This window comes from Trichomycterus rosablanca, chromosome 4 (assembly GCF_030014385.1).
Source record: "Trichomycterus rosablanca isolate fTriRos1 chromosome 4, fTriRos1.hap1, whole genome shotgun sequence".
NCBI classification, from domain to species: domain Eukaryota; kingdom Metazoa; phylum Chordata; class Actinopteri; order Siluriformes; family Trichomycteridae; genus Trichomycterus; species Trichomycterus rosablanca.
In genome coordinates, this window is record NC_085991.1 from 10,299,540 (window position 1) to 10,371,628 (window position 72,089).

The window sequence follows — 72,089 nt, forward strand, 5'->3', positions numbered from 1 at the left end:
TTCATTCTCTCCTTGGTCAAAAGACAGAAATGAGTCCTTCGGTACTTCAGATCCAACAATGCAGGTCTTGTCAAAGTGGAAAGAAGTGACTGATGTTGGCATCAGCCGATGGTAAGCTCTTCAGCTTCCCATATGGGCTAGCGGTCACCCAGGTGGCCCTGGTTCAAATCCCTGTATGGGACTTGAGCAAAACTTTGCCAATTAGTTTCTGTTCGTCATGTTGCTGTAGCTTAAGAGGCTTGTTCTGTTGGAAATATGACAGCAGTCTATCAGGGATCAAGCTGACTGATGCTGGCTTCTCAGTATTATAAATCACAATTTACCAAAGAGTAATTATCACACAGTATAGGTCACTTCTTTAACCAAAAGGTAAAACATATAAACAGGTATTTACTTAGACAGGCACCACACTCTACCACAGCTTCTACTATGCAGACCTCAGAAGCGCTTTATGCTAATGCTAAACTGCATGCTTCACTAACCAGCGGTAATAATGTTTTTAGTACGTTTATCACACAGAAAAACCCACATAACCACACCAGTAAGTTCTTAAACTGTCCCCATACTATCTATTAAGGCAAAAACAATCTATTGCACATCAAAAAAATTTATTATACCCTTAAGGAATCACTTTTCTAACCATAAAGAAGGGATATTATTTAATTACTTTTCCCATAAAAAGGTAATGGTGAGGTGATGGACCTCGTCTTGCTTTACCTGCTTGTTTCTGGTCTGATTGGTCTGATTGATCAATGTAGCTTTTGTAGATTTGTTAAAGACTGAAGAGCAGAAAGCTCATTTTATTTTAGTTCTCTTTAGTTCTCCTTAAAACTGACTGTTAACAAATAATGCACTAATGCAGTGTGTGTGCACATTCTGGTAAACACCCAGATATTTCTTAAAAGGCAATGTAGCTGTTCAAGCCGTCTGGGTTGATCAATCAGACCAATCGGCCCAGAAACACATTTTCCTAGGCAGGTCGAGACGAGGTGGCTGAGTGGTTAAGGCGATGGACTGCTAATCCGTTGTGCTCTGTATGTTTGATTTTGAAAACCAGACCTTTAAACATTGATTAAAACCCCTGAAATTCTTGCTTTCAGCTCTGATAATTAAGCTCTCACCTTTACAACATATTGGTACTACTCACATAAAATACAACTGTAACACCAGAGAGAAACAGCACATCTTATACAGGCATTTTTTTTAATGCAGTTGTGTTTTTGGCTTACTTCATGAAGGTAGAGCATGTTCTGACGTGGTGGTTAAGGCGATGGACTGCTAATCCATTGTGCTCTGCACGAATGGGTTTGAATCCAATCCTCATTGAAAACCAAGCCTTTAAACATTGAACAATACCCCTGAAACTCTTGCTTTCAGCTCTGTGCAAAATATTGGCACTACTCACAAAAAACTCACAACTGTAACACTAAATAGAAACAGTTCATCTTATACAGCCGTTCTTTTAATACAAAGTTAATGACATACAGATTAGTAACCACACGTTGTTTAACTGTCTCCACTTTGTGGATTTGTGGAGCTGGATTATTGAGCATGCATTAAGAGTTCAAAAGGTAGTGCTTTCTACAAGGATGGGATTCGAACCCACGCGAGCAGAGCACAATGGATTAGCAGTCCATCGCCTTAACCACTCGGCCACCTCGTCTGGTCAAGCTATGAGAAATGCTCTTCTGGTCTGATTGCAGGTGTGTCATTTGTAATCAAGTGTGGCAGGAGGAGCTTCAGAGGGCTGGATTGGCCTGAAAACAGGTGGAAAGACGCAACACAGACGATCTAAACTACTACTCACATATGGTCAATAGGCTGCAATGTTTTCAAAGCACTCTGAGGTCATTTGAGAGAGCTTTTAAAAGTGCTTTCACCTCAACGAGGATGGGATTCGCCTGCACTTTTAAAAGCTCTCTTGAATTACTTTGGTCTGCTTTGAAAACATTGCCGCCTATTAAGCATATAAGGAAGAACAAACAGACGTAGGAGTAGCAATTCAGTACATCAGTGTTACTTATTTCCAATGTTTTCAAAGCAGACTGAGGTTATTTAAGAGGGCTTTTAAAAGTGTGTTTACTTCAACGAAGATGGGATTCAAACCCACGTGTGCAGAGCACAATGAATTATCCATCCTTTGCCTTGTTCATCCAGTTGTAGACTTTCCAATTCTTTGTAGTTCATAGCCAAATTTATCAGCCATGCACTGATCTCTGTTACTTAAATTGTAACCATCAACCAGTAGGGGTCAAAACTTTTATGTTTTGAGGTAGTTTGGAGACTTTTAGCAGATGCAAATTTCAAACACACGATTTTGACATGTCAGTTGCTACGTCTTAGCATGTTTTACTGCTGCACCACCGAAGCACCATAATCACACATGTAGTAACACCTACCCTATGGAGCTTTTGTATTGTTTTTGTACAGTTATAGTATAATTAACACTCTTTAAGTGTATTGATCACTAGTGTCACTTAAGTGCACTGTAGCATATTGAAGATAAGTATACTTAAGTCTACTTTATAGCTTTATGAAAAATACACTTAAGTAAACCTTTGTATATGGTAAACTGAGCGATCGGGGAAGACGGGCCTTGGCCAGGGAGGTGAGCAGGCACCCAAGGTCACTCTGACAGAGCTCCAGCGTATCCTTGTGGAAATGGGAGAACCAGCCATCCAGGCAGAACTCCACAGATCACACCAGACGGAAGCCACCGCCACTTAACAATAGCTGATATAAGCACATGGGTGAGGGATTACTTTGGCAAACCTTTGTCAAGCACTACAATACAGAGTTACATGCACAAATGCCACTTAAAACTTTACTGTGAAAAAAAGAAGCCTTATGTTAACCATGTCCAGAAGCAGTATCAACTTCTCTGGGCTCAGGGGTATTTAAGACCACTGAGCTAAAACACTGATTGTTTATTAGATAAACAGACCTGGGATACAAGAAGCAGCAAGTGATAAAATGTAAAAAACATGCTAATAGCTCCGTCCTCTGATAACAGGTTTTTGTACAGTATAGCTGTATTTCCTGTCACTGTGGGCTCCAGAGCGCAGTAGTACAGTGCAGAATCAGATACTGCAGCAGAGATGATCTCCAGTTCCATTGTTTTTTTCGTTTTTGTTTTGTAGCGTTTCATTGAGATTCTTCTGTCAGACGCTTGAGCTGTTTCATCATCTTCACCATCTCCACTAATCAGCACTAAAAACTCTGGTTTTGATCCAAGTTTTTGTTGATACCAGTGAAGACTATAAACTGATTCATCATACGTACAGGACAGTGTGATGCTGCTTCCTTCAGTTGAAGATGAGCTGTTTTGATCTGGTTTAATGCTCTCAGCAGCTTCTGATATAAAACATTATAACAATTTATAACATTTAGTTAATACTATATTAAACACATTTTATTTCTAAATATAGAATTTATGCTTCTAATAGTAGAAAATACATACAAAAATATTTAAATATGATGCCTCTTATATATCACTTACCATTATCATCAACAATAATGAAAATGAAGAAGAGGAGTAACATCATTGTGCTGAGTGTCTGATTCAGATCTGGCATCCAGAGTTGAAAGTGTCTCTGCTGTATGTAACCACATCTGGCTCCCCACCCCAAAATCCAGTTACATCCATGTCAACTCATGTCAACCTTTATCTGATATTGTGAAGATAGACTAACAAACCATTGTGTATAAATAAAAACAAAACCTTTATGTAGAAAATTAAGTATAGCTGCAGTTTATGATGTGTTTGTTGCTACACTTCAACAGCATACAGATGATACTAATATTTCTATTGGCACATTACTGAAACACTATATACTGTGTATTAATTGCACTTTACACATATCACTATCAATCCATCCATCCATCTGTTAGTTTTATATTATTGATTTTGAATCTTTGGATGACTGTTTAAGGTGTATGTTTACAGGTGAGTTTAATGGTATATTGTGTTACAGATTTATTCATAACAATGCTGATGATTAATTAAATCATCATTTATTTACCTACCCCAGTTTATAGACCATAACTAACTCAGGTAAAATGTCAATAGATATTAATAGGGGCAGTAGTACTTTAATTGTTAAGATGCTGGACTAGTAATTTGAGGTAATTGAAGGAGTTTAAACATCTGACTTGTCTTGCAATTTCAAACAATCAACTATTTTATCTTTGCTCGAAATAAAACGCTGCTTGTCAAAATACACACAAATCCAGCCAATACATAAACACTACACAACAGTCATTACACTACATAAAACAATACAAAACGCTGTGCCTTTATTATAGCAAAACCAAACATCTTTATTCAGGAATTTTTTTTTGTATACATGAAAACATATTTACACTGATGTGTTTAGATATTTATATACTAGAGAACCAACAAAGAAATACAGTTTATGAACTGTAGTATATTTATTTATTGTATATACAGTTTGCAAAATCATTTGTGCTTGTGCTTTTTTACAGTTCTATATAAACTCCTCCTATATTTAGTTGATTTGAGTGGGGAATGAAAGCAGAGCTTTACATTGATCACTCACAGCCATACTAAATATTTTAACTGAATACACTGTATTTTTTCACATTCACATGTATTTAAACATTCTATCTTATTACATTATATACATTTTTGTTTGCAACATAATTCCACAATGTAGATTAGTTAATTAACTTTTGACTGGTAGTGTATACATACACACATCTGTTTAGCATTTGCATTTTTTATCAGAGAAGATCAGAAGTGTAAGTGGAAGAATCTGTTCCAAAATCATATGTGGAAAAATACTGAAATGATATATGATTGTACAATTACTTTACCATTATCTTACTGTAACCCAAGTTCAGTGCAGGGTGTCATGCTGCCCCCTATCGGTGGTATCTTTCCTCTGTGTTGTGTTATTTTTTCATGTAGAAACAGAAATAAGTATTTTTGTTCAGTTCTGTTCTAATTACAAATTGTGAATTGCTTCTAAACTCTCTCTGCTGTGTTTTGATCCATGACTATGTAACTCATTTCTACGGTTAGTAAACGCACATGTACCCATCATCCTGGGATCACAAAGCCCTTCCATGGGGGCACCAAGGAATCTGTTTGTGAGGCTCAGCAGCAGGATCCTGATGTTGGTAGTGTCCCTTTGAAACTATATTCATGGCCACTACAGTGTATTGGGTTCATGTGTCCCCTGTTGTGAGACACCAAGCCAGTTAATGATGGATAAACTTTTGCTGTTAAAAATGTAAAAAGCGCTCAGGTGGCGCTCAGTGGTGTTAATGACTGTGCCAAACTCTTCCCTGCAAATCAGATAAACAGGATGTTTTATGTAAGATAAATAAAAAGAAGTTATGCTCACACTCTTACGCAAAATGAACACATGCACATTGTGTTCTGTGATTGCATGAAGTATAATGAGATGAACTTACATTGTATAGCTGAGAGGAGTAGAAGAGAATACAGGAGCATGATTACAAAAATCACAATCACTTTTTACAAGGGTAATATGGGTGTTAAATATCATGTTTTGTTAAATAATACAAGATACTAACAATCAATCAGAGAGAGTAGGTGCTATTTATATTGTACTGTGTGTGTGTGTGTGTGTGTGTGTGTGTGTGGTTAACTGATAACAAGCTGTGGGAATAAATAACTTTGATCTTCTGAACTTCATATATGTGAGTTTTTGTACAGCATCTCAATAGCTTTGTATCACTGGGTGTCTCTAAGAGCACAGTGATAGAGAGCAGAATCTGTCAGCTTTAGATTGCTGATGGTGAGTTCAGTAGATGTACTGGTTGTTTCAGATGTGAATCGAGGATCATCAGGAGTGCTCTGATCTGTATGGCCTTTTGCACCTTTGTACAGTAAAAACTGTGGTGCGCTGTTAGGATTTTGTTTGTACCAGTAAAGCCAAACACTGCTGCTGCTTGACTGATATGAACATTTTAGAGTAACAGTCTCTGTTTCTTTTCTGATAATGTTGGTATCTGTTGGCTCAATTTCATCTGCAAAACCACCTGTTGTGAAGAAAAAAGAAAATAATGTGTCATTTATTACAGAAATTGTCAGTGAAACAAACTGTTTTAACTCCTAATAATATGAGCATAAATTAGCATGTTTTTTGCCAAATATAAATAAATATTGTATTATTACTAGGGCTGTCAAATGATTAAAAATTTTAATCACGATTAATCGCATAAAAAAAAAATCTGTGTAAATGTTATAGAAAACAAGGATTTTTAAGTGAAATGTTACAATTACAATGGTGAACACATTTTATGCTAAATGTACTTATGTTAAAACTGCTGGGACAAGAGAAAACTGTAAGGGAGTTTTATTCACTCACATACTAGGCAGTAAATGTCAGATTGTAGGTTAGAATTTCTCCATCAGCAAACATTGTAGATCAGCGGTGCTTTAGGTGGGATAAGGCGTAGATATTGTAACAGACTTTTCTGTGGTTGTATCGTGACAATGGTTTGATGGACGTTTCTACACGAAGTGAGTGTGTTTTGACCCTTTGGGGCTTCCATAGTTCATGGACTAACGTGCTTGACTCAGCTTTCTGGTATTTGGTACCGTAACAGAATAAGTTAATAAAAGTGTTTTGCTCCCGACAACTTGTGAATATAGCGTGTATTTATTTCTTTATTATGCAAGTGCATCACTACGACGCTCGGTTACATTATGTTAACAAACCGCAAATGAAAAACGGTGGCAAGTCCGACATTAAAACGTTTGTTCTACCAGTCAAGTCTCAACATGAACTAGAATTTGTGTTAACGGCACTATTTTTTTAAATCGCGTTAAATTGAGATTGCATTAATGCGTTATTATCGCGTTAACTTCGACAGCCCTAATTATTACCTGATGTTACAGTGAGAATCAGTGTTATGTATCTCCCAATATGGAGTAAGTTGCATAGTTGAGCCATTTCTGATCACAGTCTACAGAGGACTGTATAATAGTTCAGTATAAAACTCATGACGTCTCTAAGAAACCACATACAGGATGTGCAGATGTTACAACATCACTACACACATCAATTTACAGTAACAAAAGTGTCTCTATTGTGCTGTATGAACTGGAGCATGATACAGCAAGTTTGGTAAATGTTACCTAAATGTTTGGCAGGTGGCACCAGCAGTAGTAGAGTAAGAGGGGGGTACAGACTTAAGTGCTTCCTGAGACATTAGGAACAAATGTGAGTGATGGCGTGTGAGAGGCCAGATGAGAGCAAGTTTTAAGTTTTATTTTTCAATTTGGAGTGGGTTTAATTTACCTTAAAACAATATGCACAAGGTGAGAGTATAATTATCACTGTTTGAAACACTGAAACTCCATCACAGTTCAAAATCATTTAGATGTCATTATCTCCCATTTGCCACTTTGTTTCAGGTTTTTATAAACTGCTCCACATTGTATGTCAAAAATAATGCTTGTTGGTCACTCTGTTTTATTTACATTTATCTGGCTTAACAGACTAAGTACAAGAAAATAAGAACCAAATCTAAGATTATAGTCAGCGTCAAATGTAGATTTACAAAAAGAACAGACTGTTGGAGCTGTCTCCCTGGGTCCTATGTAACTTTCACATTTAATACAATAAAATGTGGCACATAGTGGCCAAACTGCCCGTAGGCTTTATCAAAAAGATACAGGGTAACTGGAAAGCCTGAAAAATGTTCAGTAAAAATGTCAATAAGATGCAGAAGAGCTACACCAGTCAGGTTGTGTCTCAATACATACGACATGAGCAACAGCAGACTCTATCCTTTTGTGAGAGATGCACCAGGGTACACTGGGTCATCACCATGTTGTATCTGTGATAGCAGACAAATTGCTTACTTTCATACATCAAGAAAACTAAAATGATTTAAAGATCCATAAGCCTCAGATCCATAAACCTATTTGTAGTCATGGCAGGAAGAAGAGAAGTAGACTGAGCACACAGCCCTGGGGCACATCAGTATTCAGGATGAGGGTGGTAGAGGTAAGATTGATGAGCTTAACAGACTGTGGTTTGTTAGTAAGAAAGTCCAAAGTCCAGTTACAGAGTGAGAAACTGATGCCCAGATCTAAGAGCTTTTCAACAAGTTTGGAAAGTCTAACTGCTTCCAGTCTGTGTGCTGCAGCTGATGTTGTAGGGAGGAATCAGCCCTCTCGAGTCATACTTTAATACTCCTTACAATGGGTTTCAAACGACAGATGATGAGGGAGAAGAAACACAAAAAAGTGGTCTAATTGTCAAATGTGGGTAAGGGGAGCAGTGCTGGTGTACACATGATCACGGTTGGATCTGAGGATGTTTGGAATGTACTCCGTAAGCCACACCTTGGGTTAGAATAATAATGTTGTAAAGGATAATAATTAAGGTTATTAAGGTTAGTTAAGGTTGTGTAGGTTTTCTGATAAAATCCGTGTGGATCCCTTCTTTAATCCCCTACTCTTTCACTAAAGAATGTTGACATCAAAATGTCTCTTCAAAATGTATCACAGTGTGCAATTAGAAATCAAAAGGTGGCATTAAATTGGTAAACATGTAAAGCCTGTCTAATTACATGGGGTTACAAAGGTACTTTATGAAAACAGCACAAAGCTTTCAAATGCTTCCTAGTCCTGACAGTTGACTAATTAAAAGAAGTTTTTACTATTTGGAGCCTTTAAATATTTTCAACTCTTTAAGAAGACGTTATAACCAGTCTATGTACGCACAACCTGATATTGCAGAGTGAGATGTGGCCCTGGGTCAACAGGGGAGGTGCTTCAGTCGAAATCGTTCGACCAATCACAAACTAGCTGCTGCTATGACATCACCACATTTGCCGGGGCTAGCTAATCCTAGCTAGGTAATGAGTATGCAAGCTAAAAGATCCGGCAACTTTGTTACTTTCAGTATTTGATAGAATGTTGGAAATCATTGTTCCAAGCAAAATATTAACAGTGTGCAAAGCATGAAATAAATTTCTCAGATTTACCATTAGGTTAGTGTTAGGATTTTTGGAACATAACATCATTATTAAACATAAAATTCAATATGGGAAGTTTTACAGAATTATTGACAGGGTGTTGTGTAACGATTTACTAATGAGTCATTAAAAACGTGAAGGTTGTGTAGGTTTCCTGATCAAATCCAGGTGGATCCCTTCTTTAATCCCCTGCTCTTTCACTTAAGAATGTTGACTTATCAAAATGTCTCTTAAAAATGTATCACAGTGTGCAATTAGAAATCAAAGGTGGCATTAAATTAAATTACTAATTATTAATTACATGGGGTTACAAAGGCACTTTATGAAAACAGCACAAAGCTTTCAAATGCTTCCTAGTCCTGACAGTTGACTAATTAAAATAAGTTTTTACTATTTGGAGCCTTTAAATATTTTTCATGTTGTAACTCTTTAAAAAGAGGTTATAACCAGTCTATGTACTGATACTGGAGGTTTTGATAGTTTTGTAATGCAAGCACCGACCACACTTACCAGCTCAACCAGACAACATAGTTTTGAAGGTCAGTCACACAGATCAAAGTAACACAATGACTCTTGTTCCTGCTGGCTCGTTGGTCTAGGGGTATGATTCTCACTTCGGGTGCGAGAGGTCCCGGGTTCAAATCCCGGACGAGCCCTCATTTAGTCGAATGCTTTGTTGAACTATACAAAAAACGTATCAAGTGTCCCGTTAAAATCTAATGATCAAACAAAAATGACACATGCTGATACACTGGTAGAACTTGGTGAGCTTATGTGGATGTAAATACCTTTCATAACAATTCTTTTAGTCAGCTTCAAGTTTTTTTTCTTCTACAGATTTTAGAATCTTTGGGCAAATTCAAAGCATTGAAAATGTTACGAAATCCAAACAGCAAGGAACATGAAGTCAACACGACAAGATAAAATATCATGGTAATGTAAATGTTACAAAATCTCTTGTATAACTAACCGATTAAAGACAGCGTCACAACGTTTGTATTGTACAGTTTGGGTGGATAAACATGATACATAACGTAAACAGTGTGAAGCATAAAGTCAGTGGGACTGCACACAGCTCCTGACAAATGCTTCCAAGTCTTTTAATCTGACAAAGCGAGTCTTTAACCCCTTAATGCCTGAATTTATTTATAATTACATAAAAAAATTAATTATTTGTGTTTTGGCTTTAAAGCCGATGCTACATTAAGTGGAGATTGTAAATTTGTCCATAGCACATAAAATAGATATAAATTTAGGTTTGTTGCAAATTAGCGACACCAGGCATAAATAGTAAAAAATGGTAAACAGGCATAAATGGTAAAAAAAAAAAAGAAGTAATGAAATGTCTTCCGTCTCAGATATGTAAACTTTACATTCAGGTATGTAGACTAACATACATACATACATATACATTCACATATGTCATAATAATATAATAATACACTATACATATAATAATATAGTTCATTTGTTTATTAGGATTTTAACGTCATGTTTTACACTGTGGTTACATTCATGACAGGAACGGTAGTTACTCATTACACAAGATTCAGCAGTTCACAAGGTTATATCAAACACAGTCATGGACAATTTAGTGTCGCCAATTCACCTCACTTGCATGTCTTTGGACTGTGGTAGGAAACCGGAGCTCCCGGAGGAAACCCACGCGAACACAGGGAGAACATGCAAACTCCACACAGTAATAATATAATATATATATATATATATATATATATATATATATATATATATATATATATACACATGCATACATATACAGTAGATACATAAATACATGCTATTTTATAATGATTATACAAATGAACTAGAATGGCATTTTCTAAAGAAAGTGCATGTGAGTGCTGAAATCAATCTAAATACAGCATTATACATGCAGGCTTTATGGCCGATTGTAGCCGTTATGGTCGGATGTAGCGAATTCGCGACAAACAGAAAACTTCAAATAACAGAAAAAATATTCGTCACATGAAATCTATTCCAATATGTCAGCTGTAGAAGCAATCAATAAGGTGGTACGTATTTTTATCTTAGCACAACCTGCATCAAATTGAACAATTTCTCCAAATTTGCCACCGCAAAATGCACAAGTCACTATCCGACAGGTTAGCTTCCGTGAATCGAATGTAGTTCCCACTCTGACCGGTCCTACGAGAAACTAGTGCTTGCAAAAGGTTCCTAGGAACGTATTCAATAAGCACAAACCGGCATTGGAGGAATACATACGCTTTCTCGGCTGCAATCTGAATTAAAGTGCTGTGTTGCGAATTCGCGACAAGCGGCGTTAAGGGGTTAATGACACCTCATGCTTACTGTTAGAAATGCTTTAATGAAGCTCTGCACTGAATTTTCTTTTGTCATGAATACACCTCCCAGTGCAACCAGTCAACATGGTTTTGACGCTAAGCCACGGAGGTCAAAGAAATGCCCTGGCATTCATCCAGGCTGGCTGGTTGGTCTAGGGGTATGATTCTCGCTTAGGGTGCGAGGACGAGCCCTTGCTTACCCATGTTTCATTCATCAACTGCCTCTTCAGGTTTTAATCCCGGTGTGCAAATGAAAATGAAACGGGGCGATTAAATGGTAAAACTTGAACAGCTTTCTACCTGGATGCCAGGCCACATTATTACAATTCTAACCTTTAGCTTAAACTTTGTCCTCGTACAATTAAAACAAAATAAATAAATAAAAAATGAAATCATGCTGCCAGAGTTATTCTAAAAGCCATCGATAGGTTTTGTGAATCCATGTTTAAATTTAAAGCACTGTCATTGTTGATAGTTTTTTATTAACAATTGATAAAACATATTTATCTCTATTTTGTTGATAAAAGAAAATTGGAGAAATTCCTCACCTAGATCAGGAGACTCATCAAGGTGCGGGGTCTCGACCGGACTTAAAATTGTACTAATTGTATTGTAAAAAACATGCAAGATAATTAATAGAGAAACTACTGTTCCATCATTATGAACGACACAATATAAGCACTACATGAGCTAACAAAGAGGAAATGTGATTTAAATTGACATGAATTTACTACCTGAGCCTCAGTACAAAGAGAACCAGAAAGATTGTGTCTATTCATTTGGAACTTAAATGAATAAAACAGATAAAACTTGTTTTACTTTGTGAGCTATTCCAGATAAAATACATCTGTTTAAAAAGCAAACAGCTCCACCTAGTGAGAACAAAACACATATCACATGAAAGACTTTTTGCGCAGCATCACTGGAGTTCCTGTTACTGTGGGCTGCATGGCGCAGTAACACAGAGCATAATCTGATACAGCAGCAGAGGAGATCTTCAGCTCCACTTTCATATCTTCTGTATTAAGATTTATAGACAGACGTGGGTCAGCTGGTTTAGCATATGTGGTCTGTTTTGTGGATCTCATAATCAGCCCCAGAAACTCTGGTTTTGATCCAGGTGTTTGATGATACCAGTGGAGATTATATGGTGATCCTGTATATGTGCAGGACAGTGTGATGCTGCTTCCTTCTGTTGAAGATAAACTGGGTTGGTCTGGTTCAATGCTGTCAGCAGCCTCTGCTATAAAAACATCATTTACACAACCCAAATCAATAAAATGTATTTAAATAAAGAAATAAATAATAATAACAACAATAAAATACTACTACTACTACAGTACTACTAATAATAATATATGTAATTAACAAAGAGTAAATATATATATATTTACCAGTGTGAGCAACAACCATAAATGCTAAAATAAGGAGTAACATGGTTGTTCTGCATGTCAGTTCAAATGACCAGCTTTAAAGAAAATGCACGTTTTTACACTTTGTTCTCACATCTAGCTCCCCCTACAGTGAATCATAAGGAGGGTCTAAATCTAGAAGCAGCTTCCTTAATGCTTTTCTGCCTGTGCTGACTTACACGTCATTGTCTTAGTATACAGTGTTAGGCCACCTACAAAGACCGTGGTTAAATCAGCTGCTTTTTACTTTCCAGAGAAGATGGTATGAAACAACATTTTCCAAAACACAGAAGTTGCCCACAAGTCGTGCAATTTAATTGCATTTTTTATAGATTAAAATTTTCTACATTACAAAACATAATTGAATACAACTGGTAGTATTAAGATCACTTATTTTTATGCCAGATTTCTCAGTTGAGTTGTTAAGTAATTAATATTCAAATGCCCTAGCTTCTTTATCATATATAAAAAGCACAATTAAAACACCATAAAATGCTCAAATCAAATTGCCAGTACAAAACCAATACAAATTAATTCTTAGTATATCACTGTACGACCACAGCAAAATTTGAAAAAAATGGACTGCAGATAATTTAAGTTGTTACTCATCACATTTGTATTTATTCAGCACTGAGAAATTGCAAGAATCAGCTTTTCCAAGAGAGTCTAATACGCTTTGTTAAAAAAGCTTAATGTGACAATGTTTTAAAAGAACCAAATCACAGATTCTTGTTTTGTTACATTTTACAAAATGTCCCAACTTTTATAGAAATAGGGCTTGTATTATAACGTATTTACAATTTTAATTCATCCTATCTTAATTTTAATATACCATATGGTTATTTTCATACAACCCCAAATCAGAAAAAGTTGGGACAGCATGAAAAATGCAAATACATTTACTTTGACTTTTATTTGATTGCAGACAGGATGAACCTGAGATATTTCATGTTTTATCTGCTCAACTTCATTTCATTTATTAATAAATATCCTTGTCACAGAGAGCAGGTGCTGTTTGTATTGTATAGTGTGTGTGTGTGTGTGTGGTTAACTGATAACAAGTAAAAAGACAAAATAAACTTTGATCTTCTGAACTTTGGGGAAACTTCATATATGTGAGTTTTTGTACAGCATCTCAATGGCTTTGTATCACTGGGCTAATGCTTGAAGAGCACAGTGATAGAGAGCAGAATCTGTCAGCTGTAGATTGTTAAAAATAAGTTCAGTAGATGTATCGCCTGTGTTGGAGCGAGAGTCAGTAGGATTGTGCTCCACACCACTATATGATTTGGCACCTTTATACAGTAAAAACTGTGGTGCGCTGTTAGGATTTTGTTTGTACCAGTAAAGATAAGTATAGCTGCTGCTGGACTGATATGAACATTTTAGAGTAACAGTCTCTGTTTCTTTTGCAACAATGTTTTCCTCTACTGGTCTAATTTCATCTGCAAAACCACCTGTTGTAAAGAGAGAAAAATAAAAAGAAATAATGTGATATTTATTTCAATAATTTAAATTGCAAACACAATGTAATTAATCCTAATAATAATAATAACTTTTTTATTAATAAATAGATTTTAAATATTACCTGATGCTACAGTGAGAATCAGTGTTATGTATCTCCCAACATGAAATAATTTGCCTGGTCAAGACATTTCTGAACACAGCTCTGTGAACACTCTAATAGTCTAGTAGTGCTGAATAAAACTAATCACGTAAGTCTCTAGGAAGCAACACACAGGAAGTGCAGAAGCTACATCACAACTACACACATCCACAATTTCAGTATCAGTTGTTTACTAAGACACTGCTGGAGACTTTTGGAGTTAGTTGGCTGTGTGAGTCAGTATTTGACAAAAATATATAAAATATATCAAAACTCTTTCTTTATGTTTGGCTTTTAAATTAGTTTTATAACAGTGGAAATTGAAATACGTTCTTAACATTTTTAATGGTGTCACAAAGAACCCAATTACATAATGATTTGTGATAATTAATTAACAATTATGAAAAGTGATTAGTAACAACCAAAATTTCTTTTTCAGCTCTTCGAACGTATTCTTACACTGTAGAAAGTGTAAGATCCGGGCTTTGACTTGGCCATTCCAGAACTCTCAATTTCTTTCTATTGAGTCATGGGATTATGAAAAATGGAGTCCGTATTGTTAGCAGCAGGGAGAGAATTAGTACTCGTGACAGTATGGCTAATACATACTATAAATTTAGGTACAATTTTAACCTGACAGAATCAAAACATTTTCCCTCATAAAGCAGCAGAACACATTTAATATACTGTAGATGATTGGTTTTTGTACAGTATAGAATGATTTCCTGTTACTGTGGACTGCAGAGCACAGTAGTAGAGAGCAGAATCTGATAGTCAAGTCAACATTATTTATATAGCGCTTTTTACAATAGACATTGTCTCAAAGCAACTTTACAAAATCCATGACCAACAGATACAAAAACCCCTGTTGAGCAAGCCGAGGGCGACTGTGGCAAGGAAAAACTCCCTGAAAATTACAGGAAGAAACCTTGAGAGGAACCAGACTCAGCAGGGCCCATCCTTCTTGGGTGGTCTGGAGGAAACTTTAAATAAATACATGATTTACACAAAGCATATAAACACAGAATTAAATGAACTAAAAGTTATAACTGGTAATAAATAGATAAATAAATAAATAAATAATAGTTGTTATTCGCTCTAGTGTTCAATAAAGTCTGTAGTGATTTCTTGTCATTCTTGGTGGAAATTACTCCAGACCCGTCACATCCAGCAGGAGCAGTGTCGTCGCCACGGCAATCCTTAACCTTGGCAGGTAAACAGGTTCCCATCAGAATGCCCTTGGACAGGTCTAGCCCAGGTCTCAGTCTCGATTTTAATCCTTAACCTCAGCGGGTAAACAGGTTTCCATCAGAATGCCCTTGGAGTAAAACAACAAAGAATGTAGTTAATACTGTACAATGCTCGTTGAGTAAAACAGTTTTACAAAGAGTTTTAGACTCCGGCAGCCCTAATTATTACAGCATAACTAAAAGGGAGAGCGAGCAGGTAACAAGGTCATGAAGGCTTTCATAGGACATCAGCGCCCACCTCTCCTACCCAAACCGGAGTGATCGGACAAGAGAGGCAGGACGACAGCTACCCAACATCCCTGATCACCACAAGTTTCTATGACCAAGAACCCCCAAGCTCTGCACCTTTGTCTATACTAATCAAAAGCCTGAGAAAATAAATATGTTTTCAGTCTAGACTTAAACATTGAGACTGTGTCCGAATCCCGAACAGAGGCAGGAAGATTATTCCAAAGTTGTGGAGCTTTGTAAGAAAATGCTCTTCCACCAGCTTTGGTCTTTTTAATTTTAGGAACTACAAGTAACCCTGCATCTTGTGAACGAAGTGGACGCGCTGGGTTGTAGTGATTAATAAGTTCACTCAGATACTGTGGAGCCAGACCATGTAGCGCTTTATAGGTTAGTAAAAGTATTTTGTAATCAATGCGGAATTTAACTGGCAGCCAGTGTAGAGGCGATAGAACAGGAGTAATATGATCAAATTTTTTAGTTCTAGTTAGCACTCGAGCTGCTGCATTTTGAACTAACTGGAGTTTTTTTATGGATCTAACTGGATGCTCTGGTAGATCCATAAAAAAACTCCAGTTAGTTCAAAATGCAGCAGCTCGAGTGCTAACTAGAACTAAAAAATTTGATTTCCCGCAACAGGACCCACCTGCTGTGCCCTTTCTGCAAGTTGGGTCCTGTTGCGGGACTGACTGTAAGGAATACAAGACAAAAAAGGAAATTAGCTACAATTTTATATTCACACTATACAGTGTCTCCCAGCGGCTGTCCAAATTTCATGAAATGTATCGTAATGTGAATAATAATAATAATTCAGACGATAATATGTAAAGGTTTGTAAAAGTGGTCTTAAAAACACCAGCTCTGACGGATTCCTTTTTAAATCTTTATTCAAACCACAATATCAAGGAAATTAGATATTATATACAGTGGCATATCATATATGTATATTTCCAATACAAACCCTAACCCTAATAAGAGTTTATGGTTAGGTTAGGGTGGGGTTATGTTAGGGTAGGGTTAGGTTCAAATAAATATACCAAAAACAAAGTTGTACTTACACAGGAGAAGCCATCTGAACTCGTAGATTTGAAGAACTTGAAAACTTCAGAGAAGAGAAAGAAGAGAACTGACCTTGACAATACAAGGGGCAGTAGTGATGGAGACCCTTTTGGCTGGTCAATTATATGCTACTGTAAAAGAATGCCACACCCCCAATTGACCAAGACCCGCCTAGTGTTAATGGTTGTAAAAACCAGTCAGCCAGACCTTAGGCCTAAGGTAATGAGTAAAATGATACACAATGAAAAACACTTACATAATATAAGTTAATTATATGCCTTGCAAAAAGCAAGATAAATTCATTTTCATTAGGGTTAGATTAAAAGTTATATGTACTTAAACTAATTATGTAAAGTCCATTTAGTTTTTCTTCATAGAAAAACTTACTTCAAAATATTAAGCAAATCTGTTATGAAACAACTATTTTGTTGTGCACATGCAGTACAAGAAGTCCTTAGCAATGGCTTTAAAATGCTTCAGCATACTTTTCACATAGAACACTTATTTAAAATCAAAAATATTTTTTTTAAAGTTATAAAGTTTTATAAAACAAATAGAAAATAGAAATAGAAAACAAATTAAATGTTGTTCAATCAACATTAAAGACTACTGAATGTTTACATGACCTGTTAGGTATTTAAAAGTGCATTTAGTAAAACTTTCAAAACAACTGCAAAATAAAAAAAAAAAAAACATCAACATTTTTTTTAAACAAAAGAAATGTTAACATGCACTGGCTTGTCCTGAAAGTTAGGAAACCCTGTAAATAAACAGAAATTGTTGGTATTAAAACAATGATCTAATGTTAGTACAGAACATTATTAAGTCTCGGTTATCGTGCATGCATGGATTTAAACGTGGTGTGTTTTTTGATGAATATTTACTTATTATTTCTAGGTTTATGGTCAATGACAAAAAAAAACATTTCAACACTACTAGAATGTTTAGAATAAGATTTATTCACCCCACACAGTTCATTTACTACTGGAATATATTGTGTATATATTTATTTTCTTACTTAAAAATGTTTAGTTTGCACTGATATTTAAAACTATAGTGTAAACTTTATGAGAGTTAATTAATTATATATTACTATACCAAAAAGTCAGTTTTTTTCAGTGTGGATGGGTGACTGAGTGTCAGACATGTGTAAAGTACTGTTGGATGGGTGCTCGTTGCTGGCCTTTTCAAACCTGCAGTAGAACCTGTTAAGGTCATTAGCCAGCTGACGATCTCTTTTTAGTCCATTTAGTTTTTCTTCATAAAAAGGCTTAATTACTTCAAAATATTAAGTAAATCTGCTATGAAACAACTACTTAAATAATAAATGATACCATAAGTTATATCAAATATCTATAAGATATTTTCATTTACTTCGTTGTATAAATGTATATTACTCACTATATTTACATAAATGTTGCTTTGTTTTTATACACTACCAAATGTTATATATACACAATATACTTTTACCAAAAAAATCACCATGAAAATACAATATATTTCAATCATTGTTAAATATTAAATATTGTTAAGTATTTAACAGTGCAGATTGGAGCTATATTGTTCAGTTGGGCCTATATTTGATAGCAGGCCATATTCACTCAGGCCAAATAATATACAAATAATATACTCACCAAAAATAAATAGAATTTTAGAATAGCTAAGTGGGTAGCACTGTCGTCTCACAGCAAGAAGGTCCTGGGTCCGATCCCCAGGTGGGGCGGTCTGGGTCCTTTCTGTGTGGAGTTTGCATGTTCTCCCCGTGTCTGCGTGGGTTTCCCCCGGGTGCTCCAGTTTCCTCCCACAGTCCAAAGACATGCAAGTGAGGTGAACTGGAGATACAAAATTGTCCATGACTGTTTGATATGACCTTGAGAAGTGATGAACCTTGTGTAACGAGTAACTACCGTTCCTGTCATGAATGTAACCAAAGTGTAAAACATGACGTTAAAATCCTAATAAACAAACAAACAAACAGCTGCATCGAATAAAGTATTCACAGAGTTGTAAGAAACATTTATGAACATTTATTTGGGCTTCTACATATAAATGAGTGGCACTATATCTAAAGGGCACTTAATTAGGGTCTTTATAACATGTTACAAGGGCATCACTAACTTAAGGATTCTTTTTTTTGTTTAGAACGCAGCTTTCAAATTCACGCTCATCAGTAAGAAAGATTTAATTGGGTAAAATAGCGGTACAGCAGGTAATGTGGGTGCTGCACAGCAAATAGGGGCCTGGAGACCCGGGTTCAATTACTGTCTCCAGATATGACTCCTCTTGTCCTGCCACCTCCCCAAAATATGGATCCCCCTAGGAGTGAGTACATATGTGGAGTCCTGTGATTGAATAACACTATTTCTAAACAAAAACAGAAAGTGGATTCAGAAAGTGTTCAAACCCCTCGACTTTTTATGGATTTGATCTTAAATGGGTACAGTTAACATTTTATAAAAAACAATGTCTAAGGCATCACATGTTTTCAGGACCACAGTGGTAATAATCATTTTAACATTAAAGACACTTGGCAGCACCTTAAACCTTCTGAGTTGGATGCTTTGCTAAATTTGGCATCTGGGCAAGAAGGGCCTTAATTAGGGAGGTAAGAAAGAACCCAGCGAGACTTTTCTCTCTCTTCCCTCGTATTTCTAGTCTGGTAAAATTGTTGACGATTGATTGTTCAAGTTTGGAGAGGCTCTCATATATTTCTGGGTGAGGTGAAGCTTTGTTGCGAGCTCTGTATGTTTTCAGGAGTAATTTTGAAGCTTCTCCCTCTCTCTTTCTGTTAAAGAGGATTATCTGTGTGAGAAGACTGGCATAGTTTCTTCCAAGCTGAACCATTTGGTACATCTGCCAGATCATTTAACGCATCTTTCTCTATGGTTTTAAGATGTTTCTGCAACTTCATTATATCTTCAGTTAAGGGAATTATTTCATTTTTGTTCCACTTGGCTGTTTTCAAAGTGTTTAGTGTTCATGGAGTTCCATCAACTCCATGAACTTCTTTGCAGCCCTCTCAACGTCTCCCTGCCCATTTATTAAGCTTTCACCAACAAGGATTTGAGCAGCCCTCTTGAGCGAGTATCCAATCTTACATGCCAGAGAGGGGGTCTTGTACTCATTCTTTTTAGCCATAAACCCACTGGCGATTCTTGTTGCTTTCACCACAATGTGGAATTTTGCTGGTACAAGAAGATCATGCAGGTTGATTACAGTCTTATCAATCTCTCTGGCAGAAATCAGAAACCTCCCAAGTTCTCACATCTTCTGACTGATATACATATGATGAAATTTGTTCTGCCCGTGTTTTTCAAATGAAATGTCTCCAAATTTACAAATGAGAGGATCATTTCTAACACAAATGCTAATCGTGTCCTGATTCATTTTGTGCAAAACCTCCTGGCAGCCTTGAGCAGATGAGGTTGATACAGGAATTAGGCTGGATCCACATGACTGAATTATTTTAGTCTTCTTAGTGTTCTTTACTTTTCTTACCCTGCATGAAGCTTGATGTCTCCATAGATCAATTTTAACAAAAAATCCCCAACAGTGAGGACAGGGTTGGTAATTCGAAGGATTTGATTTGGAAATCTAAAAACGAAAGGCTTTTTGTTCCACATGTTCAGTGCTGAAAACACCTGGGAGCCGGAGGATAACTGCCCAGAGCTGATAGAAGAATTTCTCAGGAACATGGGCGCTGTAGGTGAGGCTGAGATCGACGGTGGTTTTCCTTTGGTCCCTGTTATCCAGCCGAAAGAGGAACAAACTGAGCTAGAGGCTTATGCTTTTCAGAAGGAGAAAAAGGAGAGTGAGACGGGAGAATCTGGTGACCACAACATGACCGACAGTGACCCGGCCTGAGAACCGACCCCCAATGTCAAAGGTCGACTGTCCCTCACCTTTCTCTCTCAGGCTCACGCATTCAACCCTCTCACCACTGGTTGTGACCTTTCTGACCTCGTAATTTTCTTCTATTTAACCATGTGGTTAATATCTACATCATACATCAATTAGTTTATAAATACATGTTCACACAAATATATGTATGTCTAAACATTTATTTATACACATACACGATAATAATAATAATAATAACAATAATATATGTACATAGTAATAATATATTACAACTGATATATACATATACAAATATAGGTATGAGTACAGAATTGGAATTCCAAGATGAATGTGTGGGCTTGTAAGGTCAATACCGAGTGTATCTGGGTTCGTTGATTTGACGTTGTGTGGTGTTAAAAAGTCTGATTTCTTGGGGTACAAAATTATTTTTCAGCCTGTCTGTAGAGCAGGACAGAGACAGCAGTCTATCACTGAATACACTCCTCTGTCTGGCGATGGTGCTGTTCAGAGAGTGATGTGTATTGTCATTCAGTTGTAGTCCCATGTATTTGAGAGGCTGCTGCTGAAAGTTAGGAAACCCTGTAAAAAAACAGAAATTGTTGGTATTAAAACAATGATACACTTAGCTACAATTTTAGCTACAATTTTATATTTACATTATACAGTATTTTCAGCCTATCGTTGAATATTCTCCTCTGTCTGGCGATGGTGCTGTTCAGAGAGTGATGTGTATTGTCATTCAACTGTAGCTGCTGAAAGTTAGGAAACCCTGTAAAAAAACAGAAATTGTTGGTATTAAAACAATGATCTAAAACAACTACAATTTTATATTTACATTATACAGTATACATATAGAGGAAAAATATAGTGCATACACAAGGTCCTTACCTGAATGAGATGAAAGTTCACGGGGAATGATCAATAGCCTGTCAGGGGTTTATAGCCAGTCCAGGTCCAAACCCTCCCCAGCAAAATACTTTTTATTCACCCCATAGTCAAACATTTACATTTACATTTTCAGCATTTAGCAGACGCTTTTATCCAAAGCGACTTACACAATGAGCAGAACACGATGAGCAACTGAGGGTTAAGGGCCTTGCTCAGGGACCCAACAGTGGCAACTTGGTGGTGGCGGGGATTGAACCGGCAACCTTCTGTTTACTAATCCAGTACCTTAACCACTGAGCTATCACTGGCCCAGTGATAAAATTTCATTATTGACTGTAATTTCATGTGTAGCTAAGAAAAGAATGACATATCTGCCATCTAGACTGTAAAGTCTAGGCTTAACGTTGGCTCTTTTCGAGGAGTGATTAATTACTCTGCCAATTAATTGCAAGCCCGGATGGCATTCACACTCCTCCAAATGGGCATCAATGCACTTACTCTGCCCAGTTAAATCTTTAAAAAAAACGTATATCCACTTTCTGTGCCAATCGTGGATTTGTGGGTCTCAATACCCTCTTTTCTATCCACTACTTTCCCGTGATAATCACATACAGCCTCCCCAATTTGAAATGACCTGGTGGCTATAACACTCCTGCCCTTGCCTTCAACTGGAACGACAGCCAGTCCCTTCCACCGCTGGGTCCTGATCATCTTCTGGATGACAGGGCTGTCCACAGCACTTTCCACCCTCCCAGAGGGTTTCCACTGCCTAACCACCAGGGCAGCATCTGGAACATTAGCAGACCAACCCTGCTTCTCTATCCACCTATGGACCCTGGTTTCTTTCGGCAGCCTTCTGCCAAAATGATCTGTGAAGCATAAAAAACAACAACAAATAAAATTGGTCAACATGATGAGACTCCACTAAAAAGGTATTGTTTAAAGTAAAAGTTAAGGCTCATGACTGTCAGGATTAGTTGAAATGAACTCACCTAGGACATGCGTCACCCGAAGTTGTTTTTGTTCATTACGCCAACGGTCATAACAGTGGCGCTGGTGCTCCCCAGTCAGTGAAACCCGCACTGAGCGCTTTGGAGGGACCCCATCAATACTGACTGGGTATGACTTGACAAGCAAGTCATAGGCAGCTTGCTCTCCCATCCTTGAGCAGCCAGCCGGAGCACTTTGATCCCTCTCCTCACTGATGGAACAACAGATTATAAAAGTTAGATTAGTATTAGTGTTTGTAGCATAGACAACTGAAACAACAACTTGAGACCATGCTACAGTGTAGGAATGAAGTAATACTCACTCTGAAATGCTGACGATGCTCCGCAGCAGAAGGCTGGCCAACATCACATTTTTGGCCTCTGTCATCCGGTAATGCCGCTCTGCAGTGCCTGTACTGTAAGTGGATGTACTGTGAGAGAGATAGTCAGCCACCAAAGACTTGTCTGCATCAGTAATGCACTTGGTCGCTGTCTCAAATGCTCGGTGGGCCATCTGGATGATTTTGTTTTGCCAAATCTACCTGACATACTTTGATGGCATCCTGGAGAAGAATGTGCATTGCAAAAACTAATAAAAAAAGATGATTCCAATATTTCTTTTTTAAAATGTTGCTCAAGACAGGCATTGCATAAAAGAGCAAAAATGACCTCCATTCACTTGCTTTCCAATATTTTCGGTCATTAATTGACCTTGGTGCCCTTGTGACCTCTACTGGTGGTTTAATGGCAAGGAGTTGCTTGTCTATTATGCCGATTTTTGTACCCAAGTACCAGTCTTTCCCATGGTGCTTACTGTCTAGCCAGAGAGATGCAAGCTGTCTAGTGGTTCCTAAGCAGACACTGTGTTGGTACTCAGGAACAAAACCTGTGATAATGTTAAAATTCTTCAGTTTCATTAGAGGGGATGGGCCTTTCACACCCATTACTGGTTCAGAATCACTTTATTTCGCCAGGTATGTTACACATACGAGGAATTTGCTTTGGTGATACACTCAATGATACACACAACAGTCCACATAGTAGTACAAACAATACACATAATAGTACAGATAATTACACATGTATGACATGTAACATAGAACATATTTAACAGACCCGACAGCACACGGACTGTTAACCAGTATTTACCAACATTTGCCCAAGAGAACAACTTTGGTTAAAAAGTGTTACAGCTCTGGGGAAAAAGCTTGTAGCGTGTCTTGATGTGTTTGTTTTTATTGTCCTGAGTCTTCTGCCAGATGGAAGAGTTTGAAAAAGGTGATGTCCAGGATGAGAGGGGTCTGCTGTAATTTTGCCGGCACGCTTCAGCACTCTGCTGTTGTAAATGTCCTGAATCGTTGGCAGACTACATCCAATGATCATCTCCGCTGTCCTGATTATACGCTGGAGTTTGGCTCGTTCATGTGATGTTGAGGAACCAAACCAGATGGTGATGGACGATGTAAGGATGGACTCTATTATTGCTGTGTAGAACTGGATCAGCAGACTCTGTGGCAGGTTGAATTTCTTCAGCTGTCTCAGGATGAACATTCTCTGCTGAGCCCTCTTGGCGATGGAGAGTGTGTTCTTTTCCCACTTTAGTTCCCTGGATAAGGTCGTGCCCAGGAACTTAAGTGACTCCACCACTAAGGCCATAGAGCCATTAATTGTGAGGGGGTGTAAGGAGGGCGCGTTGCGCCTGAAATCCACCACCATCTCTACAGTCTTTTGTGTGTTGAACAGCAGGTGGTTGTTGCTGCACCAGGAGACCAACTGCTCGACTTCCTTTCTGTAGGCAGACTCGTCACCATCGGTTATGAGGCCCACCACAGTGGTGTCATCAGCAAACTTAAGGATCTTTACAGCTGGTTCCTTAGAAACACAGTCATTGGTATAAAGACTGAAGAGAAGGGGTGAAAGCACACAGCCTTGTGGTACACCAGTACTTAGGTTCCGCTGGTCTGAAGTGTGTTTTCCTAGCCGTACCTGCTGTGTCCTATTTGTCAGAAAGTCCATGATCCACCAGCAGATGGCATCCGGCACTGACAGCTGGGACAGTTTGACCTGCAGCAGCTCTGGCACTATGGTGTTAAAAGCCGAGCTGAAGTCCACAAACAGAACTCGAACGTAGGTTCCAGGACTGTCGAGATGCTGTAGCATGAAGTGCAGGGCCACGTTGACTGCATCATCGACAGATCTATTTGCTCTGTATGCAAACTGCAGGGGATCCAGTAAAGAATTTGTGATGGTCTTCAGGTAGGCTAGGATCAAGTGTTCGAAGACCTTCATGACTACAGATGTCAGGGCTACAGGTCTGTAATCATTCAGTCCAGAAATGTTCGTTTTTTTGGGGACTGGTATGATGGTCGATGTTTTGAAGCATGAAGGAACAGAGCAAAGTTCTAATGATCTGTTAAAAAAGTGAGTGAAGTTAGGCGCCAGTTGATTGCTGCAGTGCTTAAGGGTGGATGGAGAGATTCCATCTGGTCCAGGAGCTTTTCTCACCTTTTGTTTCTTAAAGAGTCTGTTAACGTCCCGCTCGTTGATGGTTAAAGGAGCAGGGGACAGAGGTGAGAGAGCCAGGGTGGAGGAGGAGGATGAAGAATTAGCTGAGAAAGGCTGAGAATTGTCCTTATTGTATTCGAATCTGCAGTAGAACTCGTTCAGGTCGTTGGTGAGTTGACGGTCATTCAGGAGAAGGGGGGTCTTTCGCACCTTGTAGTTAGTGATCTCTTCGAGGCCCCTCCAGACTGAAGTTGGGTCATTAGCAGCAATCTGGCTTTTCAGCTTTTCTGAATATTCCTTTTTTGCTGATCGGATACCTTTCTCCAGCTTGTATTTGGCCTCTTTGTAGAGAACTCTATCTCCACTCCTGAATGCTGACTCCTTTTCCCTCTGAAGCTGTCTGAGTTCAGCCGAGAACCATGCTTGTTGCTGTATTTTACCCGTGTTGTAGTAGAAATACAGCTGTCCTCACAGAAACTGATGTATGATGCTACAGTGTCTGTATATTCATCCAAGCTGTCTGTCGCCTCCTCAAAGACAGACCAGTTTGTGGATTCAAAGCAGTCCTGTAGTATTTCGATGTCTTCGCTGGTCCACTTCTTCACTGTTGTAATGACAGGCTTGTTAGTTTTGAGTCTCTGCCTGTATGTGGGAATGAGGTGAACGAGATTGTGGTCGGAATGTCCGAGAGCCGCACGCGTGACAGAGCGATAGGCATTTTTAACAGAGGTGTAGCAATGATCCAGAATGTTTCCTTCTCTTGTGGCACAGGTGACATGTTGCTTGTATTTCGGCATTTCTTTCGTAAGATTTGCGCTGTTAAAGTCTCCCAGGATGATGAGCAGTGAGTCCGGGTTTTCCCTTTCTACTTTCATTATCTGATCGGCCAGCAGTTTCTGCGCATCTCTCGTGCGCGCATCCGGCGGAATGTAAACAGCGACCAGAATGAATGAAGAAAACTCTCTGGGAGAGTAGTACGATCTACAGTTAATGAAAAGTGATTCTAGATGAGGAGTGCATGATTTTAACAGTACCGTTGCATCTTTACACCAGCGTTCATTGATGTAAAAGCACAGTCCTCCTCCTCTTGTTTTGCCGCTGAGCTCCGCGTCTCTGTCCGCTCGGTAAGATGCAGCGTGCTATCCGGGGTCAGCTCCGAAAGCCAGGTCTCTGTAAAGCACAGCGCAGATGTATTTGAAAAGTCCCTGTTAGTTTGGTTGAGCAGGAGTAGTTCTTCCAGTTTGTTGTGCAGAGATCGCAGATTGGAGAGGAAAAAAGACGGTAACGGTGTTCAGACGTCGCCTAATCTTTACGAGCGCTCCGGCTCGTCTGCCTCTCCACCGCTTTCTTGCCAGGTTGAGTAGAGCCAGCGCACCAGTTGTGAGGATTTCCAAAAACTCTGAAGGATTTTGAGAAAACTCTGGAATAAAAGTTGGTGAAACATTGTCTCTGAAGGTCAGTAACTGTTCTTTGCTCCAACTGACCGAGTTTGACGCACAATAAATAACATTAACAAACAAAAACCAACACAAAACATAGAGAGCTCTCACCGAGGCAGCCATCTGCGGCGCCATCCTACCACTTACTCCCTAACCCAAGCTGGAAAATTCATCTTTGGAGGAGGTCCAGGGTAGCAAGTGCACTCGTAAGGGTTAGGGTTAGGGTCTGGCCGACCCGAAGTCGACGGGCTTTGGAACTCGGTGGGTGCTCGGACGGCGTGGGGGTGTATCGGAAAACTCAACCTTGTTGATATTGTTGGTCAAGCCTGCCGCTTGTTCCTTTGGACTGGACTGGTAAGAGATTTGTATTTTAAACTGGGAAGACACTCGAAGCGGTCGAACGGAAATATTAGTGACCCCCGACCCGACTGGCCAGGTTGCAAAAAGAGTCTCGGAAACAAAACTTGACGAATCTCGGACACACGCTCTCGTAAGGGTCCCGGCTGTCTAGCCGCCAAGTTCCCTTTGAGGGTGCTCGGTGTATCTTTTGATGACCAGAAGCCGAGGGCCAGCCGACGCTGGAACCATCGACTGTAGCTTCACCAAACTCCACAGGCAGTGCCAGCGTAAGGATTCGCAGGTTCACGACCTACCAGAATTCGGTGCTCCTAGGCCTGACAGAGTGTAGCGTGCTCCTTCTCGTCACTAGGCTGAAGCGTGAAATTATTTGACAAAAACTCTAAATACCAGATGGCTATAGCTTACAATACTAAACGATTCAGTGATTGTATACGTAAAATATTTGAACAAGCGCATTAAATGCTGGTCAGCAAAACAAAATATGTACACTAATATTCATTTGGTGGAGGTGGCTGCCTCTGAGAAGTAGACACTTATGATACACTTTATTTCTAGAACTACCAACATGGCATTTGAAGGAATAAAATGACAGTGAGATAAAACCAACAAACATATAAGGGAAATATAAGGGAATTTAAAGACACTGGTTGTTGGTTTGTTGGTGTTTTACTGATCCTTTTCTTCAGTCTTTTTTCCATTAGAGCTCTCATTGCCTTCTTTCTTTTAGAAAGCTTCAAGTTTGAGTGAAAAGATATGGGCGATTTGCTACACAGTAGCTTTGGGCTAAACAACTTCCTTGCACATTTAAATTTTTGGTTGGGGGAGGCTGTGAAAAAAAATTTTCTTGAACGTTTTCCATGGGTTCGCACGAGACGTCTCTGTCGGCACTCTCTGCTGCCGGGATGCCTCGTTCCTCTCCGTCCGCGGTCTCCTGTGGCGTGCCGTGTCTCGTCTTCCACGGTCAGGTCGATGAAAATCACGGCAGCGTCACTGTGGTTTTCTGCTCCGACGTGTCATTTGGCTGTGCTCTCTGCCCACAGGCCGCTTTCGTTTCCACCATTGGCCAGACACCGCGAGACGATCACGTAGCTGGCCCTCACCTTTTTGGTCTTCTTTTTTTTTGTTTGCTGTTCCCCATTGCCGGGTGCATCTCGTTTGTTCCTTGTTCCTCTGTGTTGCCATCACTCCTCTTTCTTGGTGTACTGCCGTGTTCTGTGTCGCCATTTGCGTCTCAACTCGGCAAGGACTCCTGAAAAATTGCCCCACTTACTGCACCACTCGATGTTCTGAAGTATGAAGGCAGTGTCTCACCGGGACTCGAAGGCTTAGCTGAAATTAAAATCTGCCTCATAGAACTTTTCTGTTGTGGCACTAGAGTGGCACATCATCCTCCATACGTTGTCTTTTTGTTTGCTCTGCAACAGTCTGCCAACCTGTGAACGTATTGAAGACATTTTAATGAAACTAAGCCCTGATCTCAAAGATTTAGTTCTTTTTTATGTGAAGACTAAAAAAAGTGCTAATGCTGCTCCTGATCATGAAAAAGCTTGGACGTCCAGGTAGGCCAAACTCCTTCCAGACCCTCTGGAAAGGGTCCGCGGTTTGTGTTGGCAAATACCAATGGTGACTTCCTGCAGGGATAGTGGTGGCGGTGGTACACAAACCGGTAAAACCACATGTACTCGTCCTTATGGAGAGGAATGAGGGCATGCCTGAAGGCTTCCTTGGTCTTATGCTCTTTCACCTGTGAAAGAAAGAAACATTTATTTGATTTAGACGGGCAACGATGCAGATGGTGGCAGTGCGTCACAGGTGGATCGGGTGGCAGCCGTGCTGCTGGAGTTTCTAAAAGACCTCTGTGGCACTGGTGGACACTCACGTGTGTATGGTGTCTGTGGCAAAATGGCCTTAAAGCATACGCATGTAAACACGTGAAATTTCTTACTCTGATTATCCGTCGCCCATGACTGTCCTGGTCAGCGCTGCACACCTCCTCCACCGTCATTTGGCTGATGACCCCTTTTCTGTGCCCAGTCATACAGATCACAAAACCAAAAAGCAGACCATAGAACCTTTCAAGGCATTCGAACGTGGGATTACTATCCAGCGTTACTGTAAGGTAACACAAGTACATACATACAAAAAATAAATAAATTTATCTTTTGCCACTGAGGTTAGGGTCATAAGCTTTTGGAAAAATCTTTGCCTAAACACTTACTGAGTGCTGCTGGGATTTCCTTTGTAGCCTTCTTGAGGAACATCTCGATGTGGCCAGAGTTCACCAGCATTTCTGAGAGCGAGAGATAGAGAGCATGGGTTCTCGTTTTGGTGTCTACAGCTCAACCTGGAATGATTAGGGATTAGGATGTCAATATTGTAAATAATTAGGACTTAGGATAATAAACTCAGAATGATTAGAGATTTCAATGAACAAATTGGAAGGGCTGTTCATTTCCACTGTGTGGAACAGAGTGTCAGTCACGAGGGACTCACTTAATATTTTAATCCGGACAGCTTGCCTGTGGGTTTGTAAGTCACTCCTGCTCTTCCTCATCTCTGACTGGAGGGAAAACAAAACTCCCTGTAAAAACTTTGAGAGCTCGGACCTCTGGCAGGTTGGCATCGAGTAGAAATTTTAAGAATCACATTGCTGACATGAACCAGTTGCATCGTGATGGCTCGATGCTTCAGACTCACCATCCATCTATTGGTCACACAAACACACGTCGACTAGTACCAGACTAGAAATGTACTTATATTAAAAAAAAAAAAACGTTCCCTCTCACGTGTTATCAGATTTCTTTCCAGATCTTTCTTGAAGAGTCTTCTCAGGAGGTTGTCAAATTCACGAGGGCAAGTTAACATTCTGCGTTTGCCCTTTTTAAGACGATTGCAGGTAACGGTCAGAAATATTTAGAGTAGTTAGACTGACCCATTGCATGAGGTACCTTATTTTCTCAAATATTGATGCACAGAAATGATTTCACTGACAGGTAATGGTGAGAACACTGGTAACTCGTCAATGGAACAACTGCTCGCAGAACTGAACAAGTCACCGGGGGACAAAGTTATTAAGCTTCAGGTTTAACGCAACAGATACAAGTAATTACTTGGTAATGGGTAGATGAGTTACGTTATTATGCCGTTTGTTTATTAGGATTTTAAATACCGTGTCCACTCACTGTCCACTCTATAAGACACTCCTACCTAGTTGGTCCACCTTGTAGACATAGTCAGAGACGATCGCTCATCTATTGCTGCTGTTTGAGTTGGTCATCTTGTAGACCTTCATCAGTGGTCACAAGATGCTGCCCACAGGCGCTGTTGGCTGGATATATTTTTGGTTGGTGGACTATTCTCAGTCCAGCAGTGACAGTGAGGTGTTTAAAAATGGCTGTGTCTTTACCACTCATAACAGCACACCACACACTAACACACCACCACCATGTCAGTTTCACTGCAGTGCTGAGAATGATCCACCACCCAAATAATACCTACTCTGTGGTGGTCCTGTGGGGGTCCTGACCATTGAAGAACAGCATAAAAGGGGGCTAACAAAGCATTTGGAGAAACAGATGGACAGTAAGTAATTGTAAAACTACAAAGTGCTTCTATATGGTAAGTGGAGCTGATGAAATGGACAGTGAATGTAGAAACAAGGAGGTGGTTTTAATGTTATGGCTGATCAGAGTATTTTAGCCACTTATTTGAGCTCTGTTTTTAATGAGTTAATTTAAAATGAACTCGTGATTAAAATGAAATACATGGCTGATAAAACACCCAAAATGTCAAAACAGCTCGATTCGTCAAGTCATGGACTCCACAAGAAATCTGATATCTGGTACCAGGACATCACTTGCAGGTCCTTTAACTTCTTTACTTTACCATGTGGATTGTCCAACAGTGCATCATGGTGCCATCTCTTCCATGGGTCAACAATGCACATCTGCCCAGTCATCTACATAATTATAAAGAGAGCAGGATCATTGGATCAGTCGTCCATTTTCCATTGCTGCTGTCCAGTTTCAATGCCTGCATGTCTATTGTAGGTGATTTTGACAGTGGTTAGCATGGACACCCTGACTGGCCATGCAGACCTTAAACACAGAATGGTTTGGTGCACTGTGTTGTGACACAGAAATATTTTTTTTCGGGGGTCCTCCACACTCTTATCCCGGATTAGTTGAGTTTACTAGAAAATTGCGTGGAAACCCGTTGCCTTAAATTACTTAAGTTTTTACACAAGCAGAAACTAATGAAGTCAAGTCGTATTAACATAGACTCTTAAGTGGATCCAGTAGACAAATCAAGTTTACATTAGTAGTCTTTACTCAAAATCATAAGTTCACATAAATGATCTCTTTTCTTACGTTTAAATTGTAGAAAATAAATATTTTAAGTATACAAAAATCATATAACAAATAATAACATTATTAATTGCTACTTAAAATGTTTAATACTTTAATGTTTTCTTGTAATTAATTTTTTTAGATTACTTTGCATTAAATTGTTTCAACAAATTTTTAAAGAAATTAAACAATACTTTTCAGTGTTCCAATGTATTTTATTGACAAAATGTTGCAGTTCTCGTTTGTTGCGGAGTCAATAACAAATTTGTCAGCCAAGTAAAAGTAAAAACAGGCATTAAAACTGCTTGGTAATTTGTTTTGTTTGTTTTGAGAACCCGTATGCACAGCATTTAACAATATGGACACTTTAAAACATACATTAAAACTTGATACAAGCTGTTAAAACATCAACTTGACTGATGAACTGTGTTAAGTTTATCTAGTCAACTGAACAATAATATGCAGTCCTGAGAAAATATGTCTACATCCTGAACTGTAGAACACAAGTGGCTGGACATTCCCATCCCACAACAAACTTCAATCAGTTCTCACATAATACAAAATCTAACAAAACTGTTTAACATTTCCTTTTTTATCACTTGTGACAAAAGGACATTTGTATTGTATTTTAGCAAACTTTCAAGGTTTGTTGGTGCTATTGGTGTCAAAGAATGGACAATAACAATGAATACAGAGACACAAGGCTGTAGTGGGGAAAAAGTCACTGGAAAAACAAGCAGCCATGCCTTCTCACATTAACCTTGCCATAGCAATTACTTACAGTGCAAGCTGGTTTTTCAGAGTTTGTAATCTGGGTTTTAGTTCATTGTGGCCCAGTGAAAGGAGAACCTGTTGGATGAACTGGAATGTGTTCCTCATTGATTTGTGATAGTTGAGATGCAGGGCGTAAGTAAGTCCAAACAGAATGCACATAGCTTTTGGCAGGTCTTGAATGTTGTCCATCACAACTTCTCCCTCAATGATGATCTTTAGAGAGGCTGGACTGAGGTGGGGGGATGGGGAGAGCAAAGCAACGTCAAGGTAGCCGAATGAGTCATCAGAGTCCTAACAACATAAGAGCACAATAATCACATTTTTCTTTAAATAACCATCTATAAAAACTATATAAAACTATGCTCACATTGTTTGTCAAAAACAGAAACTATAAAACAATAGTGAAAAGTCAAGGTTACGCTGACATTTGATACTCTTTGATAAAGTAAGAGGTTACTTACAGAGCATTCTTTGTAGAAGTCTGCGGGACTGTCCCCAAGGACAATAGGAAGCCCTCTGAGCACCAGTGTCCGAATGTCAGTTGGCTCTTTGGTCTTTTGGAGAGTAAAATAACAATACAGTTACATATGTGGGTAGAATGACAAGTTAATGACTGGTCAATAAGAAAACACAATTTTGATTGGATTGCGCAACTAGTATAGTTGCATTTTTAGTGACGTCATTACATAAGCTGTGAAAAACAATACAATGCAAGGACATAATGGATATGGACCAACCTTAGTCTGCTGTGATAGCTGTGACAAAAGCTGCCCAATGTTGCCTCTCTTAGATTGAAATATCTCAATGAGACGAAGACTGTGCTGATCAATGCTTTCATAGAACTCTTGCTTGAGGTTCTTGCCCACAACCCCGTTGAACTCCATGTACACCTGAAAAATACAGATTTCAAAACTAATTAATACTGTGGCTGGGCCTGCAGCAATTTTGTTCCATCCCCTCTTAGCCTACACTGTAAAAAATAAACATTTTTTTACAGGTTTTCCCAGTACATTTTTACAGTTTTTCCCTGTATTTATAAAAGACAGAATTTTTTTGTAAAATTACAAGAATAAACTGTATATTGAAAAGTGTCATGTGATTTACCATAAAAAATCTGTATAAATGAAATACATAAAAAATCAGTTTTTTAACAGTTTTTAGATGACACTTTTAACAAAACTAACTGTAAAAATAAAGTAATCTTCATTGACAAAAATAGCAGAATCTTCTGTAATTTAAAAAAAAAAACCTTTTGTTATACCGATATATCACTGTCAAATAAATAAAAATACTGTTAATAATGCATTTAAAAATGTACAATTGCAAAAAAAATATGTGAGCAAAGAAAGAAATATTTAGTAATTTTGCATTTCTTAACCACTACTTTATATACATAAATTGGAAAAACAAAGGTATTGCCTACCTTATTAGACAGGCAACAATACAATTTAAACAGATTTTAACTTTAACTTTATTTATGCATTTGTATTAATTTAAAGATTGAATTGTTAAATAAGTGCATTTATACAAACTGTGTAAAACCATAGTCAAATTTAAAACGTTATTAACTGTGATTTATTCTCACATTTATAATATTTAAATCAAGCATAATTTACCCATCCCCACATTCACAGGAAAAATGTATTACAGTTCATCTGTGCAACATGTTGGGTGCACATTCCAACCAGAGCACCACAGATATAAAATGATGCTCTAATTTACCAGTTACACACTTTTGAGTGCCTGTTGGTTTTGCATAAAGAATATGTGCTGGTGTGACACAAATCAATTACATTTTAGATTTAAACATGACTGCATTGTGTTTATTAGTTAACTTTACTTAGTTGCTTTATTTCACTGGAACTACTTAATGCAATAAGTTAATCAGTTGAAACCGGATATGACGCACCGGGGATTACGCAATACATCGTGAAGGCACCTTGTGTTTCAATGGCGTCTCAGGTAATGTGAAGCTTTACAAAATCTTTTTCCATATGTCTAATTGCATGCTAATCATGATGTTTATCTTATTATATTGTTTAATATAGCTCTTTAGTTGAATAATATTCAAGTTTTATTGCTGTGCATGCTTTATTTGTTTAAAAATGCTAACGCTAATTCGCGCGTGCTAATGCTAACGCCGGACCTGCTTATAGTGATTTATTTATTAACATCTTTCCAGGGTTTCTGTGAATCATATTGAAGTCTTGAGGCAGATTTTAATAGATTGCCGTTGGCTGACTGTATATTAAGTCCGGTTGCGCTGTGTGTGATAACGTTGCACTGCCGTGGTGCTAGCTAGTGCTAAGCTAGTCAAGTTCAACAGCCAGTATTCTCAACTTGTGGCAGTAAGATTCTTTCCCGTAAGGTAAAAATGGCTTAAATTACTTAATGCAGAAATATATTAGAAGAAGGTAGAAAATAAAAGATGTGTAATATTTGCGTTAAAAAACATGGACACACAACCTAGCTAGCTAGCTAAGATGTGAGCAGGCAGCTCGAGCCTGAGGGGAACTTCATGCTTTATGTTTGGCGCTCACGTTCTGCACAAACTTAAAAACAAAGTGATTCTGTAACGTTAGTATCATTACAAACCTGAGTTTTGTGACTGTTATCCTGGAAAGCGCACACATGTAAACAGTATTGGATAATCAGTTAATTTGTAATGTTACTATAGAAATAATATTTTAGTTATTTACAACAAAACAATTGATGTTTTGTATCTTCTGTTTACAGATGGTTGGAAATGTGTAGTTGCAGTTGGACTGACCTTTTACTGGTAATTTTTTTTTCTACATTTTATGCTAAATTGAAGAATATTGAGCTACTTTTGACTGAACACTGAGTTAAGTTTAGATTAAGTGAAGAAGAAAAAATGTGGAAATTCTTATTATTTATTCTGTTTGGTTCTTTTACTTACTTTTTAGTTTTATGTATTTTATGTCTATTTTCTTATTTAAGCTGGTAATTTCTTTATAAATATTTGTCTTGCTGATTTTGATTTCCTTTAGTTTTCTTTAGTAATTTTTTATTTATATATCATTTTAATAGTATCCAATTTCATCTACAGTTTAGGATTCCTCCAATCACGCAATACCATCAGCGCTAGGAGGGTGAAGGTAAGCACAAGTTTCCTCTGAGTTGTTACAGCAACCACCCCATCTTTTCGGGCCAATGTACGTCTGAGTTAAAATAAAGGTTGAAGTGAGATGTCTGATATGTTACGTCCTAAATGGAAATTTGTGTACTGTTAAAGTTCAAGAAAGTGATTTTCCCCCTCTGTTCCATTGTAGGATGGTGATATGGCTGCAACTGAACGGGTGATTGAGGAGACTGTTCTTGGGATCTATGTGACTAGAGTTGAGGGAGCTGAAGCCATGGACCCCCTTGCCAATACTGGAGTGGTATTAGGTGGTGTGGTTCTAGAAGACCTGGGCAGTGTGTTCCTTGCCTTTGCAGTTCGGGCTGATTTATGCCTTATATATTTATAACCTTATGATTTAGAACTTGAGTTACCCTCCTACACTTTTGATGTACTCCAAAAACTGTTTCTGGAACTAGATGCTAACAAACTGTCTCATAAAGCTCAATTACTAAATATAAAGCTATTCAGTGAGATGTGGTCCATACTGAGTATTACACTTGTGACGTACTGTTGCACTTTCTGAAAACTTTAATGTTGGCACTGACTTTTGTACATAATTCAGATTTGTTCAGAAGTGTTTCATGCCCATATTTTGCAGACATTTCACTTAACTGTGTGCTGCTTTGTTAAACATTTTCCATTTAAATGAATTTTGATTGCACTTATTGTATGCTGTATTGTGTTAGACATCTGATTCTTACACTGATCAGCCATAACATTAAAACCTCCTTGTTTCTACACTTACTGTTCATTTGTGTGAAAATTATTTGGGTCAAAAATAGCTGAACTGTGGTGGATTTTGATCCATTTTGAAGCTGAAATTAACAAAAGCTATTTATATACTGCATTTATAAAGTTCTATATATGTTCTAAAGTTCTATGTAACATGTAACAGCTGCAAAATTTCACAGTAAGTATTATGCAGACAAATCTTAACCTACTTAAAATTTTTGTATTTTGTATATTTTTTTAAATGAAGAATAACAATTTAAAAATACAGTTAACTTGTGTTTTAGAGAAAGAAAATGCTTTTATTTTGACAGTTTATTAATGTATTTAGATAATAAAAAAAAGACAATTTAACAGATATTTTTTGCAATACCTCTGACAGTTAATTTAAAATTGGGCTTTTGCTAAGTAAAATTACATGGGTTTTTTTTGTTTTATATGCAAATATTTTGTGAAAACAGTAGTAATTATCTGTACTTAAACTTTTGTTTATCATTTATAAAGATAATTATTCTGTTTTTTAGAGGTGTATGACACTGTTCTAACAATTAATATATGTTGAAAGTAGAAGATTTCATGAAATTATAGGACAATTTCCTGTAAAATTACAGTGATAGATGTTAATTATGGTAAATATAATTACCGTTTTTTTACAGTTTATCTCTGTTTTAAATTTTACAGTTTTTTCCTGTTTTTTTGCAGACATTCTCTGGCGCCCCTGCTGCCAGAAAAATACCGTTTTTTTACGCTTTTTTTTTTTTACAGTGTACTTGTTTTATCCCTAACCAACTACACCTGACCAATATCCCACCCACCATTCATTCTCACATGGGCCTTTAAGAATAACAAGAATGTATCATGAGTAGGATATTAGGTCAGAATTTACAGATTTACACAGCTGTGCATGTTAGGTTTTCTGATGAATCTTAGATAAGTGGACCTTAAGTGCATTAATGGAGTTAAATGTGCACAAACATTCTTGGTGTAAGCAAGAAAATCGCACCGTTCTATTGTAACCCCCATGTTTTAACCTGTAATGTTTTAATAGGTAACCCCGTTTTTCACATATAAACTCACAATACTTACACTTCCACTGCATCTTCAAGAGAACCTGTAAAAAAAGAGCATAAGAAAACTTTTAGCTCAACAGCTGCACTTCTGTTCTGTAAACTCCACTGCAAAACATTTATCAGCCTCGGCTAATGACTAAGAAGTCGATAACTGTATTACTGCTACACAACGATTCAACGAGAGGCGTGGTGGCGAAAGACGCGGCATGGGGGAATGTGCTAACGCTATAAACTGTGAACCGATAAAAAAAATTTGTTACGCTAAATAGTAATAGCACACTAAATGAAGCACCGCGGCTGAAGTAGGAGTTCTGTGACGGATGGTTTGTTTATATTAAGACGTTCAAACGAAGAAATTTGACAACGTTTCATAAAGACTATAATCTAATAAATCCAGCACGTTGATCAACTTCTCCTCATCCATCTCGCACACTCGAGCTGCTGGTGAGAAAGACCTGACGTTGTTCCGAGCTGAGTCAGCCTCTTCTCAGTGAAAAGTTTCTTTTTATCTGAAATGTCTCATTTAAGATATAGTTCCTTTACATACTCACCATTTGTAGTAACACTGATTTCAAAACCCACAGCTTCGGGGTGCAGCGGCCATAAACCAGGGCTCTTCACGCAACGTTCTGCTGCCGTTTCAAACAGGCCCCTCCCTCTCAAAAACTTACCATATTAAGTTATCTTTGCTTAACGTGATAATTGCACTGCATATTTCAACTCAGTATTGCTAACAACTAGTTTGAATTAGTAATGGCAATATTTTTTTACAAAACATGAAAGAATAATTAATGACTGCTCAAAAAATTTATTTATACCAAATCCGGGTTTAGAGTGCACTATTCTGAGAGCTTTGCGGGTGTGGTGTTTGTTGTAAATGTCAGTGAGAGATAGAGGACAGACTGCGATGATCTTTTCAGCTGTCCTTACTATTCTCTGGCGGATCTTGCTTTGGATATTGTGCAATTCCTAAACCAGACAGTGATGCAGCTGCTCAAGATTTAAAGGTGCTGCTGTGGTTATAAAGCTGGTGTTGAGGGACCAGGTGAGGTCCTCTGCGCTTTGAACAGCAAAAAAATTAGTGCTCTTGACAATCTCCATAGAAGAGCTGTGGAGTGGTCAGATCACAAAAGAGAGCTATGGCAATGTAACGTTATTGATTTTGTTATTGTCAAGGGTTGCACATCCAGCTATCAGGTTTTGGGGGCACTTAATTTTTTACATGGGTAATACAGGTTTTAAATAAATCTTGAATCTTGTCTTCAATAAATAGAATGATCAGTTTTATGATGTTTTATTTTTGCATTTGCTATTTACTAGTGTTTTTATCTTATATTAAACGTAGTTGGAAGACCTGAAACATTTAAATCTAAAAATTAAATAGAGGAAACAGGGTGAGGGGCAAATACTTTTTCACAGCCCCATATATTTCACCTCCATGAAATAACAGAGCACACTTAATGTAGGTGATTGGTTTTTGTACAGTATAGTATGATTTCCTGTCACTGTGGGCTGCAGAGCACAGTAGTAGAGAGCAGAATCTGATACTGCAGAGATGTTCAGATCCACTCGATTTTTATCTTCATTTATCTTTGCAGAAAACCCAGAAACGGCAGCTTTTTTATTGAACTCATCAACCTGAATGAGTAACTCTGGTCTGAATGTAGAGTACTGACGATACCACAGCAGGTTATTAGTTCCAGCATATCCACTGTAATTGCAGGATAAAGTAACTGTGGTTCTCTCCAGTTCATTTCTGATGGTAGAAACTGCTTTAATATACTGTGCTGAATTATAACCTGTTAAAAAGAAAAATTGGAGTGTTAAATCAAATCAGTGTTCAGTTCTGCAAATAGATGGTAACTGTATATCATATTTCTAATGACTAAAAGAAAAAAATGGGAGAGTAAGAAGAAACCTTCTGAGGAGCTACCATCACATCATATTTAAACATACATGTTAAGCACAGATTTTTTTCTGCTCTGTATTCTGTATTCTGCTAATAAGAAATAAAAATATCAAAGGTTAAAACATTTAAATGAAATGTTATGTCTTACCTAAGTAAGGTAAAATGAGACAAAGATAAGCGAGCAATGCCATGGCTGAACTGCAGACACATGTAGCTCGAAGTCTGTTGACATTCTTAAGTATGTTTAAACCATTTCCTCTCTTCAGCTTCCCTTTCCAACAGTACAGCTGTTACAGTGTCTAGAATGATGTAGATACATTCTGCCATCATGTGTATACTTCCCCACACTACATCTGTGGGTGCAAAACAAAAAAGAAGCCCTTTAGTCATTTAGATCAGTTTTATTTTATTCAAGTTTGCGGTGTAGCTAATGACTCATGTCTGTATGATTTCATGTATTGCTTGGCTGACTGGATAATTCTAATATTAAATATCTAATAATACTGTAAAGTACAAGAGTTCCTAATAAAGTGATTAGTGTACATCTACTAATAATAGTGGACTTCCACTGCATAGGCTCTCTCTCTCTTTCTCTCTCACCTCACCTCTCTGGTAATGAAGGCTATGGAAAGGATCACAAAAAGATCATATCACCAGGGTATCTGATCCGATGTTGGACCCGCTGCAGTTTGCCTACCGGGCTGGTAGAGGGGTTGATGATGTGAAGATATTTATCCTGAACACCATCCATAAGCATGTGGAAATCCCCAATACCTCAGCCAGACTCCTGTGTGTAGACTTTTCACCAGCATTTAACACCATGCAGCCACATACACCGATCAGTGTAACATTAAAACCACCTCGTTTCTACACTCACTGTCTATTTTATCAGCTCCACTTACCATATATGAGCACTTTGTAGTTCTGCAATTACTGACTGTAGTCCATCTGTTTCTTTGGTAGGTATTACTTGGGTGGTGGGTAATTCTCAGCACTGCAGTAACACTGACATGGTGGTGGTGTGTTAGTGTGTGTTGTGCTGGTATGAGTGAATAAAACACAGCAATGCTGATGGAGTTTTTAAACACCTCTCTGTCACTGCTGGACTGAGAACAGTCCACCAACCAAAAACATCCAGCCAACAGCGCCCCGTGGGCAGCGTCCTGTGACCACTGATGAAGGTCTAGAAGATGACCAACTCAAACAGCAGCAATAGATGACCGATCGTCTCTGACTTTACGTCTACAAGGTGGACCAACTAGGTAGCAGTGTCTAATAGAGTGGACAGTGAGTGGACACGGTATTTAAAAACTCCAGCAGCGCTGCTGTGTCTGATCCACTCATACCAGCACAACACACACTAACACACCACCCCACCACCATGTCAGTGTCACTGCAGTGCTGAGAATCATCCACCAACTAAATAATACCTGCTCTGTGGTGGTCCTGACCATTGAAGAACAGAGTGAAAGCAGGCTAAAAAAAGTATGTAGAGAAACAGATGGACTACAGTCAGTAATTGTAGAACTACAAAGTGCTCCTATATGGTAAGTGGAGCTGATAAAATGGACAGTGAGTGTAGAAACAAGGAGGTGGTTTTAATGTTATGGCTGATCGGTGTATTTTAGCTGAGGCTTACCACACGCTTCCACATCGACCACCAACTCACTCTGTGGATTATAGACTTTCTTACCAACAGGACGCAAAGAGTATTGGTGAACAACTCCCTGTCTGACATCCTCTTCACCTCCACTGGGTCTCCACAAGGCTGTGTCCTCTCTCCTCTTCTCTTCATCCTTTACACAATGATTGCAGATCTACCTAGCCTAATTGCCACATAGTGAAATTTGCTGATGACACAGTACTCCTGTCTCTGCTCTCTGGTCACACACAACATCACAGCTCGGTTCTGCAGAGTTTTGTGGAGTGGTGTGGAAACTCCTGCCTTGAGCTCAACATAAATAAAACCAAGGAGATGATAGTGACATTTCCCCCCAAACACAGACAGAAGGCTGAGGCAGTCACCACCATCATACATGGGGAGACAGTGGAGATTGTGGAAGAGTATAAATATCTGGGAACAATCTTTGACAGCATGCTGAGGTTTTCCTCTAACACAGAGGACATACTAAAGAAATGGCAAATATAATAACCTTCTCTTTCACTTGCTGGTTTCACTCCATTACTCTGCAGAACAGAAACCGTCTGCTGAATGTGGTTAAAGTCTGCTCAAAGATCACTGAACAACCTATTCGTTCTCTTACCGCCTTATGTGATCAGCAGACTATAAAGTCAGCTCACAGGATTTTACAGGACCCCTCTCATATTCTGTTTCCTGAGTTTGAATGTCTCCCCTCAGGACGCAGACTCAACTGTTCACACTGCAGGACGCAGAGGAGGAAGATAACCTTCCTCCTCAGGGTGGTCCAGCTCCTAAATGCTGGACACTGACTGGTCATAAGCGCTGATGCTGCTACACGAAGTATAATTTTAATAGTGCATGCACTTATAATTTATTTATGCGTTTTATCTGTTCTTATTTGTGAATGTTGTCTGTTGTATTGCGTGTGCTGTTATGTGTCTTTAAAGTTGTGTGTGTTCTTAAGCTACTTTAATGCCCTTTAAATTGCCCCTTGGGGACAAATAAAGTAATCTGAATGGAAAGTAAATGTCTCTTTCTGCTGTCTAACAGCGTACTCGTTGCAAGAGCTACACGTGCTGACATAATGTTTGTTGGCGTTTTGCAAGCCTGGGCAGTAAAGTGTTTCCTGAGTATGTGTGGAATGGATTCGGGTCAACATTTCAGAATGGAAGGACTTTGGAATGATAACCGTCTGACCTTTAAACAGTGTGCCATTTTGAATGCTGAGTTCCTCTTTGTGTGACCAGAATTTCAGTCAGGTTTTAGGTAAAAAACATAGTACAACTACAGCAGCGCTGAAGGTAATAAATGACTTAATTTTATCGTTATATAAGGGGCATCATTACGCAGCACTGTTCATTGACTTGTCAAGGCGTTTGACACTGTTGATCATACAATAATAAAATCTAGACTGTCGAACATTGGATTATCTAAGGATTCCATCTTGTGGTTTGAGAACTATTTATCTGGTAGGACACAGTGTGTGCAGGCGGAAGGTTTTAGATCATCTTCACTGGTAATAGACAAGGGGGTGCCTCAAGGATCAATCTTGGGGCCCCTGCTTTTTACTATTTATATAAATAATCTTTGATGATGTGCTAAATGCAAAATTTCACTATTATGCTGATGATACTGTTATTTATTGTTTGAAACAAAAAGCTAATTCATTGGTACTAGGGCTGGCACTGATCCGATACCCTGTATCGGTATCGGTCCGATATTGGCCCAAATCACTGGATCGGATATCGGAAGGAAAGAAACGTGTAATCCGATCTGATACTGTTGCTTAATGTAAATAACACTTAATGTAAATATTACTTAATGTAAATAACACTTAATGTAAATAAGGCCATTGTTTGTGTGTAAAGCAAATAACACACGAAGATACGTTCCAACACAGTGCTGTTTTTTGCCAGCTCACTCTGCAACTGCCGTAGCAAGGTGCATCTTGATGACATCATTAACATGTGCCACTGATCTACAACTCATCCGCAACAGCCATTCAGAAATTAAAACACACTGATCTACTTAAACTGTTAGCATTTTAAATAATCATCTACTACTGCCACATCTAAAAACACTGTTTACATCTTGTCCCGGCTTGGAGCGCTCTCACATCCTCAACGATTAATCCATTAGTGTTATGAAATAAAACAAACCACACCATTTCCCGTTTAGCCACAGATGTCCTCTTCAAAATCCAGCAGGGTTCAATCATCTACAAACGTGACAGAACTTTAACAGAAAATCTCAACTCTGCGTCAATTCTAATTGGTCCATCGCGTTTGATTGACATCAACATTTTCCAATTGTAGACACTTTGAACGACAGGCTGTAAAGCGAGATACAACGTGAACAACAGCTGGAACGTACAGTGGGGCCAAAAAGTATTTAGTCAGCCACTGATTGTGCAGGTTCTCCTACTTAGAAAGATGAGAGAGGTCTGTAATTTTCATCATAGGTACACTTCAACTATGAGAGACAAAATGAGAAAAAAAAATCCAGGAAATCACATTGTAGGATTTTTAAAGAATTTATTTGTAAATTATGGTGGAAAATAAGTATTTGGTCAATAACAAAAGTTCAACTCAATACTGACATAACCTTTGTTGGCAATGACAGAGGTCAAACGTTTCCTGTAAGTCTTCAACAGGTTTGCACACACTGTAGCTGGTATTTTGGCCCATTCCTCCATGCAGATCTCCTCTAGAGCAGTGATGTTTTGGGGCTGTTGCTGGGCAACACGGACTTTCAACTCCCTCCACAAATTTTCTATGGGGTTGAGGTCTGGAGACTGGCTAGGCCACTCCAGGACCTTGAAATGCTTTTTACGGAGCCACTCCTTCGTTGCCCGAGCGGTGTGTTTGGGATCATTGTCATGCTGGAAGACCCAGACACATTCCATCTTCAATGCTCTCACTGATGGAAGGAGGTTTTGGCTTAAATAGCTTAAATGGGCTTAAATGGGCAGTGATAGCTCAGTGGTTAAGGTACTGGACTAGTAAACAGAAGGTTGCCGGTTTAAGCCCCGCCACCACCAAGTTGCCACTGTTGGGTCCCTGAGCAAGGCCCTTAACCCTCAATTGCTCATTGTGTTCAGCTCATTGTGTAAGTCGCTTTGGATAAAAGCGTCTGCTAAATGCTGAAAATGTAAAATGTAAATGTAAAATCTCACGATACATGGCCCCGTTCATTCTTCCCTTAACACGGATCAGTCGTCCTGTCCCCTTTGCAGAAAAACAGCCCCAAAGCATGATGTTTCCACCCCCATGCTTCACAGTAGGTATGGTGTTCTTGGGATGCAACTCAGCATTCTTCTTCCTCCAAACACGACGAGTTGAGTTTTTACATTTTGAGAGACAAAATGAGAAAAAAAAATCCAGGAAATCACATTGTAGGATTTTTAAAGAATTTATTTGTAAATTATGGTGAAGTATTTGGTCAATAACAAAAGTTCAACTCAATACTTTGTAACATAACCTTTGTTGGCAATGACAGAGGTCAAACGTTTCCTGTAAGTCTTCACCAGGTTTGCACACACTGTAGCTGGTATTTTGGCCCATTCCTCCATGCAGATCTCCTCTAGAGCAGTGATGTTTTGGGGCTGTCGCTGGGCAACACAGACTTCACAAATTTTCTATGGGGTTGAGGTCTGGAGACTGGCTAGGCCACTCCAGGACCTTGAAATGCTTTTTACGGAGCCACTCCTTCGTTGCCCGAGCGGTGTGTTTGGGATTATTGTCATGCTGGAAGACCCAGCCACGTTCCATCTTCAATGCTCTCACTGATGGAAGGAGGTTTTGGCTTAAAATCTCACGATACATGGCCCCGTTCATTCTTCCCTTAACACGGATCAGTCGTCCTGTCCCCTTTGAAGAAAAACAGCCCCAAAGCATGATGTTTCCACCTCCATGCTTCACAGTAGGTATGGTGTTCTTGGGTTCTTCTTCTTCCTCCAAACACGACAAGTTGAGTTTTTACCAAAAAGTTCCATTTTGGTTTCATCTGACCACATGATATTCTCCCAATCCTCTTCTGGATCATCCATATGCTCTCTGACAAACTTCAGACGGGCCTGGACATGTACTGGCTTAAGCAGGGGGACACGCCTGGCACTGCAGGATTTGAGTCCCTCTCGGCGTAGTGTGTTACTGATGGTAGCCTTTGTTACTTTGGTCCCAGCTCTCTGCAGGTCATTCATCAGGTCCCTCCGTGTAGTTCTGGGATTTTTGCTCACCGTTCTCATGATCATTTTGACCCCACGGGATGACATCTTGCGTGGGGCCCCAGATCGAGGGAGATTATCAATGGTCTTGTATGTCTTCCATTTTCTTACAATTGCTCCCACAGTTGATTTATTCACACCAACCTGCTTGCCTATTGTAGATTCACTCTTCCCAGCCTGGTGCAGGTCTACAATTTTCTTCCTGGTGTCCTTCGACAGCTCATTGGTCTTGGCCATGGTTGAATTTGGAGTCTGACTGTTTGAGGCTGTGGACAGGTGTCTTTTATGCAGATAACGAGGAGGACAGAAGAGCTTCTTAAAGAAGAAGTTACAGGTCTGTGAGAGCCAGAAATCTTGCTTGTTTGTGGGTGACCAAATACTTATTTTCCACCATAATTTACAAATAAATTCTTTAAAAATCCTACAATGTGATTTCCTGGATTTTTTTTTCTCATTTTGTCTCTCATAGTTGAAGTGTACCTATGATGAAAATTAAAGACCTCTCTCATCTTTCTAAGTAGCAGAACTTGCACAATCAGTGGCTGACTAAATACTTTTTGGCCCCACTGTAAGTAAACAAAACCCACACACACAAAAAAATCTTACAAAGCACCAAGATCCAAAGAGAAACCCATCAGATTCTGTAATATAATTATATAAAAATTAGATTAAAATTAGAAAATAACGCATGTTCATCCAAATATATACATTCATGGGGCCTCTCCATGGATTCCAGTTTAAACATCCTCTATACACACAATGAAAATAGACCCATCATGACAGACACTGTATACATGAACTGCTTTACATACAATACAGTATATATGCTAGTATGTAGTAATTGTACTGTAAATCCACACTTACTTGTACATATTGATATCGTTGCTCTTTCACTCTTTCCGAGTTTTGTTTAAATGGAACTCTGTATGCTTGTTTCATCTGTACCTGGTTGCGCTGCAGGACACGGTCAGTTGTGCTAAGACTCACACTGTTGATCCCTTCAAAATGTATATTGTCTTCAAGAACCTGCTGTTGTATTTCACACAGTTGTATTGCATTATTCAGATGGACCATATCAACAATGAGAGTCTCCTGTTGTTCTGAGAACAGAGGTGACCTTCCACCCTTATGTGGCTGTCTTTCAATTGTACAGTACAAATAAAGGTCATTTTACAATATTAGAGGTATACATACTGTAATACTTGCTACATCAATGCACTGAGCTATTCTACTGTATAGTTGTACTGTACTGTAACTTTCAGGTCCCAAACACACATTACTGTACCTGTTTTCTTCTCTGAACGTCCTGACTATGGAGGCCACAGAGAATTTACTCAAATTTGGTTGCACTGCTTTTCTTATACATAGTCATGCCATGGACCAAAACATGATCTATAATTGTTGCTCTAATTTCATTTGATATGACTGCACGTCTTCCTCCTCACCCACCACCTCTGAGACACCGTACTCTTCCTCTTCTATTGTTGCCCTCCATTGCTAAAGTCACAATATAGCTAAAATGCCACATGCATTTGAACTGACTTTTATCCTGTTTGCCTAACGAGTTTAACCCTAATCACTGATTGGACACATGTGTGCACAGTTTTGAACTGTAGTGTGTTAATGATGACAAGAAAGACAAGCGATTGAGAAAAACTGTCAATCTGCCTCAGGATCATGTCTCTGGGCTCGGTCAGGCCACAGGACTTCATCTACATCACAGGAAATATTCTCCCTATCTAGACAAAGTAAAAAAAATCCTTTGGCATGTCATATCCAGGCTTGAAAAGAATCCATCTAATGTCGTCACATGCTGCATCCATTAACTGGAGCAGATTTTCCTGGGTATGCTGAGAAGATTCCTCATTCCTCAAATGGGTTTAGGAAGGGAGAGTATCGTTAGATGTTAGATGTTCTGTGTTGTAGGGCTCTAATGTAACATGGCGATGCAGAACCCCAGTGCTGTTGATGGCACATTTTACATAATAAGCAGACGCTTTTATCCAAAGCAACTTACAGTATACAGTCTAGGTAAGCAACTGAGGGTTCAGGGCCTTGCTCAAGGGACCAACAGTGGCAACTTGGCAGTGGTGGGGTTTGAACCTGCAACTTTCTGCTTACTAGTCCAGTACCTTCACCGCTGGGCTACATGGTCACATTGATAATATGATGGACACGTATTTCTGTAATTGCATGATGATCAGTTATGTTGAGATCTCTTCTCCACCTCTTTGTGAGGCTAAATCCAGCTTTGTCCAGATATAAACATTCATTAGGCCTCTCCATGGGTTTAGTTTAAATGTGACACATTATGACAGACCTCATGTCATTGTATACATGTGCTGCTTTACAAACAATATAGTATTTGATATGACTGATCTTGTTCTTGGTCATCCTCATCTTTCTCTACACAGTGTGTTAATGATGACAATAGTGTGTTTGTTGTGTTTAATCTTTGTGGCATGTGTGTGCCATTTTGCATCAAAGTGCGCTACCATGAGAAATGTGTGTTTGACAGTGAGAATGTGTTTAAAGGAGAAAATAGTTTAAGGTTTTGTGAAAAGAGTGATTCATTCGATAGACAAGTTTTGGCAGTTGACAGACGTGTTCCAAGAATGGGGCTTAGTGTTTTAGCGATTGAGAAAAACTGTAAAAGAAAGATAAATAGCTCCCTCTTCTGAGAAAAGCAGAGTGAGTCTTAGTGGCTTTTTGTACAGCGTAGTTGGATTTCCTGTCACTGTGGGCTGCAGGGCGCAGTAGTACAGTGCAGAATCAGATACTGCAGCAGAGACGATCTCCAGATGCACTTTCTTATTATTACTGTCAGTTGTAATGAACAGATGTGGGTAGGGTGGTTCAGACTTAATGACAGTGTTACCACTTTTATCAGTGAGCAGCAGAAACTCTGGTTTTGATCCAGGCTTTTGTCGATACCAGTGGAGATAATAAGCTGATCCAGAATATGTGCATGACAGTGTGGTGTTGCTTCCTTCAGTTAAATATGAGCTGGTTTGGTCTGGACTGATGGGCTCCAAAGCTTCTGCCATACAGACATTAAAACAATATTATGTATTTTTCTGTTAAATAAAAGAAGTTCAATAGAAATGATCATTTTTTATAATATAGAAGCAAATCTAATAAAATGTGATATAAGACTTACCAATGACACCAGCAGTAATGAGAACTATGAAGAGGAGTAACATTGTTGTCCTGAGTGTCTGATCTAACATAATGTGTCTCTTAAAAACATCTGTACTGTATGCAGTCACATCTAGAACCTCCCACTCAATTTCTTATATTCATGTAAACTCTGTCTTCTTCTCATTTTGCAATGTTAACAAACACTGTGTATTTATACAAAGAAAATAGCAGTAGTAGTTATTATTATTATTATTATTATTATTATTAATACATCTTACACATCTTACATCATTACATATTATTTTTATTACATTTTACATGTATCTAATTACAATCACAACCCCAAATCAGAAAAAGTTGGGACAGCATGGAAAAATATTAAATAATAAAAAAAAAAACACAGAGTTTCTTACATTTACTTTGACTTTTATTTGATTGCAGACAGGATGAACCTGAGATATTTCATATTTTATCTGCTCAACTTTATTTTATTTATTAATAAACATCTATTCCTGCATTTTTGGTCTGCAACACATTTAAAAAAGGACAGAAGTCATTCTTGGGTGATTTTCCCCAGTGTTTATTAGCAAACATGCAAGTTTTGGGTTGCCAAATTTTTGTAAACAAGTTAAAGCGAGACGCATCTCCTCAACAGAAACGTAAAAATACAGATTTATGGACAGGGTGTTGTGTAACGATTTACTAATGAGTCATTAAAAGTGTTTATCCTGCAAAAGTGAAGGTTGTGTAGGTTTCCTGATAAAATCCGGGTGGATCCCTTCTTTAATCCCCTGCTCTTTCACTAAAGAATGTTGACTCATCAAAATGTCTCTTCAAAATGTATCACAGTGTGCAATTAGAAATCAAAGGTGGCATTAAATTGGTAAACATGTAAAGCCTGTCTAATTACATGAGGTTACAAAGATACTTTATGAAAACAGCACAAAGCTTTCAAATGCTTCCTAGTCCTGACAGTTGAATAATTTAAATAAGTTTTTACTATTTGGAGCCTTTAAATATTTATCATGTTTTAACTATTTAAAAAGAGGTTATAACCAGTCTATGTACTGATACTGGAGGTTGATAGTTTTGTAATGCAAGCACCGACCACACTTACCAGCTCAACCAGAAAATATAGGTTTAAAGGTCAGTCACACAGATCAAAGTAACACAAAGACTCTTGTTCCCGCTGGCTCGTTGGTCTAGGGGTATGATTCTCGCTTCGGGTGTGAGAGGTCCCGGGTTCAAATCCCGGACGAGCCCTCCTTAAGTGGAATGCGTCGTTGAACTATACAAAAAGCGTATCAAGTGTCCCGTTAAAATCTAATGATCAAACAAAAATGACACATGCTGATACACATTGTTGGGTATAATTGAGTATTAATGTTCTGTATTAATTGTATCAGATTACAAATGTTACATCTGTTTTGTAAGAGGCCTTGTAAATGCTGAGTTTACATTTAAAATGTGAATGTATGTGTTTTTCAAAGAGGAAACCGAAATACAATAGCCTATTGTTCTGTACGTGCTATACCAAGGAAAGACAAACTTAAAGTGATCTTATCTTTTGAGAAGTAAGCTGCAAAATAAGGTTCACAATGGAACAATGTGTACAGATGTTTCCTGTCCTAGCTACACAGACAGTGTGAGAGCTGACTGAACAGGAAAACACCACAAGTCTTGTACTTCTGCTGCGTGTGCAAAGAAAATACCCTTGCTCAGCGAAATCGTGGGAAAGCTTTGGTTGACTAGTGTTAGAGAGGGAGGAGTCAGCCCTTTAAGAAGGAACCACAAACCCACAGAGGACGGGACTTCTACATACAGCTGTCATGTGTGTGAAGTGCCCTGGGCCCAGAATTACTTTTACCAATCTGTATATTTGATGCTTAATAAATCTTTTCTCTTAACTAATCAGAATTTGTCCTTCTTTCCTGGATAAAAGAATAGAACACAGCAATTTTGGTGACCCCGACGTGATCTGGGAAGAAAGGAACCAAGAAGAGTTCTCAGACCTTGAGTTGGAGGAAATTGCACACTTACAAGGCCGGTCAAAAGGTAAGCAGAAAACCTATTAAAATTGAATTTCTGCATAGGATTATATAGGATAAAGTAGTTGTGAGTGTGTGAATTCTTCTGATTCAGTAAGTGTCTTTAAATTATTGCGTATCATTTTAAGTACAAAATTGTCCTATAGAAATTGGTAAAAGTATTATAAGGGAATTGAGGATTGACTCTTCCCAAGTGGCACTAGAGGATTGACTCGTGCCTTATTATTTCGTGTTGTTTGTATGTAAGGGAATCGAGGATTGACTCTTCCCAAGTGCCGGTAGAGGATTGACTCCTGGTTTGTCATTTGTATGTATTTGTTATTTTTTATGTAAAGGAGTTGAGGATTGACTCCTCCAGGTGGCAGTAGAGTATTGACTAAATTGAAATTTAGTGAGTTTGTTTTAGTTTTTCTGGTATATTGATTTACTAGTTAAAATGTGGATTATTGTAATTACTATTATTGCATTGATTGTTTTTCAAGTGGGAATTTGTTGTGAATGTATTTAGAATATATGTGTATTTTCTGGTGTCTCTGTGTCTAATGATACAGAAGGGTTAATATAACTGGCCAGAAAATTAGGAATATAAGGGTGGTATAGTATTGTGAACCTAACAGAAGGATCTTCTTGTTCTGACCATTTGGGTTCCAATGACTGTCCGCCACCTAGTGGTAGAAGCTTGATCGTTTGGAAAACAAATTAAGGTCTAACAAGGAGGAACTTGGGTTCTCTTTTGGTGGACGGGGTTGTATTCTATTGTATTGTATTTTGTTTTGTAATAATCAGATTTATTAAAAATTATAATAATGGCTGAATCAAGTAAAGAGGAAGTAGACACAGCTGGAAAACTGAAGGCGCGTATTCTCAGTAGAATTGAAACTACTAGTATTGCAAAAATGAGAAAATCTAAAATCAAAAAGGCTGAAAAATTGCTCCTTGAGTGGCAGGATAAGAATTTGTATCCGGCAGATTCAAATCTTGCCCCTACTGGGGAGGACAGAAAGCGTATACTTTCTGTAGAAAAAGGGAATCAAAGCCTCGCTTTAGCTCAGTGGCAAAGGGGAGGAGAACATAGATTTGGTCCATTAAAAATTGCTTTGGACAAAGCCAATGATCGTTTGGCTAATGCCACTGATTTACTCCTACACATGAAGGCCGTCACTGTAAACATGAATGACCCTCTAGAGAAAAACGTAGACATTAAATCTTCAAAAGTCCCATCGATCACACCCACTGTCAGGGCAGAGGATATTCCTACTCTTGAAAAAACAAAGGAAGAAAATTGCCCTGGAAATCACGTTTTTGATTCCTTACTCCCAATAATTCGTAAAATCTATCCAATATTGGCTGAACAAGCAAGACCTCCCGCTTATAACGAAGCAGTTCACTGTATTGATCAACTAGTACCAGGCTTACCTGCCCCGATCTCTCCTATTGTAACTGCTCCTGAGCTAAGCGTACAAGCCCCAGTTTTGCAAGTAAATAGTGGTGTATTGGGCATAGAAATGGGCGAATTGGATGTAACATTTCAGGGAGAGACTGATCAACAACGCCAAATTGATGGACTGACCTTGTTAGTTACAGAACAAGTTGCAAACATAGACCGTCTAAAACACATAGTTTTGACTGAAATAGACAGGTCCGGGAGACCAGGCTACCCTGAATGCAATTACCAATCACCAAATGCAAAATCTACCCCAATATCTGCCATCCATGGCACTAGGCCTGATCCTTTTCCCCAAGACATGCGTCACAGCCTTACAGGTGTGCCCGAACACCAAAATAAGGATAGAGAACAGCTTAAAAGTTGCGCCAGTGACACTGATGACGAAAGTAGTGTGCTAAGTGGTTGTAGTAAAGTATCTAACAGACCAGAAGCTCTGGCCTCCCATCCCGGTATTCATGAGCACTCTCAAAGTGTAACAATAACAGGAATGGACCTTGTAGTTAAAGGACCAGTTTCTAATTCTGACCGTGCCACTGGACCACTGATTGAGCTGGAATTTGACCCTCCAGCTGCGAACACTCGGTCTAAGGCTCAGTCAAAAATTGGGCAGTTCCCGCTGGTTACCACTCACTCCGGGGTCGAATATGTCCCCTGGAGTCACAGGGATATGGAGGGGCTAGTGAACAAATTGCCCCCATTACATAAGGGTGGGCAAAATTGGATTACACAACTTGAAAAGTTTACAGCTGGCGATGCTCTGTGCTTGGGTGACATCAGAGCTCTTTTGGTACGTATTGAAGGAAAACATAAGCTGGCTCAAGTTGAACATTTGTCCGATACCAATAAACTGACATCTGACCAGTCCCTTAATGGCATTAGGAATTCCCTGTGGGATTCCATACGTTCCTTGTTTCCAACCACTCGAAATCTGACAAATTTATCATCCCTGAAACTAGAGGACTCTGAAGACATACATGTGTACCTGAAAAGGAGTGCAGAGCAGTGGTTAGAGAACACAGGTGAAAGACATGACAGGACTGACGCTACCATGTTGTTATACAGGGCACAAGTATTAAGGGGGTTACCTAAAGAATTACAGTCCAAATTAGAGGATGTCATTGATTTGGCTGACATGGAGGATGGAAAATGGACAGCTACTCTGGCCCATTATGTGCGTCGCTATAGGGAAGCCCAACAGCAACAGAAGGATGAGCTGGACGTCCTCGCAAGACGTCTGCTTAAACTTGAAGTCGCTGAAAAAGATAAACTTGCCACCCAGGATAAACGAGATAAAAAACAGTTGGTGGCCCTGGAATCCCAAAATTCACTTCATCAGTATGCCCCTCAAACACAGCTACAGGCAATCGTTCCAGTACAGCCCCTACCTCCGCCTGCAGCAGCTTATCCAACAGCATATCTGACAGGTGCGTACCAGCCCACTTACCCAAGTGATCAAAACTATGGGTATAGGGCCCAACCCAACCGTGGGCGAGGGAGATTCAATGGCAGACAGCCAAGAAGGGAGAATTATTGTTATGCCTGCGGTCAACCAGGACATTTCTCCAGAAGTTGCCCAAACCAACATATCCCACCACAACCTGGAATGATGGCAGTTCCTCAGTCACCTATGGGACGTCAGCAAGCTGCGGGGTTTCCTCCTGCTCAGTTGCAGGGTGCCCCAAGATATGCCGTAACACAGCCTATTGCTCCTGGTCATGTCCCAAATTCTGGTTTAGCACCTGGCGTAGCATACCAGGCCCCAGTCCTGCTAGGACAGGATGGGGTCTATAGTGACTCATACTGATGGGGCCCAGGGTATCCAACAGCAGGTGTGAAAGCTTTTGAAAAAGAACCATTGGTCACCTGCCATGTGGAGGGTCGCCTTGTTCAGTTGTTGGTGGACACTGGTGCCACTGCATCCTGTTTGACGGGTGCAGGGGGCTGGCAGCCACCAATGACAGACAGGACACTTAACACAATTGGATATTCAGGGAAAATTGAAACTCAAAAATACACAAAGCCATTGGTTACTGCTGTTGGAAATCAGACCCTAACTCACTCTTTCCTATTTGCTCCAACATGCCCTGTCAATTTGTTGGGCCGTGATTTGTTGACTAAATTAGGTGCTACTATTTACTGTACAGATCAAGGTCTGAAATTATGCTTAGCAGGACATCGTCCGCCAAATACTGCTCAGATTTTGTTCATGTCCAATGCCCCGACACCAGACAACCCGACACTTAATGCTACTGTCTATTGGTCTAGACTGTTGATCGACGGGCCAGACACACCACGTCTTTTGCGTACTTATCAGTCCTGGAAGCCTTGGATCCTGTCCATTGGGGCCTACTCCCCTCCCATTGATCCATTACATTGTACCTATAATTATTTGCGCACACCTGATGAACAGTACCAACAAGCATGGGAGGAGGAAAAGGAGGGTCATGTTGAACTATTGGAAATAACTGACCTATATGTTGGTGCGGCTGGAGTGGCCGCATCTGTCTCGCTTAGCCCAGATCAGCTAGCCTGGTTTGTGGAAGCTACTGGCCACCCAACTGTTCCCCACGTCACACTAGCCATAGGAAAAGGATATGAGGCTAGGTCTTTGGGCCCAATGGTCAAGGAAGCCATGACCAATACATATGTTCCCACTGAAATTCCCTGTCTAAGTAGGTCATTAGACGGCTTTTACTGGAAAATTGACAATCAATCCATTGACAAAGCGGTGTTGGAGGAACAATTGCTGTCCAGACACCATGGTAGAGAACACACTAACCACGAACTGACTGAAAACTACCTAATTAAAGTTCCAGCTCACATTTGGACCATTGACCCATTTGATGTAGGTCTGGTGACACACCACTCCATTATGGTCGGTTTGAAGCCTGGTGTGTTCCCAGTATGGAAACCTCAGTATCCTTTGAAACCAGAACAATCTCTAGGTATAAAAGACACCATAGCTGGACTACTGACAGCTGGTGTTCTCAGAAAATCCAATTCTGACTGGAACACCCCGATCCTACCTGTCTCCAAAGGAGAGGGAAAGGGATGGCGTATGGTGCACGACTTAAGGGAAATTAATAAAGCTACTGTTACTGAAAATATCCCTGTCCCAGACCCATACTTGGCTTTGCAAAATCTGACTCCTGACCATTGTTATTTCACTGTTATCGATTTGGCAAATGCATTTTTCTGCCTCCCACTGGCCAGCTACTGTCAACAAATTTTTTCTTTCACATATGAGGGACAGAAGTATACATATAACAGATTGCCACAAGGTTACAAGGACAGCCCAGGTCTGTTCAATAGAGCCCTTAAAGCTGATTTGTCCAGCCTAACCTTACCTGACAATACGGTGTTAGTCCAGTATGTTGATGACCTACTGATAGCAGCCCCTGATGCAGACACCTGTCTAGCAGCCACTGTCTCCTTGCTCACGTTGCTGGCTAACCTTGGATACAAGGTGAAACAGGACAAATTGCAAGTTGCTAGACCAGTGGTGACTTTTTTGGGACGCCAAATTTCGGCCATTGGTCACACTTTGACTGCTACACAACGTCAATCCATCCTGCAACATGGTAAACCCAGTACAGTTCAGGATCTACTAGCGTTCCTGGGGTTAACGGGCTACAGCCGTAATTTCATTTTTGATTATGTGGGTTTGACGCAACCTCTTAGGGATTGTTTGGCTATGGTTGGACACAGGAACCTTAAAGCAAAACTAATCTGGACCATTGACGCCGAAAAAGCTTTCATTGACTTAAAGCAAGCCTTGGCGCATGCTGAACATTTACAGGCCCCAGATTATGAAAAACCCTTTTTCCTAGATGTTTCTGAAAGGAACGGTATTGTAAATGCCGTTCTCTTTCAGAAAGGGGGGAGGGAAAGTAATAGACAGATTCTCATGTACTATAGCTCAAAACTAGATGTAATGGAACAGGGCCAAACACATTGCACTAGACAAATTGCAGCTCTAGCCAAGGCTGTTAACAAAACTGCTCATTTAGTCATGTGTCACCCTCTAGTGATCAACACGAACCATGGTGTTGTTGCCTTTCTTACTTCTACAGCATTCACTCTTTCACCCACTAGGAAGATGAGGATCAGCGATACGCTGACACAACCACACATCACATTCACACACAAAGATACGGTGAATATGGCAAAACAATTACCGCACACTGATTTGGAACCACATGACTGTGAGTTTGTGGCCCAGAGGGACCTGAGACTCAGGGAAGACCTCGGTAGTGACCCTTTAGAAAATCCTGAAGTGGTATTTTTTTGTGATGGTTGTTGTTATAGAGGAGAAGAGGGAAATGTGGCCTCATTTGCTGTAATTGAACAACAGGGGAAAGGCTTTGTCACTAGAGTAGCAGAAATCATACCCCAGCCAGCGTCAGCCCAACTTGCCGAAATAGTAGCACTTACAAAAGCTTTAGAATTAGGAAAGGACAAGGTCCTAAATGTTTACACAGACTCTGCTTATGCCCACTGCGCAGTCCATGTGGATGGACCGCAGTGGATGAGGAGAGGATTTGTGACCTCTCAAAACACTCCTGTGAAACATGCAGAAGCCCTAAAAGCCTTATTAAGTGCTACTTTGTTGCCCAAACTAGTAGCTGTAATTAAGTGCAAAGGGCACTCCAAGACAAGTGACTTGGAGGGACTGGGAAACAATGCAGCAGATGCTGCAGCTAAAAAGGCAGGAGGTTACACTGTACAAATGACTGTAAAGGCTGACGTAAGAATACCTGACTTATCACTTGACAATGTGCGTGAGATGCAACAGAAAAGTGGTGCCTATGAGAAAAATCAGTGGTTAGCAAGGGGAGCAGTAGAGAGGGATGGAATCTGGAGATCAGTAGATGGGAGGCTTGTGGCTCCAGCAGAGCTATGCACCCTGCTAATTAGACAAGCTCATGGACCCACCCATGTGGGAGCCAGACGAACCATGAAAGAAGTGGCATTACACTGGTGGCACCCATATCTGATGGCAATAGTGGAAAATTATGTGGAAGAATGCCCTACTTGTTCAGAGTTTAACATCAAGCGTCCCCTTAAGAGACCCATGGGACATTTTCCAGTTCCAGATGCACCTTTCAAGGAGATTTGCATTGATTTTACAGACATGGGACCTGATAATGTGGTAAGGGGATTTAGGTACATTCTGGTAATGGTTGACAGATACACCAGATGGGTGGAAGCAATACCCTCTAGACGAGAGGATGCTAAAACAGTGGTGAAATGGCTCAAGAATGAGCTCATTCCACGCTATGGAGTACCTAAACTGATCAGGTCTGATAATGGCACACATTTCACAAGCAAGCACTTGAGGGAAGTGGAGGAACACTTGGGAATAGTGCACAAATTTGGAGCTGTCTATCACCCCAGCTCCCAGGGACTAGTAGAAAGGGCAAACCAGACATTGAAAAGCAAGATCGCAAAGATCTGTCATGGGGGAAAACTTACATGGGTAGATGCACTACCGCTTGCCCTTATGTCCATGAGATCAGTCGAACGGGAAAAAACGCATTTGTCTCCACATGAGTTGTTAACGGGGAGACGGATGCCAGGGCCCTCTAGGGATAATGTTACAGGTCCAGTTTTGGACCTTTGGCAAACAGAGGAAGATGAGTACATGCGGGCTCTAACTAATCTTACTCGAGTTTTGTCTACACAGGTCCAGCGGAGTGAGCCCCCTCCAAAACCACCAGCAGATGACAGCGAGTGGCTGGAGTTTAAAACTGTCAAGCCTGGCGACTGGGTACGGGTGAAAGTCCACAAGAGAAAGTGGTCTGAGCCCAGGTGGTCGGGTCCGTGGGAAGTCACTGGGGTAACAACCCACACCGTCAAAGTGAAAGGTAAAAAAAGGGCAGTTTGGCACCTCCTAACACATTGTGTACCCGCTACAGCACCTTCCCGCTCATTGCAGGAAGTTAGAAAAGATTTGGCAGACAGTGGGATTAAAACTGTAGAATCTGATTCATAAACCATATAAGTGTATTCCCACTGTCCATTAGAGGGTAGAAGACTGATACCTACCCAGTAATATACACTTCAAACCTGCCGAAGGTACAACTTCTTAAAAAAAAAAAAAAATGCCTTTTAACCCTCCTTCTGATGTGACCGTCCAAGCTTTTAAGAGACTGGGATGTGCATCTATGAAAATAACAATATGTGTACTCTCCATAATAATTGTTGTTGTTCTGTCTATCATCTTCATAGCCACAGCAGAGTCCCACAGAAACCAGACTACTCATAGAACCTATCGCAGTGTGAACAAAGGTCTCCCAACCATTACATGTACCGAGGGTGTTGATTGTGTTGCTCAGTTTGATTTGTGTGCGATCTCGGATTGTTCAGGTTATGTTGAGAATCAGTTAGGATGGCCAGAAAAGTACATATGTAACACTAAGTGTTTGAGGAAGAAAGGGAATGTGGAAGTAAATGTATTGTCGTGCAGTAGTTGGTCTGCAGTGTTGACAAACACAGGTAAAGATTGGGGATACAGGTTGGGTAGATATGCAGGAAAAGTCAGGGGATCGAACAGGCGGAAAAGAACTTAGCTCTAGGTTGTCCTTAATAAAAGGCAGCACCCCGCATCCCTGCAGTAAGGGTGCATGTAACCCTTTAACGCTGACCCTGAAAAATCCAAAGAAAGGGGACAGCAGGTATTTAATGCTAGGCTCCTATCAGTCGGGTTCGGATAACCTGGGGTTGTTTAAACTGACAGTGATCCCGAAGCCAACACCTAAGCTAACCACTGTCATTCCAGACAACAGTATTGTTGTGACTGGGCCTCCCACGGAAACGCCTGTATTGATAAAGACCATAAATATAACTACTATAAAGGACACGTTTGCATTAGAAACCGGATTCGAGGATGAAAATCAGTGGTTAAATTGGATCATGTATACTGCGCGCGCTGCCAACAAATCCAACTGTTATGCTTGCTCCTCAGCAAGGCCACACCTGGGTACTGTACCTTTTCCTCTAAATCGATATAATGATCTAGAAGGTCTAAAATGTGTGGTCTCCTTGTTCAGTGGCTCTCCAGGCTGTGGGAACTGCACCACTGTGCACTACCTGTTCCCAGAAGTGAAGCAGAAGGTGGTACCCCCAGCATACATGCCCTACAGAGGGAACTATACCTGTTTCGCTAGGAACACGGGGACCGTTGAGGTGGGTCAGCTGAAGTGGTGTGGAGACACCGTGGACGCAGAAAACACCTCAGACGGGTTCAATTCCGGGTGGTTTAGCGATCAGAGCGTTTCCAGGGCTGATGTTTGGTGGATGTGTGATCCTAAGGTCTTAAGGTCCAAGCTTCCTAAGAATTGGAAGGGAACCTGTGCCCTGGTGCAGTTGGTGATGCCACTATATGTGCTTCCATTGGGTGGTGAGCCGGTGGGAAGGGAGACGGATACACATGGCCGTGTTAAGCGAGCAGTCGCAGGCCCATCGGGCTCTTTTGACCCACATGTATATATTGATAATATTGGAGTGCCCAGGGGGGTCCCTGACGAGTTTAAAGCTAGAGACCAAATTGCAGCTGGATTTGAAAGTTTGTTATTTTGGTGGTCCACTGTTAATAAAAATGTAGATTGGATAAATTACATATACTATAATCAGCAGCGATTTGTAAATTACACAAGAGATGCCGTTAAAGGAATACACGAGCAACTTGACAAGACTAGTTTAATGGCGTGGCAAAATAGGATAGCATTGGATTTCTTATTAGCTGAAAAGGGCGGTGTATGTAAGATGTTTGGGGAACAGTGTTGTACATTTATTCCTAACAATACAGCCCCTGATGGGACAATAACCAGGGCTCTTGAGGGTCTGACCTCCTTAAGTAATGAATTAGCTGAAAATAGTGGTATTGAGAACCCCTTTAACACTTGGATGACCAAAATGTTTGGTCAGTACAAAGCCTTAATTTTAAGTATAATGACCTCAATTTGCTGTGCTATGACTCTGCTCGTGGTATGTGGCTGTTGTTGTATCCCGTGTATACGAACCCTTCTTACTAGACTTATTGAGACTACTCTCTCCAACGGGAGTGACCTGAAGTCCCAGTTCTTTCAGCAGCATACTCCCCTATTAGGACTACAGGAGATAGAAGAAGTTGAATTGGAGGAAGTTTGAAGTGGAGGAAAATTCAGTTTTTCTTTCTTATTGTATATTCTATTATACTGTTTTGTTGTTTTTGTTAATTCTTCTCACTATGTCCAGAATGGTGAGAATAGCAGTTCTGTCTCAACAGGAAGCCCAAGTTGCAGGACCTGACAAATCCAAATCATCTACTGCTCATCTTTCTCCCGTTCTAATTTTTATGCTTTATTCTTATGATTGTTCATAAATACTATTCTAGCATAGGTTGTTCTTATTCGGGTTTTTTGTTTCATAGTCATTAGGTGTTTTTCAGCCCGATCTCCGCATAACGGGGAGCTGATAGCACTTTTATTTAGCTTAATCTTTTAATTTTCATTTTGTATCAGGAAATGTGTGATTCTGTTTATTTGTTTGATTTGTAATTGTCCTGAAGGACAATTAAGGGGGGTTGTTGGGTATAATTGAGTATTAATGTTCTGTATTAATTGTATCAGATTACAAATGTTACATCTGTTTTGTAAGAGGCCTTGTAAATGCTGAGTTTACATTTAAAATGTGAATGTATGTGTTTTTCAAAGAGGAAACCGAAATACAATAGCCTATTGTTCTGTACGTGCTATACCAAGGAAAGACAAACTTAAAGTGATCTTATCTTTTGAGAAGTAAGCTGCAAAATAAGGTTCACAATGGAACAATGTGTACAGATGTTTCCTGTCCTAGCTACACAGACAGTGTGAGAGCTGACTGAACAGGAAAACACCACAAGTCTTGTACTTCTGCTGCGTGTGCAAAGAAAATACCCTTGCTCAGCGAAATCGTGGGAAAGCTTTGGTTGACTAGTGTTAGAGAGGGAGGAGTCAGCCCTTTAAGAAGGAACCACAAACCCACAGAGGACGGGACTTCTACATACAGCTGTCATGTGTGTGAAGTGCCCTGGGCCCAGAATTACTTTTACCAATCTGTATATTTGATGCTTAATAAATCTTTTCTCTTAACTAATCAGAATTTGTCCTTCTTTCCTGGATAAAAGAATAGAACACAGCAATTGGTTGAAGTTGGTGAGCTTATGTGGATGTAAATACCTTTCATAACAATTCTTCCAGTCAAGTTTTTTTTCTTCTACAGATTTTAGAATCTTTGGGCAAATTCAAAGCATTGAAAATGTTACGAAATCCAAACAGCAAGGAGCATGAAGTCAACACGACAAGATAAAATATCATGGTAATGTTAATGTTACAAAATCTCTTGTATAACTAACCGATTAAAGACAGTGTCACAACGTTTGTATTGTACAGTTTGGGTGAATAAACATGATACATAACGTAAACAGTGTGAAGCATAAAGTCAGTGGGACTGCACACAGCTCCTGTCAAATGCCATTTGACAAAGCGAGCCTTTAATGACACCTCATGCTTAAACTGTTAGAAATGCTTTAATGAAGCTCTGCATTGAATTTTGTTTTGTCATGAATACACTTCCCAGTGCAACCAGTCAACATGGTTTTGATGCTAAGCCACGGAAGTCAAAGAATCCAGGCTGGCTCGTTGGTCTAGGGGTATGATTCTCGCTTAGGGTGTGAGAGGTCCCGGGTTCAAATCCCGGACGAGCCCTTGCTTACCCATGTTTAATTCATCAGTCAGAGTCAGAGTCAGAGTCAGAGAGGTTTTATTGTCATTTCAGCTACATACAAGTACTGTACATATTGAAACGAAACAGCGTTCCTCTAGGATCACGGTGTAACACGTTACAAAAAGTGCAAGACAAAACAGTGTAAGTACAACAATAAATACAAGAAATCCTATAATAAATAACTACAAAAGATATTCCTAATTATCCCTAATCTAAACAAGTAATTAGAAGACAGGACTAAAGACAAGTGTTAGTACATGATGGTGAATAGATGGTACAATGGTTCATGAGGTAGTGACATGTTGTACATTAGCAGCGTAAAATTGGCAATGGAGCCTAAAAAGTAAATAAGGTGCAAAAATACAAAAAGACCTTTCAATATTTGAATAAACAGCAAAATTGGCAATGGAGATAAGGTGCCTAAGAAGTAAATAAGGTGCAAAAATACAAAAAGACTTTTTAAATATTTGAATAAACAGGTAAAAACAGTCTAACATTGCCAATATAGTTCAGTGTGTGGCAGCAGAAAAATTTCCGGAGGAAATTGTTATAGTACTGAGTTGAGGAGTCTGATTGCTTGTGGGATAAAACTGTTACACAATCTGGTTGTGTTAGTCCGGATGCTGCGGTATCGTCTCCCAGACGGGAGCAGAGTAAAAAGTCCATGTGATGGATGGGTTGGATCGTCCACAATGCTTAGAGCTTTGCGGATGCAGCGGGTGTTAAAAATGTCCGTGAGAGATGGAAGAGCGACCCCGATGATCTTTTCAGCTGTCCTCACTACTCGCTGGAGAGTCCTGCGGTCCGACGCAGTACAATTTCCGAACCAGACAGTGATGCAGCCGCTCAGGATGCTCTCGATTGTTCCTCTGTAGAATGTGGTGAGAATGGGGGGTGGCAGATGAGCTTTCCTCAGTCTTCTCAAAAAGTAGAGACGCTGCTGGGCTTTCTTGGTGATGGAACTGGTGTTGAGGGTCCAGGTGAGATTCTCTTCCAGATGAACACCGAGAAATTTGGTGCTCTTGACGATCTCAACAGATGAGCCGTCGATGTGCAGTGGGGAGTGGTCCCTTAGTGTCTTTCTAAAGTCAATGACCATCTCTTTGGTTTTATCCACATTCAGAGACAGGTTGTTGACTTGGCTTGGTCCGTTAGATGTTGTATCTCCTCCCTGTACGCTGACTCATCGTTGTTGCTGATGAGTCCCACCACAGTTGTGTCGTCTGCAAACTTAACGATGGAATTCGAGCTGTGCATTGCTGTACAGTCGTGCGTAAGCAGAGTAAACAGCAGTGGACTGATCACACAGCCTTGGGGAGCGCCGGTGCTCAGTGTGGTGGTGATGGAGGTGTTCTTACCGATCCGGACGGACTGAGGTCTCTCAGTCAAGAAATCAAGGATCCAGTTGCAGAGAGAGGTGTTCAGGCCCAGCGTGCTCAGCTTTCCAATTAGATGCTGAGGAATGATGGTGTTGAATGCTGAGCTAAAGTCTATGAACAGCATCCTGACGTAAGTGTTCTTTCTGTCCAGGTGTGTAGAAGCCAGGTGGAGTGTAGTGGATATGGCGTCATCCGTTGAGCGGTTAGGACGGTACGCAAACTGCAGTGGGTCCATGGTGGGAGGCAGTTGTGTCTTAATATGCCTCATGACTAGTTTCTCGAAGCACTTCATGATGATAGGCGTGAGTGCTACAACTGCCTCTTCAGGTTCAAAACTTAAACAGCTTTCTACGTGGATGCCAGGTAGGGCTGCAACTAACGATTTTTTTTTGTAGTCGACTAATCTGACGATAATTTTTTCGATTAGTCGACTAGTCAACGATTATTTCTTTCATACCCTCCATCTCTGCCTTAACATAACAAAACTTTGTTATTTAAGTTCCCATATCTAATTAAAATAATGAGCCATGAAACATGAATAATAGCTTAATCAAATGTATTTAAAACATTAATACACAATCACAAAAATAAAAACAATTTTATTAAAAAGTTAAATTAAATAATACAACTTAGAGTGCAAATAGTCTTTCAAATAAAGATAATGTGCAAATATGTAACTCAAAATAGCAACCTCTGCTATAAGTCGAAAAACATATATAACATAACTATATAAGTTTGTACAAGTAACAAATGCATTCAAGTATGAAAAAGTAAAAATATAGTGCATCCTATATGAATTTTTACTGAACCTGGAAGTCCAAATGTTCAAATAATGCCTCTATTGAACAAAAAACACCTAGAAATTCTTCCAGTCCAAAATAACTAATAGCAATATCTTACAAAAGCTTTAAATTGTAATGCAGGAACGTGAGCATATTAACATGCTCTGGAGCGAGGCTGGCTCTTTTCTTTAAAGCGATGTTCCCCGCTGCTGAGAAGAGGCGCTCAGAGGGAGTAGAAGTAGCAGGAATACACAAGAATGATTTGGCCAATGATGCAAGAGTTGGATACTTTGCCTGATTCAACTTCCACCAAGACAGGGGATTTTCTGTCTTTGAGATGGGCTGCTCTCCAAAGTACGCTAGCACCTGCCATAAGACAACATATGAAAATTAACCTGGTGGCTAAATCTGGCATGTTACATGTGATTTTAAATGTTTATTAATAAGCACTGTTCCTATTTAAATAAATAAAACTTACTTCATTAGTTATCAGTTGGTTTTGCGCATCCTGCTCATTGGTTTCACTGTCGCTGTCTGTTGAGTCACATCCTAGCAGTGACTCGAGCTGAAACAGACCTACTTGGAGTTCTCTCAGCTGAGGCTGCAGCATGCCTGTCTGGTGGTGCTGTGGCTTTTTCCTAACCATTGGTGATCAGGTTCTTTACAGTACTACTTTCATCCATGCACTGTAAGGCCAGAGTTTGAACTTGATTTTGAAAATTAAACCTCTCTTCTGGTGCCAGGAATGTCATTTTTCGAAAATGTGGATCTAACGCAGCTGCTATGATCAGTTTACTTGGGTTATCATCTGTGATAGTGACCAATTTTGACCAACGTGCACTGATCTCATCTGAAGCAGCTGTCTGGAAGGCAGCGACTCGAGCAGTTCCGCACTAGAGCTGTATCATAGGCAGTGTGCGTGGACTTCAAAAGGCCTCTGACCAAAGGAGGCAGGGAAGAGACTGTCACATAGTTTTCACCACTCAGGTAGACAGTGGCACATTCAAAGGCCTGAAGAGCTTTTACCAGTTCTTCTATCAGTGTCCACCTGGTAGAAATGTCCTGGACAAGTTTGTGTTCTGGGGTCCCCATCTGTTTTTGCTTGGTTTTCAGCTTGCTTGAAGCCAGTTCACTTCGTTTGAAGTGCTCCACGAGACACCTTGCTGCTCCCAGTGCTTTACTGATCTGAGGGTGTTTCAGTGCATTATTGACCACCAACTGTAAAGTGTGGCCTGCACAGCGGACAGACATCCACCCATGTTTTTCCTGCAAGATGTTTGCTGCCAGCACAATATTGGAGCCATTGTCATGGACAACGGCCATAATCTTGTTTGGATGAATCTCAAACAGTTCCACAGTCTGCTCAATCCATGCAGCAATGTTGGGTCCAGTGTGTCATTCTTCTAGTGGCAATGTTGTGAGGCAGAAGCTAGTGAGCTCCCACTCATCACTTATAAAGTGACAAGTGATGCCGAGATATGCCTCTGTGGCAACACTGGTCCAGGCATCAGCTGTCAGGGAAATCTTGTTCTTGGTTGACTTAAGAAATTCTTTAACCTTACCCACAGTATATTCATATTTTGCCTCCATGAGCTTGGTAAAATGAGTTCTGGAAGGTAAGGTGTAACCTGGGTGGAATGTGTTTATCATCTTCTTAAAGCCTTCATCTCCAACTATGGATATTGGTCTCATGTCATTGATTAACATGTTGAGGATGCTGTCTGTCAAGATCTCAGCCATTTGAGGGGTGCATGAGCCTCGTTTCTGGACAAAGTCCTCCACACGCCTTTGCTTAGTGCCATTAATAGAAAGAGAAAACAAAAAGCTATATACAGCGGGGAATATAAGTATTGAACGCATCAACATTTTTCTCAGTAAATATATTTCTGATGGGACTATTGACATTAAATTTTCACCAGATGTTGGTAACAACCCAAGTAATCCACACATACAAAGAAGTCAAAACAAAAAAGTCCATTAATTAAGTTATGTGTAATAAAGGTGAATGACACAGGGGAAAAGTATTGAACACGCTTACTGAAATTTATTTAATATTTAGTAGAAAAGCCTTTGTTGGTAATTACAGCTTCAAGACGCCTTCTGTATGGAGAAACTAGTCGCATGCATTGTTCAGGTGTGATTTTGGCTCATTCTTCCACACAAACTGTCTTCAGATCATGACGGTTCCGGGGGCCTCTTCTATGAACTCTGATTTTCAGGTCTTTCCATAGATTTTCAATTGGATTTAAGTCAGGTGATGGACTGGGCCATTCTAGTAGCTTTATTTTCTTTCTCTGAAACCACTTGAGAGTTTCCTTGGCTGTGTGTTTGGGATCATTGTCTTGCTGAAATGTCCACCCTCGTTTCATCTTCAGCATCCTGGTAGATGGCAGCAGATTCTTATCAAGAATGTCTCGGTACATTTCTCCATTCATCCTTTCTTTAATTATATGAAGTCTGCCAGTACCATATGCTGAGAAACAGCCCCACACCATGATGTTCCCACCTCTAAACTTCACTGTTGGTATGGTGTTTTTGGGGTGATGTGCAGTGCCTTTTCTCCTCCAAACATGGTGTGTGCTATGACATCCAAAGAGTTCAATTTTGGTCTCATCTGACCAGATTATATTCTCCCAGTATTTTATAGGCTTGTCCAAATGTTGTGTAGCAAACTTTAAACGAGCTTCAACATGCTTTCTCTTCAGTAATGGAGTCTTGCATGGTGAGTGTGCATAAAGGCCATGGCAGTTGAGTGCATTACTTAGAGTTTTCTTTGAAACAACTGTACCTGCTAATTCCAGGTCTTTCTGAAGCTCTCCGCGAGTGGTCCTTGGCTCTTGGACAACTCTTCTGATTATTCTTTTGACTCCCCTGTCAGAAATCTTGCGAGGAGCACCTGGCCGTGGCCGGTTTATGGTGAAAGGATGTTCTGTCCACTTCCGGATAATGGCCCCAACGGTGCTCACTGGAACATTCAGAAGTTTAGAAATACGTCTGTAACCAATACCATCAGTATGTTTTGCAACAATAAGATTGCGAAGGTCTTGAGAGAGCTCTTTGCTTTTACCCATCATGAGATGCTTCTTGTGTGACACCTTGGTAATGAAAAACCTTTTTGTAGGCCATCAATTAGGACTAAACCAGCTGATATTAATTTGCACTGATAGGGGCAGGATAGCTTTCTAAATACTGACAGATTTCAGCTGGTGTTTTGGCTTTCCATGCCTTTTTGCACCTCCTTTTCTTCATGTGTTCAATACTTTTTCCCTGTGTCATTTCACTTTATTACACATAACTTAATTATTTGACTTATTTGTTTTGACTGCTTTATATGTGTAGATTACTTGGGTTGTTACCAACATCTGGTGAAAATTTTAATGTCAATAGTCCCATCAGAAATATATTTACTGAGAAAAATGTTGATGCGTTCAATACTTATTTTCCCCGCTGTAAATGATCACAAACTGAAGGTTATGTATCATAGTTTATTACAAATAATGTACTGGCTATGTCAACTAAACCATAACAGGATTAATATAGAGTGAATTAATGCCAGCTAACTAGCTACCATTAAGTGGAGAATGCTTATTATTTAGAATTAATGCTCTCATCAACGTGAGCAAAAAATATATAAGACGAGACAGGGTAACGTTAGGTTATAACGTTATAAAAACGTATATAAAGTTTTATAACGTTACTCCTATAAATCACTGATTAACTATTGCACTTAATGCGTTAGTTAGCTAACAAACCTGAAAAATAGCGAACTCTTAGCAAGTTTTACGATAGGTAAACTAGCTATCTAACAAACATTAACCACGTTGGCTAAAGCATGAAGCGGTGTAAAAACGTACCTGTCCGGAGTAGCGCTGGCAATCACGGCTGCAGGGTGCTTGCGTATGAGGTGCTCGTGCATCACTGTAGTGCTGCCGTGAAATGACAATTCTGTTGTGCAGTGTCTGCATTCAGCTCGTTTCTTCGGCTTATTTAGGCTGAAATGCTCCCATACCTTAGAATGTCTCGCTCTCGCTGTATTTGCTTCTCCATCTTCACAAACTCCAGGCTGCGCCATCATTAATGCTGTTCTTGTTTGTTTGCACCGACGTCACTCATGGCAGGCAATGGAAGCGATACTGCGCCCCCTGCAGTTCCTTTAGTGCTTTGCAATAATAACGAAGCGTCGACAATGAAATTCCACGTCGACAAATTTTTATAGTCGACGTTGTCGATTACGTCGACTAATCGTTGCAGCCCTAATGCCAGGCCACTTTATTAAAATTCTAACCTTTAGCTTAAACTTTGAAAAATAAAATCATGCTGTCAGAGTTATTCTAAAAGCCATCGATAGGTTTTGTGAATCCATGTTTAAATTTAAAGCACTGTCATTGTTGACTGTCAATTTTTATCAACAATTGATAAAACATGTTTATCTCTATTTTGTTGATTGAAAAGGTGGACAAATTCCTCACATAGATCAGGAGACTCATCAAGGTGCGGGGTCTCGACCGGACTTAAAATTGTACTAATTGTATTGTAAAGAACATGCAAGATAATTAATAGAGAAAGTACTGTTCCATCATTATGAAAGACACAATATAAGCACTACATGAGCTAACAAAGAGGAAATGTGATAAGGATTAAGATTAGGATTAATGTGATAAAGAATATAGAATAAAACAGATAAAACTTGTTTTACTTTGTGAACTTTTCCAGTAAAAGATTATCTGTTAAGAAGCAAACAGCTCCACCTAGTGAGAACAAAACACTTCTCACATGAAGGACTTTTTGTGCAGCATGACTGGAGTTGCTGTTACTGTGGGCTCCATGGCGCAGTAACACAGTGCAGAATCTGTTACAGCAGCAGAGGAGATCTTCAGCTCCACTTTCATATCTTCTGTATTAAGATTTATAGACAGTCGTTGATCAGCTGGTTTAGCATATGTGACATCTTTTGTGGATCGCATAATCAGCCCCAGAAACTCTGGTTTTGATCCAGGTGTTTGATGATACCAGTGGAGATTATATGGTGATCCTGTATATGTACAGGACAGTGTGATGCTGCTTCCTTCTGTTGTGGATAAGCTGGGTTGGTCTGGTTCAATGCTGTCAGCAGCCTCTGCTATAAAAACATAATTTACACAAACCAATATCAAATAAAATGTAATAAAATAAATCAATTATAATAACAACAATAAAAATACTTTTACTACTACAACTAATAATAATATGTAATTAACAAAGAATAAATAATATATATTTACCAGTGTGAGCAACAATAATAAATACTGAGAGGAGGAGTAACATGGTTGTTCTGTGTCAGTTCAAATAAGCAGCTTTAAAGAAAATGCACATTTTTACATTTTGTGTTTTTACGTTTTGTTCTCACATCCAGCTCCCCCCACAGTCATAGTGAATCATGAGGAGGGTCTAAATCTAGAAGCAGCTTCCTTAATGTTTTTCTGCCTGTGCTGACTTATAAGTCAGTGTTTTAGTACACAGTGCTAGGCTACTTACAAAGACTGCAGTTACAGAAGATGGTATGAAACAAAAAAATTTTCCCAGAAGACAGAAGTCACCCACAAGTGATGCAATTTAATTGAATTTTTTATAGATTACAATTTTATACAATACAAAACATAATTGAGTACACTTGGTAGTATTAAGATCACTTATTAATATACCAGATTTCTCAGTTGAGTTGTAAAGTAATTAATGATTTCATGCCCTAGCTTATTTTATCATATATAAAAAGCACAATTAAAACATAAAATGGTGAAATCAAACTGGCAGTACAATACCAATACAGATCAATTCTTAGTATGTCACTGTACACCCACAGCAAAAATTGAAAAAAATAAATGGACAGCAGATAATTTAAGTTGTTACTCATCACCTTTATAATAGTAATTTAAAAGATAAACAAAGAAATATATAAAAACGTGAAATAAAACAGATACAGATCATCTACAAAACTTACACAGAGCAGCTTCTCATGTGAATGAGCCTTTACTGAACGGAATACGGTATTCCAAGATCAAGCATCTCCACGATTAAGAAGCCTAAGGAAAGAGGTAAAGAGGTTTTATTGTATTTTGTTATTTATTTTTAACAATTTTTAATTGTATTTCAGTGTTTTTATATTATATTTGTGTCAAAAACAACCCCATTATTTTACATTAGCCTAAAATATATGCAGTTCAAAGCCGCTCAGGTGGCTCAGCGGTAAAACACACGCTAAACACCTGGGATCCCCAATACATCGTATCGAGTCTCAGCTCTGCCTGCTGGCTTTTCCAGAGTTTCAAGGTACCACTGTATTTTCACTTATTATGTAATTGATTGGAAACTGAGGATACTAATTCATAAAGTTTTGCAAGTGACATTTTTGCTTAACACAATACTTCAGTCTGTGGTCAGTGTAGACTGATCAACCTCTTCATGATGCAGCATGTATTTACAATAGGACACAGATCTGAAAAAGATTATACTTCTGTTGTTGAGAAATGTTATTTTTATACTCATTAACCATCATTTACAAAGTTTGGCACAGAGTGGTAATCCACGACCCATCTTTGCTTGCAAAAACTTTGCTGACTTTGGTGGATATACCTCATAATGATATCCTTACCTGTTACCAGTTACTCTGCTTATTGTGGACTGTATTAATACAATGTCACTTCAATATTTTTGAAATTTTGCTTTTGTCCCAACTTTATTATAGTGTTGCAATATTATAATATTTAATTTAATAGTTAATATTTATACAATTGAATCAACCAATGAGAGTCATTTCTTTGCACCTTTGTCATTTAAAAAATGTTCATTACCAAATGACAGATTCTTGTTTTGTTACATTTTACAAAATGTCCCAACTTTTATAGAAATGGAGCTTGTATTATAACATATTTAAAATTTTAATTCTTCCTATCTTAATTTTAATATACCTTATGGTTATTTTCATACAACCCCAAATCAGAAAAAGTTGGGACAGCATGGAAAATGCAAATACATTTACTTTGACTTTTATTTGATTGCAGACAGGATGAACCTGAGATATTTCATGTTTTATCTGCTCAACTTCATTTCATTTATTAATAAACATCCATGTCACAGAGAGCAGGTGCTATTTGTATTGTATTGTGTGTGTGTGTGTGTGTGTGTGTGTGGTTAACTGATAAGTAAAAAGACAAAACAAACTTTGATCTTCTGAACTTTGGGGAAACTTCAAAGAGAGTTTTTGTACAGCATCTCAATAGCTTTGTATCACTGGGCGTCTCTAAGAGCACAGTGATAGAGAGCAGAATCTGTCAGCTTTAGATTATTAATAATAAGTACAGTAGATGTATCGCCTGTGTTGGACTGTAATCGAGAGTCAGTAGGATTGTGCTCATAACCGCTAAGTGATTTGGCACCTTTATCCAGTAAAAACTGTGGTGCGCTGTTAGGATTTTGTTTGTACCAGTAAAGATCAATGTACAGTGCCTATAGAAAGTCTTCATACCCCTTTGAAAGTGTCACTTTTTAGTCTTACAGCCTGAAATCAAAACTCACAACAAAGAAATCTTTCTCCAGCTTTATTTACATATTTTGCCTTACAACATTCAAGCAATGAGAAAAAATGAAACGGTTCTGAAAATTAATAAAAAATCTAAAAAGTAAAATAACAGGGTTAGAAAAGTCATCAGTCCCCTGATTCAGTACTCTGTAGAGCCACCTTTTGCTTTAATTACAGCCATGAGTCTGTTTGGATATGTCCCTACCAGCTTTGCACATCTGGATTGGGGAATATTTGCCCATTCTTCCTTGCAGAATTGTTCAAGTTCAGTCAAATTTTCTGGTGACCGGTAATGCACTGCTCTGTTCAAGTCCATACACAGATTTTCTATCGGATTTAGGTCAGAGCTCTGACTTAGCCACTAAAGGACATTTACCTTCATATCCTTAAGCCACTACTTTGTTTTTTTGGCAGTGTGTTTAGGGTCATTGTCATGCTGGAAGATGAATCTCCTACCCATCTTCAGCTGTCTAGCAGAGGGCTGCATGTGTTCCTCAAGAATTTGGATGTACTTGGAAGATTCCTTTTTCCCTTCAATTCTGACCAATTGCCCAGTTCCTGCTGAAGAGAAACATCCCCATAACATAATGTTGCCACCACCATGCTTCACAGTAGGTATGGTGTATTGTTGGTGGTGTGCTGTGTTTGGTTTTCGCTAGACATACCGCTTGGAGTTTAGTCCAAAAAGTTCAATCTTGGTCTCATCTGACCATAAAACCTTTTGCCACATGTCATTAGAATCTTCCAAGTGTTTTTTGGCAAAGCGCAAACGAGACTCAGCATGGCACTTTTTTTAGCAGTGGCTTCTTTCTTGCCACCCTTCCATACAGGCCAGCTTTGTGCAACGTTTGTGAGATTGTTGTAACATGCACAGGCCGACCAACCTTAGCCATACAGCCTTGTAGGTCCTTCAAAGTTGCCATTGGCCTCTTGGTAGCTTCCCTGATCAATGTCCTCCTGGCTCGGTCATCCAGTTTGGAGGGACGGCCTGATCTTGGCAAGGTGTTAGTCGTGCCATACACTTTCCACTTCTTGATAATGCTCTGAACAGTACTCAGAGGGATAGTTAAAGCTGCTGAAATTATTTTGTATCCTTCTCCTAACTTGTGCCTTTCCACAACTCTATCACGGAGCTCTTTTGAAAGTACCTTTCCAACCATGGTGTTAGCATGCACTACTAGTAGTGGACTCGTCAAGGAAGAGCTGGTTTTATTCTAAAGTAAGCAAAACCAGTACAATTGATG

The 72,089-nt window shown here is 39.4% G+C and overlaps 1 protein-coding gene, 1 long non-coding RNA gene and 4 other non-coding genes across 6 annotated transcripts in view; 5 read left to right on the plus strand and 1 right to left on the minus strand.

Moving 5' to 3' along the window:
• Window positions 1–1,581: 1,581 nt before the first annotated feature.
• trnas-gcu (transfer RNA serine (anticodon GCU)) lies at window positions 1,582–1,663 on the minus strand. Its single transcript has one exon. It is a non-coding gene; the product is annotated as a tRNA-Ser (tRNA).
• Window positions 1,664–9,566: 7,903 nt separating this feature from the next.
• On the plus strand, window positions 9,567–9,638 carry trnap-cgg (transfer RNA proline (anticodon CGG)). Its single transcript has one exon. It is a non-coding gene; the product is annotated as a tRNA-Pro (tRNA).
• A 24,641-nt stretch (window positions 9,639–34,279) lies between these two features.
• LOC134311384 (uncharacterized) lies at window positions 34,280–35,704 on the plus strand. Its single transcript, XR_010011399.1, has 4 exons — window positions 34,280–34,394; window positions 34,763–34,805; window positions 35,102–35,145; window positions 35,320–35,704. It is a non-coding gene; the product is annotated as an uncharacterized LOC134311384 (long non-coding RNA).
• Window positions 35,705–49,078: 13,374 nt separating this feature from the next.
• On the plus strand, window positions 49,079–49,150 carry trnap-cgg (transfer RNA proline (anticodon CGG)). Its single transcript has one exon. It is a non-coding gene; the product is annotated as a tRNA-Pro (tRNA).
• A 5,104-nt stretch (window positions 49,151–54,254) lies between these two features.
• Window positions 54,255–72,089, plus strand: part of LOC134311254 (uncharacterized) — a 34,186-nt gene continuing 16,351 nt past the window's right edge. Inside the window, exons 1-3 of the mRNA XM_062992852.1 lie at window positions 54,255–56,129; window positions 57,069–57,249; window positions 58,446–58,626. Of these exons, the coding sequence (XP_062848922.1) occupies window positions 54,255–56,129; window positions 57,069–57,249; window positions 58,446–58,626 (2,237 nt within the window). The remainder of the gene's footprint in view (window positions 56,130–57,068; window positions 57,250–58,445; window positions 58,627–72,089) is intronic.
• On the plus strand, window positions 61,039–61,110 carry trnap-agg (transfer RNA proline (anticodon AGG)). The gene has a single exon. It is a non-coding gene; the product is annotated as a tRNA-Pro (tRNA).